Source organism: Eubalaena glacialis, chromosome 6 (assembly GCF_028564815.1).
Source record: "Eubalaena glacialis isolate mEubGla1 chromosome 6, mEubGla1.1.hap2.+ XY, whole genome shotgun sequence".
Lineage (NCBI taxonomy): Eukaryota > Metazoa > Chordata > Mammalia > Artiodactyla > Balaenidae > Eubalaena > Eubalaena glacialis.
Window position 1 is genome coordinate 130,432,481 of NC_083721.1, and position 72,089 is coordinate 130,504,569.

Here is a 72,089-nt window from a genome sequence, read left to right on the forward strand (position 1 = left end):
GTGCTATTTGGTAAATGGTCAGAGGGGTTCAGAGGTTGTGCCTCTGAAGTTTTTCTTGGAGTTCAGTTTCAACCAAAGGGGTAAAAAAAATAAAATCAAGGCAAAGCAATGAGGGCATGATTGCTAAGGACTCTGGGTCCTTAAGATATAGTCTTTGTGGTATATGACAAATCTCCACTTTTTTTTTTAAGATTTATTTATTATTTGTTTATTTTATTTATTTTTGGCCTCGTCGGGTCTTAGTTGTGGCGCGCGGGCTTCTTTCTAATTGTGGCACAGGATTTTCTCTTCTCTACTTGTGGCCCGCGGGCTCCAGGGCACGTGGGCTCTGTAGTTTGCAGCACGCGGGCTGTCGTCCAGGCGCGCGAGCTCAGTAGTTGTGGCACGTGGGCTTAGTTGCCCCGCGGCATGTGGGATCTTACTTCCCTGACCAGGGATCGAACCCACGTCCCCTGCATTGTAAGGCGGAGTCTTTACCACTGTACCACCAGGGAAGTCCCCATCTCCACGTTTTGACTGTGGGACCCAGGCTTGGCCAAGCTAAATACCACTGCTCTGGCTATAGGAAGAGATGATGGATGGATACCTGGATAGGAATAGATTCATGACTCAAATAGTCCAATGAGTTTTATCAGGATTTTTTTCTCCTACAGATATCGGGAAAGAGATACCTCCTTTTTGGCAAGTTTCCCTAGCTGAAAGATGGCCTATGCCTGGAAATATGAGCAGCCATCACTGCTGGCCTGTGGGAACAACCTGCCTGAGAAGCACACCAACTGAGAGGAAAGCAGAACTGAGATGTGAGCAGAAAAAGGTAGAGTCTTGAGCATATTCCTTGATCCTTCTGTGCCTGAAACCAATCCTGGCCTCATATGCTAGCTACACAAGCCAAGGCCCTGTTTGTCTTAAAGTTGTGCAAGTCAGGTGTTTTCACTTAAATAGATCCTTTACTCACATTATTCCATTAGCCTTATTATCCCTATTCTGTAGATAAGGAAACTGAGATTCTGCAAGGTTAAGTGTTTTGTTCAAGCTAACACAGCTGGGAAATGGTGCGGCCTAGATTTGAGATTGGGATGTTCTGCTTCTATAGCTCATGCTGTTTCCATAGCCTGATGCAGCCTCAGTGAGTATGGCTAATTGAGCTGGTCAAGCCAGACCTTGATGTCCTCAAGGGGACAGGCATTGACTCTCTTGTTTTACTAGCTCATGGGCTTACCAATGACATTAGACACTTCAGGCTGGCACACTCAGGGTCAGACAGGCTAAACTTGGTTTCTGGATCCCACGCTGCATGCCTGGCAGCTCTGGGAATCCCTTTTTATTCAGGCTTCCCAAGTTGCAGAAACTACTAACTGGACTGGATCAGACCTGGCTGGCCTCCAGGGAGCCAGGCTGCTGCTGAGAAGACAGAGATTCTGCAAACAGAAACACCCCAGGGAGATGTACTCAGCTTTGAGGTGCTGAGACTCCCACCTCCACATTCTGAAGCTAAGGAAAAAAGAGCAGAAGCTGTTCGAATGTGAGATAACAGTATCTTTAATATTTAAGTAACAAAACATGTAGGTCAATACTCAGTGCATGTACAATAAGACAGAGCAGCAACAAAACAAACGTACAAAGCACGCTCTAACTACGTGGAGGCTTTCAAACAATTAAGTGTTGGATAGAGAATGTGCTAATTAAAAACCCAGCTGAGCCACAGCTCAGGGCCTCAGACCTGACTAGGGACTTGGTGGTGGTGCGGGGGAGAGTTCACTGTGCCCATGGCCTTCAGCTCAAACCCTGGGAACCCTGCACAATCTCCATGTGCTGCATTGCTCAGCTCTCTCTCTCCCAGCCTCCACTTTGTGTGGGTGCGTGTGGGCATGCACTTGCTGACATTTTTTAATTTTTAATTTTTTTTTTTTTTTTTACAGTAGGTCCTTGTTGGTTATCTCTTTTAAACATAGCAGTGTGTACATGTCAATACCAAACTTCCAATCTGTCCCTCCCTCTTACCCTTCCCCACTGGTGACCATAAGTTCATTCTCTAAGTCTGTGAGTCTGTTTCTGTTTCGTAAATAAGTTCATTCGTATCATTTTTTTTTTAGATTCTGCATATAAGCGATATCATATGATATTTGTCTTTCTCTGTCTGACTTATTTCACTTAGTATGATAATCTCCAGGTCCATCCTGATTTTATCTGTTCATCCTTTACCCCATCTTAGACAATGATTTTCATGAGTGCTCTTATGTGGTTTGGCCTAAAACCATTGCTGTCTCATTGAGAAGTGTCTCTGGGTTTACTGTTTGGGTTCTTGGTGAACACAATTCCTCTCTGTTTAATGGGCCATGATCTGGTCTTTCCCCGGATGTAGTCTTTACAGCCTGAAGACCCCTATGAATATTCACCCATCTCCTTGGAGGCCACTTTCATATGTGCTATTGGCCTGAGGACTTTTTTCCTCCAAAGAATAACCCAATGGTCAGATTCCCCAGTGCCAGTGCTGTTCCCTGACTAGGTAGTTTTGAGAGATTGGCTTTACCTCAGTTTCCTGGTGGGGAGCCTATTCTGGCTCTGGTGCTGGGATGGGATTCTAGTGGCCTGGAAGAAGGAGGTCAGGCTTTTGACAGTAGTGATGCAAACACAGGGAAGGCGTGTGGCTGCAGAGAGTTCTTGAACATCCAACGGTCCAACCACTCAAGATGAATTTAGTGAAGGGACCAGCTCTCAGGGTCACAAAGCTGACCACAGTGCCAAGTAAGTGCTACCCTCAACTCTTAGTGGCCTGCAGCCGTGGAAGTGTGGACACCTGTCACTTGGAAATATTACATTCAGGCTCATCACTCTTTTAAAAAAGAACCAGTTTCAACTCACTTCCTAGGACCTGCTGTGTTCCATTATTTGGTTTTTACATGGATTACACTGAGTCTATCATCTATAATCAGAGCCCAGGAGACCTCAAAGGGAGAGAAGTAGGATCAGTGAGCATTTCATGAAATTTGGACTTAAATGTGATTTTACAAAGTACATTACAACATCAGAGCAATTATTTTTTCATTTTCTTCTATTCATGTGCAGGGGTGAGGCTAATTCACAGAGACAGTGTATCATTTCACTAATACATTATTTATTCTAAGTATATTTAGAATACCAAATATATTTAGATTACCAAAAAAAAAAAAAAAAAGAAAAAAGAAAAAAATTCTTTTCTCATTCCTCTAGGGACAGTTTCTGGCCTGTGACAGAAAGAGGACCTGCAGTGGGGAGTCCAGCTAGAATTAGCAGATGTTAGCAGAAGTGGAAAAGGTTGGTTTCCTCAAACTGAAATCACTTTGGTCCAAGTAATGTTCAAGATCATAGTGGAAGAAAACTCAGATAATGAGCTGCAGATATGATAAATATTTTTCCCTACCAACTCTCCTTCAATCAGTGTTTATTAGTAGCCAAGTTAGGGCGGGGGTGGGGGGAAGGGGCAAAAATCAAATAGCAGAAAAGAAATACAGTATGCTAACACATATATATGGAATCTAAGGAAAAAAAAAAAAAAGGTCATGAAGAACCTAGTGGCAAGATGGGAATAAAGACAGAGACCTACTAGAGAATGGACTTGAGGATATGGGGAGGGGGAGGGGTGAGATGTGACAGGGTGAGAGAGTGTCATGGACATATATACACTACCAAATGTAAAATAGATAGCTAGTGGGAAGCAGCCGCATAGCACAGGGAGATCAGCTCGGTGCTTTGTGACCACCTAGTGGGGTGGGATAGGGAGGGTGGGAGGGAGGGAGACACAAGAGGGAAGAGATATGGGAACATATGTATATGTATAACTGATTCACTTTGTTATAAAGCAGAAAGTAACACACCATTGTAAAGCAATTATACTTCAATAAAGATGTTTAAAAAAAAAAGAAAATGATGTCTTTTGATTGACTCTTTTTTTCCTTTCAGAATTGTTCTGGGGGATGAGTTGGGAAATAGATCATCAATGGGCCATTGGCTAGAAAGAGGAGGGAGAGTCTGCCTAAATTACCTAAGTGACTGATAGGAATTCAAACCACATTCTATCATCAGATTAAAAAGGTTATGTTAAAAAAAAAGAAATAAGAGGATTGGAAAATGTGGGCTATAGCCTCTAATGCACATCTGATAACTCAGCTGTTTTGTGATGGAACATTTAGAGACAGAGAACGGTGGCCAAGACCATCTGGCCTCACCACAGGTGAAACCAAGGCTTTCTAACTTCCAACTGTGAGTCAAAAGCAATGGGAAATCAAGGTAAAAATTCCTTGTTTTTGGGTGAGCTCTAGTTGGGGGATTTCTTCTGCTCCTGCCGAGGTGTCTTGGAGGGCTACACGTAGTCGTACTTGGAAGGATGAGATTGTCTCTCATCTTCTGTGCGGGCACTCCCATCGTATATCTTCTTGGTTTTGGTGTTGGACTCAAAGCCAGTGCTGGCTTTGAAGCCTCCAGGCCTGTAGGCAACATTGTGGCCCGAGGCGTGATAAGAGACGGCTTTGTAGCTGAAAGCAAAAGAAACATTCTATGACCATAGATGTATTTGGTAGGAGGACAAACTACTCATTTTCCCTAGGATGTCTGACTTTTAGCACTGAAAGTCCAGTGTCCCAGGAAACCCTTAGTCCTGGGCAAACTGAGACAGTTGCTTCCCTGGGCTTTGGGACACTGGCTTTCCAGCCTCTGTGGTAGAGCAGAATTTCTTGCTTTGTATTAGAGCTGGGGGGTTAGTGACTAGTGAGTTCCCTCTGTTCAGCAATTAAGATGAAGCTGAACCAGAAATGATGTCCAGGGGAACATGGTTATGCCAAAGAATCATAGTATTTGTGAGCTGGGAGGTATTTACATGCAACCCATATCCCCTAATCTGCTTCGTCTGTGGATGAGGTAGCAGAGGCTCAGAGAGGGCAAATGACTGGTTAGAGGTCACGGGGCTGGTGAGCCGGAGAACCTGACTGGGATCCAGGTCTCCCAACCCCAGGCCCAGTTACAGAGGTACAACAGGTATTCTCAGCAGCAGTGCTACTAACATTTTGGAACGGATACTTCTTTGTTGTAGGGGCCTGTCCTGCACTTTGTAGGATATTTAGCAGCATCCCTGGCCTATACCCACCAGATTGCAGTATCACCCAACCCTTCCACCCCAAAGCTGTAACAATCAAGAGTCTTCAGATGTTGCCCAATATCTCCTGGGGACCAGGGCAGGGGTGGGTGGGGGTGGGAGGTGGGTAAAATTGCTCCCAGCTGAGAACCATTGAGTTACAGAATACTGGAGTCGGGGGGAAACCTAGAGGGCTGGGTTTTTCCTTCAATAGCATCATTTCTAAATCTGCTGAGGCTGAAATAGGCCTGTTCTGTTCTTTAGGTCTCCTCATAAAAGATAAGGTTCATGATCCTTTTGTCAGTAGAGTTCTTCCATGTACCTATACTGATCATTCTGCCTGCAAATGATGTGTTAAAATGGACTCGGATAAAACGTCTGATTGCATTGGGATGGGGAGACTCACTTGGTTTCCTCGGGCGCCAGGCCCCGGCAAGCGATGCACATCAGCACGCCCCCAATTAGCGTGAGGCCTCCAGCAACCCAGCCAACAAACAGAGCCGCACCAAAGGTGTACCTGAGTGGGGAGACGGTGGCTGTGAATGTGGTTGACTCAACTCCCCGGGCTCTACCCAGTGAACCTGCCCATGCCCATCCTCTCTGTCCCCACTTTTGGATTCCACATCTATCCCAGCCCGCCCCTGAACACAGCCCTTTGGGTCGCAGTCAACTGCATCAGGTGTCCTGGAGAACAGAATTGGGACTGAAGCTACTGAGCAAAACAGCTGTGGGATTCTTAGGCCCCTAGCATCACTCAGGCATAGAATTAATTGTAAACTTCTAATTTCAGAGAAACATCTCAGGAAATCCCCCTCCCTCCCTATTGGCAAAGGGAAGTGTCTTGACGGTTTGGTAAGAGGAGTTTGAGACATTATGGGATCAGTCTCAAGTTATTATTTCAGAAGGAATTTTGGTCTCTTGGGTTCTTACTGTGGGCCAAGAAGCCTTTATCTTCTCTAACTCAAGTAACCCTGGTAACCGTCCATGCCGGTAGGAGCATTATCTTTAGAAAGAACTAATGTGAAGAGACCAGTCATTCTTTCATTCATTTCTTTACTCATTTGTTCAACAAGTATTTATTGAGCTCTTACTATGTGCCTGGCACTGCCTGGCACTGAGACAGAGGGGTGAACAGAACGGACACAGACCCCACCCTCAGGGTGCTTCTGTTCCAGTCCGCCAAGGCTGGTGCTCTTCCCCTTGGAGGGTTGCCTCCAATGGGACTCAATTACATCAAAACAGGATTGTCTGAGAACAAAATCTCTGAAGTTGCCTGCCCAAGGGACACGGGAATGTTCTAAGGAGACGGTGTAAGAGAGTGATGGCGGGCATTAGCGCTGGGTGCCAGGCGGGTGGGTGACTCCTCGGGCAGGGGCAGTGACACTAGGCACCCAGATACTGCGGCCAAGGCGGGCTCTTCAAAATAGGGTGATCAACCATCCTGATATGCCTGTGACAGAGAAGTTTCCCAGGATCTGGGACTATCAGTGCTAAAACTGGGAAAATCCCAGGAAAACCAGGACGAGTTGATCAGCATGCTTCTAAGTTGCCCTTGTAGTCAAGAGACCACGGGAGGACGGTAAAGGAGGATGAGGGCAGCTTATGGGGATCACATTTTTTCCTATTCTTGAAATAAAGCAGGAACATGGATGGCGAGTGGAGTTCCAGGGAGCCAGAGAGTAATGGATTTATCACGTGCTCACGCTCATCTGTCTCCCATGATGGTGTTGTTAGAGAAATACCAAGTGTATCCGCTCCAGAGATGACGGGTCACTTAGGTATAATATTTACATTGCTCTCCCAGAACAAGATCTTTCTCCTTCAGGAATTTGCTGCTGCTTCTTGCTATGAAATACATCCCTTTGAAGTGGCTAAATGAATATAGGTATTGGAATTGCTCTTCCATCTTTGAAAAGTTCTACTCTGCTTCCGACACCAAATTACAGTGAGGTTTCATCTCCCTCCACTAGACCGTGACCTCCGTGAGAACGAGGACCTTGTCGTTATCCCCAGACCTCAGAAGAGTTCCTGGCCCACAGCAGGTGTTCGATACATTTGTAGAATGAATGAATTAATGAATGCAAGAAAGAGCAGCCGTACAAGGAAGAAACATTACTTTTCTCATCTATACCGCACCTCCCTCATTTCGATTCCAGCTTTTCCCTGTCCCTAGCTGGGTTCCCGTCATGGACTGGAGACGTGGGGGTGATGCTCATTTACATGCTTGGGTTAACAGTGCCTGTTTCATTGCCACCACAATGGGGCCTGTGTAAGAGTGTTAGATAAATACTGTGAACTGTCGCTGTATTTCAATGCAAATGTCAGATCAGCCTCAAGTCATATCACCAAGGATATTTCACTGAAATGAAGTTTATGAATTTACAGATCATTGTTGATTTATGATATGGCATGGTTGCCTCTGATAAATTTTTGCTATTTCAGGCACTGACGGTCACATTAGGCATACGTGTTTAATCGGATTTTTACAACAATGTTCACCACGGAATACTGAGACTAGATTAGGAGGTTACCTGGTCTGGACGGTCTGCACCATCCCACCCATGCTGGTGTACATGTTAGCTGTGGACATCCAGAAGTTAGTAACCAGCATGTTGGCAAACACAGACACTCCAGCGATTGCACAGAGACCTGTGGGCAAGAACAAGAAAACTCCGGAGTCAGCTTTAAATGGATCACATTGTTTGTGAGGCAATGTATGTTTAAACGAGTTTAGAGGAGGCGGCTGCAGAATATTCCATTCCTATAACAGGACGGTCAATCCAAGCATCGATTATTGAATTCCCACTATGAGTCAGACCCTGTGCTAGGTGCCTACACTCTCTTATCTCTCTAGTTGAGGAAGGATTTGTACGTGCGCAGAAAGAGATTTTCCATCTTGGGACCAGGGGTCAGTAGTACAAATATTTTGGGCCTGGTCCTTTGATGATGTCAAGGGCTTTTCCCTTAAAATCATTCTCTAAAGTCTCACCAAAATAATGCCTTTAGGGATTGAGTCATATGTCTACCTAGAGTTGAGAATCTCTCATAATGAGGCGAGGGTGGCAGCTAAGAGGGACATCAGCACTCATGATAATTCTGTAGAGTGTAAGTGAGCCTTAATCTCAGATCTTGAATCCCAGCGTGTAAAGCTCTGATCCATGTCCAAACCATGCTCACTAGGGAGAAGCCCTGTCCTCTGCCAGAAAGATTTTGCTTTGACATTCCTGGATGCGCATTTGAGAGAGGGAACCCCAGGCTCCTTGTTTACCTGAGATGATGAACATGATCCCGGAGGTAAGTGTCATTTTGGCTTTGGCAGAGTCATCCATGTTGCCAATGCGGATGCACTTTAGGGCGAAGATGGCCACCAGGAGGCCAATGACACTCAGGACGATGCCCACAATCATCAGGGCTCGCACTGCCTGCAGCATGGCTGCGGGTCGAGGGGCAAGACACAAGCAGACAAGTAAGACCACCTCAACGTGATTGATTAGGCTCTGGTTTAATACAACAAAACAACTACAACCAACCAGCACCAAACTGCTGAGAAACGGCAAGTCCATAAACTGTGAACCTTATCATCATCAGGGGATATGAAATTGTGAAAAATACAAAACCATCGCTTACACTCCCCTGATTGATGAAAGACATGCACACAGAAGTCTATAGAATGAGAAAATTATGAACTGTTGGAGCTGGGAGGGCCAAGGGAATTTAGCTATTTCATGTCCTCATTTTAAAGCTTGATAACCTGGGGTCCAAGAAGGGGAAGTGGCTTGACTAAGGTGCCATTAGAAATTATTGATAGAACTTATAGTAAAACTGTGTTGCTTTGACTTCTAACCCAAACATCTTTCTTCTCTAGTCTTTCCATAGGAACGCAATGCTTCATAGGGTTGTGTCCACTTCCAGAAAGCTCAATACTCATTTACAGCCTATAATGAAGCCAGGTCACTAGGTAGTATACCAGGGGCACTGTATTGTTGCCTCCTCCCAAAGGGACTACTAAGGTCATGGTGAGCTGTAGGTTTGGGGTCTACATAAAAAGATGATTATATCAATTATATCAATCTCAGGCCTTTCAGCACAACCACAGTTTATCAGCAGTTCCCTTTCCAGGAATCAATGGAAGCTGTACATCCTGCTGGGACTCTCCTGCAGTGACCTCCCTTCCAGATATTTCCAAAGAGGTTTCTAGTGCAACCTTAAGGTGCAGTGACTCATCCCAACAGTTTTTTACTGAGCCTGCATGACTAGGCATGGGGATGATGGGGAGTAACAGGTCAGATATGGTCTCTGCCCTCACGGAGCTTATGCCAAAGTGGGGAAAGAAAGTCATTAAACATGTCCACCACAAGCATAATTAATTTTACAAAAGGAAGATAAATTAGTTCTTGTGCCTTCCAGAGGGAAAGGCCACTAGCGTGGATAGTTCTGGTAAAGCAGAACTGAAGAACCATGTGAAGCAAAGCAGAGAGCTCTGTCCTATCCTAGTTGTCATAGCCAACTGCTACTTTTAATTGAAAGCTATTAGGGACTTTTCAACGTTAAGAGATTGAATCCATACAAAAACTCCCTTGCAATGTAGGTAATATTATTATCTCTATTTTATAATTGAAGAAATTGAGACTCAGAGGTGAAATAAGCTGCCCAAAGACACATATCAAAGGAAAGGCAGAGCTGGGAGTCAAACCTGGAACTGTTTCAAAATGGTTATTTTCCCATCACAATACATTGCTCTGAGGTACTTTATCCTTGAAAAACAGGTAGAGTTCTGGCTGCCAGCAAGGTATAGGGATCTGTAAGCTCCTAGCAGAACGTATCCTTCAAACTTGGAGACTAGACCATAAAATGTCATCCTCTGAAATGGATGCTAAGAATGTATAAAGGAATATTCTCCAAAAGTCATCTCAGGGAATTGCCTGTCCCAGGAGATTATTTATAAATGTGACTCTCAAGACACGGGAGCCCTGGGAGGAATTCTCTCCAATCTCTTCGGGGAGATTTCATCTCAAATATGGCCAATATCAGGGGAGCCGCCTGCTTATTCACTCTAACGTGTGTATCATAAAGCAATTTGTCATGATGGAAGAATTGGAAATCAATGAAAGATATTGAAAACAGGAGAGGTAGATCATGCACAATTCATTAAAGAGCCTTCTGCAGTGTCTGAGGAATGGAGGCCCCGGCAACTTTCTCATCAGGTAGCGAGACAATGGTAACCAGCTACTCTAGTTCTGTGCCATTGACTTCCATTCACTTAACTCTGATTCTCTTCTCCCTAAAGAAACTTCTGCTTTTAACTTTGCTTCCCTGCTGGGAAGAGATTTCTATAAGCATCCATCATCAGTCTTGGTCCTATTAACCACTATGTTCTGGGGGTAAATGTGTTGGTGTACGGTGTGGATCAATCTTCCAGGATCTGACCATTCATTCCTAGAAGAATTGATGAACATTAGCGTCTTGGGCCTGCAGTTTCCTGATGCTAGAGCCACGGTGGCCCCAGTAAGGTGAAAAGAACTCATGAGGGCTTAAGAGTGGCCTCTGGATCCACTCCTTAATATAAGAGGGCTCTAGTGTGTCACCTCTGTTTTCCAAAGCCTTGCCCAATGGCTTTGTTGACCCCACTCATACTGGGAACAAACACCCCATCCATTCTCTCATTAACAAATGCAAGCATGTGACATCTACTTGTGTATTTATTTATACCTTTGTGTATTCATCCAGCACATGTTGGTATACTCTCATAGTCAAACGTTAACAGATTCATGCGCTCATCCATGAATTCATTCATTCATTCACTCATTCATCCATCATGTATTCTTAAGCTCAAATTCTCTGCAAAGCCCTTTGCCAGATGCTGTAGGAAGAATAAAATTTCATGAGAAATAATCTCTGTCTTCAAGCAGCTTACAACCTGGAAAGATTATATTTTCACTGGAAATCCTGAACCTCAAATTTCTTTTCACCTTGGGAGTACTTTGGTTAAGAAATCATAATAGAACCCCTTTCTGACAGTCACTCATGGTGTGGTTCTAGCTCTCTTTCACACACACAATTAAATTCTAAGGCTGTGGTTCAGGACAGCTATGGAGAGGACATTTGTGGGGCAGCCCCAGACTTCAGGAAATACCCTCAGGGCTCTTCTATTTTTGCATGTTGCTACCAGAAAACTGGACTTATGAGAGGAGGAAGGGACTTTGACTTTCCTTCCGTCTTGTCCTCATGGGCCTCTTATGAACTTCAAATCTACTCAGGAACCTGTTAAAGGTTTTAAAAACTGCTCTTATTCTGATATTTTAAGCCTTAAGCCATTCAGAGAACAAAATCTTTTATCCCTTTTGAGAAGCACCTGGCAAGGCATCTGGTTAAAACAACCAAAACCCAATCAACCAACCAACCAACCAACCAACCAACCAATCAACCAATCAACCAGCCAAATAAACAATATTAACCAAGTAGGATAAAAAATATCCCTTCCTCATCCTATGAAAAATTTTACTTATCCTGGACTGTTGGCGAGGATGGGATCATTGAATCTCTTTAATTGAGTGGTTCTACTATTTGCTCCCGAAAACATACCACGTATGTGCTGTGGTTGTGGCTGAAGTATGTGGTCTTCCCTGACATTGTTGGATTAGAAGGGATGACTATGCCAGCTGGTGGGAGGTAAAAGCACCAGGTTTGCCTGATGTGGAGAGCAGCTGCTGCTGTGTGTGCCACAGGATTCCTTGGGTACTGAAGCCCTAGCCAGCCTGTCTTTGCCTTTGCAAAGACAGCCTTTGCCTCAGGCTCTCAGATGCCCTCTTGCCTTTGCTGGGTCAGGTTTGCATGACAAGACCTTATTCTTTACTGCTCTCTCTTGATCTCTGGATTTCTGATGAACACTGATGGTTCTGATGAACCAGGGGTCCACCCTGACCCTGAGCTCCTTTTTATTTTTTAGAATCTCCTTCTAGGGTTAGGGTTAGCTTACCACTTTCTTTTAGCCTGTGGTTGGGCAAAGACACAACACTGTCTTATATCTTGTGGGGCCACTGTCAGAGCCACAACTCTTGACCTGGATGGATGAACCAAGATCTTCCCTGCTTTGGAGACCCCTTGTGGGTGTTCTTCTGAGGGTGGGAGCTGTGATGGGGACAGCTGCCAGGAAGCAAGGGGAAATGTTCTTCACTACTCATTGCTAGAACTCCCCTATGTCTAGTAATGACCATGGAGATACATGGTGGTGACCCGAACTTCCTTTCCATCTGGAAGATTCTACCACCTGGAATACTAATCCGTCTCCAAGGATAAGTCACCAGAGGAATTGCTTCCAAAGGAGGTAGATTTCTCTTTTATCCTCCCTGTCTCTTTTTTTTTTTTTTTTTAACATCTTTATTGGAGTATAATTGTCTCTTATTTGATATTCTGAGCAAGAGGCATAGGCTTATCAGCTGATAACAGGTGAGTCAACGGGTTCTATAGACTGATTCCCTGCACCAAAGGTATGACTACAGCATTCTTTCCAACGAACAAAGATGTATTATCAGACATGAAGGGTGGGCAGGATTCAGGGCTGACAGAAGCAAACAGAAAAATGGGAACTCAGTGTCCCCCACCCCCACCCCACACCGTTGCAATATATCTTATTCCCCCAAAGTAGCTATGAACTGACAGGCAAGGCGTGGTTCCCAATCCTGGCTGTACCTTAGCCTCTCCTGGGGAAACTTTTAAAGAAATGTTAATGTTTTGCCCTGATCCCTAGGGATTTTCACTTAATTGTTCAGTGACATAAAATTGCAAGGAATGATCTGAGAAAACAGCCCTCAAGAGGGCTTAGGAGGAGGTGCTCAGAATGGGGAGTTGAGAGGAAAGAGTTCCCAGTGGCTGACATCACTAAGCTGGCTAGGGGCTGTGGGTGGGGCTGATGAGACCGCAAGTCACAAAGTGCCAAAGACTGGACATGGGGCCTTTGTTGGGGTGGGGACGGGGAGGACCCATACCTTCAGGCACAGCTTGGCTTCAGATTGAAGGCTGGAATGGCTGGTGGAGGAGCCCAAAGGAGGAGATCCCAGAGGAGGGAAGTCTGAGGCCAGACCTCAGACCTTCAGAACAAGGTAGGAAGGCCTCGATTCTCCAGAGATCCCAGGGAACCGATATGGAGGTCCTGCAGACTTCATGATACCAGGTGAGTGTCATTAGGCAAGTCTTTTAACCTTACGGAAGCCAAGTCTCCTCAACTCTGGAGTGGGATAGAGATATTTCTTGCAAAGAAATGTTGTGAGGATCAGATGCTGCTTGGCCCCAGCATGGAACTAAGCCAGCCTCAGTAAGTTTTAGTTTCTTTCCCTTCCCTAAAAAGAAGTTATCTCTCCATAGAGAACAAACTAGTGGTTACCAGTGGGGAGCGGGGGAGGGGCAATATAGGGGTGTGGGAGTGGGAGATACAAACTATTGGGTGTAATCTAGGCTACAAGGATGTATTGAACAACACGGGGAATGTAACCAACATTTGGTAATAACTGTAACTGGAAAGTAAGCTTTAAAAATTGTATAAAAATTAATTTAAAAAAAAACAATTTGAAAAAAAGCAGTTCTCTCTCTCCAACCCGACATGGTTTTGGTTTGTGCTAACCGTGTACAAACCTGAATCCTCTCACATGGCGATAAAATATGGTTGAGGATTTGAAAGCCATGGGAGGGAGTGTGAAGGGCAGGAGTGGAAGAAGACTTGGGAAGAGGAGGAAGAGAAAGGCCTGGACCAAGGTAGGGGGGAAGATCAGGAAAAATGGGCTCAGGGTCTGGCGGGCGATGAGTGGGCTGATGGTGGAAGCAGAGTAGGCAGCTCCTAGCCTATTGCCCTTCCTTTCCAACTCTAAGGTGGGCTCCAACTACATAACTCTGACCGTGTGTGTCCCTGCCAGGAAATTATGCCCCACCACTGACCAGTCCATGCTAGGGTGTGACGCTTTGTGGGTGGCTGCCCCCTGCTATCAAAGCCAAATGCTGAGGAGGCATCCTGATTCCTGGGTCTACATAGCTTTGATCATAGAGAAATCAGAGCAACAGCTTCCTTTTATATGTAAGGTACAGGTTCTCTTGGGCTTTGTAGATGTGTTCTCAGTTCTCTGTGGGATCACCTTCAGAGGTACAATAGTGTGTACACATTTAGATGTTTGTCCACATGTTGAAAAAGGCATGTTTGTGCTAAAACATGTCTCTTTTTTGAAGAAAAGGAAAGCAGCTTGACCAAGAGGTTCCCCCAGATCTCATTTCAACTTTACAACTAACTTATAATCACTCTACCTTTTAGGGCCAGTTTCTTCCACCTGACATTGGGGAAAGACAAGCTGGTTTCACAGAATCATGACTTTATGTGAAACATTCAGCCAATAGTAAGAAGAAGTAAACAAGGCAGCTCCTTTAGAAAGGATACATAAGAACAGTTTCATATTTTTTTCCCTTATGGATTTTAGATTTTGTGGAATTGTTCTCTCTGTTAAATGTGGTTTCCTTAACCGCTCTCCCCCCAGCCATTGCCGTGTGTGTAAATATGATTGACAAGTTGATGGGAAACTCCCTAGCTCTCCAGTGGCTGTTGTTTTTTCACATTGAGGTAGTAAAGAGGAAATGCAGCCAGTTGTGTGAAAAAAATCAAGACCCTCAGTGCCTGCAAAGGGGCTGAGAACCAGTGAAGTGTTCAGAACACCGATGGAATGGGGGATGGAAAGGAGAAAAAAGGACCCTAAATAATTTTTTCTTTGGATATTTAGATTCATAAAAGGTGTTTGATTTTGGAGAAGAAAAAAACCTGGACGATAGAATGTCCTGTTTGAGAGCTTTGGGTGGTATAGACATGACAGTAATGATTTAATGATGCCAAGAGCCAGATCTTGTAAATGGGTCGCAGAGCACTTTCACACAAATGCCTTCCTGTGAGGCACTGCACACCTGGAGAACACGAGGTCAAGAGATGTAGGTGGCCAAGCTATACCCTTGATACCAACTCACTCGTCTCTAACCATACGGCCCTGCCACTGCACCAAATTCAGTCCAAATATTTGCAAACACGTTAGAAAAAACAGTGCTTGACTATGATACCATCATGGAGGCCAGAGACCTGAGTCTGCCAGGCCTCCTCTCCACCGTGCTCATTGACTGCCCTTTTCTTTTTCTTCCCACTGTCTCCAGGGCGGGGAAGTGGGAATGACACACAAGTCATCCACTCTTTAAACTTAGTATTCTTAATTTTGCATTGTTAATGATATTGCTATAAATGGGTCAAGGTGCCGAGGTACCCTCTACTCTTATTGTGCTCAATCTCTTCAACCATAAGGAAGCCCCTTCTAGCTGGAATGAGCATGGACAGGGGAAAAGACACGATTTGGAAGTCTTTTCAGCCGTGTGTTCATACCCTGCTTCTGCCATCTTCTACCCATGGGAGCTTGGGCATGTTATCTTGCCTCCCTCTCTGAGCCTCAGTTTCCACTTTTGTAAAAAATAAAGCTGATACTTCTTTCCTTGTATTGTTGTGAAGATTAAACTGGAGAGTTTATGTGCAGTCCAATAAACCAGAGCTGTTTTTATTGCTGGGCATTGTCTCTGTAGAATTACATGCTACATTGGCTGTTTAGAATCCAGTGGAGAGAATCTTGGGCTATAAATTATACAACGCTTGTAATATACAGGTAAACAGTCCTGCTACCACCACCATTTACCTCATTCGTCTCTCTGTAGATTACGTAGTACAGCTAGATGAATGGAATCAAGTTATTCTATGGCTGTCAGTTCCAGCTAAAAGTGATACATTTTAATCAGATGAATGAAAAGTTAAGTGAGATTTTTGCAAGAAAAGAACTTCTACTTAGGAAGAATTGAATAATTGGTAGTGATGATTACGATGATTAAAGCATTATATTGGTATCTGCCTCATGCCTTTACAGCACTTGAAAGCTTACTTCCCTGAGTTCCAGGTCAAAATTAAACTCTCTGCAACCTTCCATTTCTACCTCTGGGCATTTCTACTGGCTCCTCTGCTTCAGGTGTCTCTTCCCAAGGCCCCTTGTCATGCTCAAGAGCATGCTTTCCGCAGCCATTTCTGCTGGCCGAGTCCCCCCTAGGCGCTGGGTCCTGGCTGGTTCATGTTACTCCTTTCAGTCCCCCTGGGAGCCCCGCAAGTGTCCACAAGCCATCCTCTGGCCTCCTCTCTGGCTGCTTCATTGCCTTATGTTCCTGCCTTTAGCTTTTGAGTTTCTTTCTAGACTTTTCCTTCTGGTAATCCTGCCGCCCTTCCCTCATCTCAGTCAGTCAGCTGCGTCTTAAGTCACCAAAAAAATATTTGCATTTCAGGATGCCAATTGACACTGTAGTCACTCCTGCTGCCTTGAGGACTGGCTATTCTTAAATCCACACTGTTCTCCAAGGCCATACATGATCAACGATTTAAAGTATCTCCTTTCCCACAAACTCAGTCCCAAGAAATGTCTTTCCTGGCTTTTGGTGGGATCCTGTTCCCCCGATGCAGACTGGCAGGGCTGGGGTCCCCCTCTGTGAAGGCTGCCTGGAGCTTTTCAGAGTTTCAGATTTGTGAGCAATTGTCAGCAGGGGTACAGGATGTGGTACAGAGATCTGTGGGATCCTTCTTTTTTTTTTTTTTAAATATTTTCTGTACCTCTTAGGGTTGTGATTTTTTTTTTTAATATTTATTTATTTATGGCTGTGTTGGGTCTTTGTTTCTGTGCGAGGGCTTTCTCTAGTTGTGGCAAGCAGGGGCCACTCTTCATCGTGGTGCGCAGGCCTCTCACTATCGCGGCCTCTCTTGTTGCGGAGCACAGGCTCCAGACGCGCAGGCTCAGTAATTGTGGCTCACGGGCCCAGCTGCTCCGCGGCATGTGGGATCTTCCCAGACCAGGGCTCGAACCCGTGTCCCCTGCATTGGCAGGCAGATTCTCAACCACTGCGCCACCAGGGAAGCCCTGTGGGATCCTTTTTAATTTGGGGATGTGAGGAGGCTTCTTCAGGGAGGAGATGGTATTTCAGCTGGACCTCACATATGGGAAGATTTGTGCAGATGGCAGTTGGGGTGTAAGAGGGGGGACATTTGGGCAGCAGGGGCAATGGGTATCCAGGACCAAGCTCAAGGTATAGTAAATGGACAGGGAAAACCTTAGGCTGTGGGCAAAGGGCTGGTAAGAGATGGGTCAGGGAAGGGAGGTGAGCAATGCAGGAGGGCGTGGGTGTCAGGCTGTCATGTCTGCACCTAATTAAGCTGGGAGTGGGGAACCATGGAAGCTGTTTAGGTCTTGAAATATCCAGGGAGGTGAGAGGTGAGAACTGGAAGTTGGTGACTGGAAGATTCTGCCCGACCTTCTGCCACAGTCAAAGCAGAAAACACTCTAAAGAGATGAAGGATAGAAACCAGATTGTGAGAGGTTAAGAGTGAGGGGTGGTAGAAAAATTTAGTCTTTTAATTTGATTGTCAGTGAGCCGGGGAGAGACAAAAATTGACAATGAACCGAATCAAGAGAAGGTTTTCCAGGAAAGGAGGATATAAGCATAAGAGAGGAGGAAAGATGAAAGAGGCAAAAAGGAGAGGGGCTGATCAGCGGTGATGTCCAGACAGGAGGGCGTGGGGCATTCACAGCCTGGTTGGAGAGGTCGGCCTTGGGCGGGAGAGAAGGAGGGGATCTTGTTCTGCAGAGAGGTGGGGAGATGAGGAGAGATTCTGGGAGGGCTCAGGGAGGATGGGATCCCTCGGTAGAACAGGAAAGACAATGAGAGTGGCAGCGATGGGGTCTGGCCATTTAGGAGAGTGGGGATATTTGGGAGCCCCATGTGTAGAAAGATACAGAATGAGCAAGAGATTGATAACATGTGATGGGGCCCTGGGAAGAGGTTAACGAGCTGAAGTCATGGAATGTCATGCCTTAATTTTCAACATAAGGTCAATCTTATTTTTTCATTTAATAGTTAAAATTAGCTAGCAACTCAACAATGCACGGTCTCACATCTCCTCCCTTCTGACCTTTGCCCTCACGCTATAGCATCATCCCTCCTCCAGGGTTTCCTCCCCTCCGGCCAGGTTCTACCTCCCTTGATTCTCTAAGCAGGTCTCAGTCAGTGATCGGTCTGTCCTGCAACACAAGTGGCTTCTAAAAATGGAGTCAATACCCCAATTCTTCCACTCTGCCACCCACCTTCTATTTCTTTCTGCACATGGAGATGAATTAGTTGAATTACTCTTTACAATTCAATTACAAGGGCTTCACAGGCTCTTAACAGTTTTGTGCAAATTTATTCCCATCTACCTGTCCACAAAGTGTTTGTTTCAGAGAGGCAAAACCCAGCCCTGTTTTCCTTTCCTCACCAAACTCACATCTGGGCCACTCCTTGGAGCCACTGATTAGCCTGACCTTTTGTTTCTTTTTGCTTTAAAAAAAAAAATACAAGTAGAGCTCCCATAATATCTAGAATGCAAAGTTCCTATGATTCCTATTTGAAATAACTCTCTGTATGAGTAACAGGGATTTAGCTGATTTTATCTTCAGGGGTGAAACGATGTCACATTTATAATTATATTTATATTCTGAAATTATTATAATATCATTACAGTTCTATAATTATATTTTGACATGCATTGTTTTTTAGGAGTGCATACCAGAACGTCTCAACCCAAATGCAGAGAAAGGATATTTATAGTTTAATGGCAATGTATACTTTCTGGCACCTACAGAGACTCCAGTTTTTCAAAGGAAAAATTAATTGAATTGATAATGAAATGATATTAGCTCCCAACAAACTTTTTTGACTGTAAGAAAATATTCACCATCCTACCTACTCCCATGTGTGTGCAGGCAAGAGCAAGTCACATGCACATACATGCACACGATTACTTTTCTCCTTGAGAAACATGGTCTATTCTAGTATCATGAGCCTGTCCTCACGATAGACCCATTCTTTTCATGACCTGCTTCCTTACTAGCAATTCCTTTGACCTGAGTATGAAATCTCCGATATTCACCGCTACGACTATAGCCCTTTTTGACACAAGGTCAACTTCTCCTCTTATTCACACCTCTGATCCGGAGCCCGTGCTGCGAGGGTCATGCCCTGCGCCCATCTCACCCAGTCCCTCCTGGCTGTGGTGAGAGAAGCAGGCCCTTCCCTGCCTCACCTGTGCCCTCGCCTACCTGGCAGGCCCAGGATGGTGAAGTAGGGCCGGCACTGGGTGAAGCCGGAGCTCTGCTGCACGCAGCTGCGCCAGAGCCCTTCGTACTGGAACACGGCGGTGACAGGGTTGTCGTACAGGTCCTGGGTGCTCCACATGTCCATCACCGTGGCGGCGATGCAGCCGGCCAGGCCCAGGATGGACAGCAGGAAGCCCACCACTTGGCATGTGGTGGTGGACATGGCCTGGGTGTCCGTCCTCCCGCCCAGCTGCCGCCTTCGTCCTGATGTGCTCCCGGGGAGCTGCTCTGATTAGATGGTTTCCCTCAGCCCTTGGTGTTTGCTCATGGTGTTTTCCTTAGATAGTTCAGTTTCACTCTTGGTTCAAGGGCATTATGTTTTCATTTGTTAGGGAAGCAGCCCCAAGAGGCACTTGTCCCGCTGAGCCGTGCAGACCCAGCTGGTTTGAGGGCGAGGCGGTCTGAGTGGACCCCCGCCCCATCCTGGCTCGGGCTCTGCCCCGAGGGTGCCACCATCTGGGGAAGAAGCACAGCTGAGACCCCCCTCAAAAGCCCTTCCTTTAGGCTCTACTCATCACAGGAAACCACTTCGCCTGACCTCACTTAAAAAAAAAAAAAGGCTCGGGGCTTCCCTGGTGGCACAGTGGTTAAGAATCCGCCTACCAATTCAGGGCACAGGGGTTCGAGCCCTGGTCCGGGAAGATCCCACATACCGCGGAGCAACTAAGCCCATGCACCACAACTACTGAGCCTGCTCTCTAGAGCCCGTGAGCCACAACTACTGAGCCCGCGTGCCATAACTACTGAAGCCCGCGCGCCTAGAGCCCATGCTCCGCAATAAGAGGAGCCACCTCAATGAGAAGCCTGCGCACCGCAACGAAGAGTAGCCCCTGCTCACCGCAACTAGAGAAAAGCCCGCACGCAGCAACGAAGACCCAACGCAGCCAAAAATAAATAAATTTAAAAAAAATTAAAAGATGATGTTAATATTCATTGAGGCAGGTTACCTTAAAAAAAAAAAAAAAAAAGGCTCCAGGAATCTCCTCTTACACCAGATGTTAACATTTTCTCCTCACGACTAAAACCACGTTTCACTGACATAGTTCCATTTTGTTCTTACAGAAATGGGTAGGGCAGGTATTATTATTTCCCACCCATATTTTTTTGGGGGGGGGCTGTGAGTCAAGTGACCTACAAACAGGTTAAGAAACTTGCCCAAGTGCCTTGAACCACAGCTACTTTAAAGATGACAAAGGTGGAGCTCCCATCTCAACTTCCAATCCGGGGCTCTTTCTCTGTTTCCATTTGGAGTGGCAGAGGCAGGCAGAGTTGTCCCCTCTTTTGAGAACAGGAAGCCAAATCCTAGAGATAGGCTCTCGGTCCACCGGTATTGGAACTGGGATGAGAAGAAGCAGGGCATTGTGTTGACGGCCATCTCACCCTTTCACTCCTGTTGCAAGAACCACGTGAAGACCACGTGGCAGGCAGACATGGAAGTTCCACAAAGGCCAGGAGGAGTGAACGAGGCAGGCTGGGCCAGAGACCCTGACCTGGTTACTGAGGGGCCTAGCATCTGCTCCTGACACTGTCCCTAACACGCCGTGTGCTGCATGATTTGGGACAAATGGCTCAACCTCTGTGGGTCACAGTTTTTTCATCTGTAACATGGACAGATTAAACTAGAACACTTCAGAGCCCTTTCAGGTCTCACACACTGTCATCTTCTACATTTTGCAAAAACGGTTTTCACTACAGTTGGTCAAAATATCAGGATTATATAGTCACACAAAAGAGAGACTTGGCTGGAGATCAACCATGGCGTTTTGTCTACATAATTTGATTTTAGAATTATGTTAGAGAATTGATGGACCTGCTGCTTCCTGTAGGTGATGTGCGTCTGGCCTCTGAATTCAGACACATTTTAATGAGACTTTCCCCAAATCTGGATGTCAAGGCCCTGATACACAGCGCCACACACCCATACCCCAATCTCTAGCCTGCAGACAGGTTCTCCCGGAAACAGGCCTGTGCATCTGGACATTTCAATGTTATCTTGGGTGCACCCAGCCACCACTCCCAAGGCTTTATTCCCAGCAAACACAGAAAGCAAATATGCAAGGTCTCCCCTCTGATTTGAATGGAGGCAATGCTCCCCTCAACCGCACACCTTGCTTTAGGTTCTGTGATCAGTGTTTGTAGAGAAAGAAGAATGAGCCAGGAAAGCCAGAAGAAGAGAGTAAGCAAGAGTTATATGACTAAGGTCAAGTCGTGGCTCTGTATCCCCTGAACTGAGCTACAAGGCCAAGTCTGAAATGTGGGTAGAAGGCAGCTAGAAGAAGTGACTCTGGTCTCTGCTGGTGGACAGGGATTGACCGATTCAATTGGAAAATGTTGGAGTAATTCAGGAATGATTCTGCCACTGTCTCTGTGGACAGAGCTCATTTTACTCTTTTTTTTAACTAAGAGGCAGGCTTTTTATCCACAAAGAGATCTGTAAGAGTTTGGTTTCCAGTTGTTCATTTTATGACACCTGTCTACCCCCTCCCCACACATTGACTACAATACCACCAGAACAGTAGATTGAAAATGGAAACATTAAAACGAAAACGTTATTATAGTTATCTATTCTGATTCGTGGCAGTTTCCCCACTCACTCTCCTATGCAAATGTTTTTATGCAAAATTTCAGGACAGAAAAAACAAAGTTATTCAGGTAATAATGAATTAAGCTTTCTTTCTTGTCTGAAATGGCGACAGTGACTTTATGTTTTTGGAGGAAGGAAGAATTAAGTTTAAAGGATAAACTAAAGCTCCCTCTACCTAGGCAGAATACTGAACGAATAGAGAGAAATTCTAAGTCTATACACTTTTTAAAATATGAAATAAGTACTAACATGTTTTAAAACATGTGGAAGATGGGATTTTTCACTTCCTGGTGAGTTTTCTGTGCTCCAAAATGAGTGGACCACTGCTTTAGCTGTCACTGCCAAAGAGTGAATGGGGGTCTGCAGAGGAACATCTGGCTTTCTTGTTCATGGCAATAGGCTTTGTTAAAATATATTAAATGTATCTCTAATGATAGTGATAGTTTGTGGTCTGATTATAATAGTATATAATGATAATGGTAATAATTCATGGTCTGATTGTGTTTAACAATAATGGGGTTGTTACAACTTTGTTTAATCACCTTTAAAATGGAGCAAAAATTTTTGCTGACTTCTTAGGGGGAATCCTCCCTATATTCAACTTTAAATTTGGTTCTGGTGGTGGCATTTCAGGTTGTAAATTTCCAGGAGCTTATATTATTTTACTGACATTGGAGAAAACATTTCCCCTACCTTTTCTTTACCTCATTTTAGGAATAGTAATATAACACCATTTATGGTAATTAGGCAAAATGGTGGTCAAATAGCAATATAAAATGTCATAGCTAGGAATATAGGAGGAGTAAAATTAGTATTATTAGCAAGACAAATGATTGATACATCTATTGATTTTTTTCTTTTAAACTGTTAACACACTTTATATTCTTAATTTCTGACTCCACCTTTTGGTGCTCAAAATAGAAAATTTAGAAGTAGGGAAAATTAAAAAAAATCTTACTCACAGTTTTAAATCCTAGACAAAATATCTGGCATACTTTCTTTTTAATCCATTCTCTGTATATATTTTTACATGATTAAGAGATTATACAATTTAATGTTTTGTGCTTTTCACTTGATTGCATACATGTGCAATTAAAGTATTTTGTAAACATTGTTTAATATATTTAATTTAGTATATTAATATCCCATTATATAGAAGTGCTACTATTCACTAAAACAGAATCTATTCTTATATAGTTAGATTATATCCCTTCCCCATTTTTTTTTTTTTGTATGAAAAACAATGTTATGATGAACATTTTTCACATAACTCTTTGCTAGCATTTCTGATTACTCTTTTAGGACAGATTCCTAAGAGAGGAATTAAGATGTCAAAGGGTGTGAGGTTTTAAAAAATCTTTCTTATGTAGAAGCAGATTTTTTTTCTATGAATTTTATTCTTAGCCACAGTATTTGAAAGATCTTGCCTCATTGTACCCTTACCTACACTGTGAATTTGGTAAGTTATACACGATCACTTGTTTTGATTTGCATTACTTTGATTACTAATGAGTTTGAAACTATATTTTTTAAACAAGTATTTATGGAGCATTTGTTTTTCCCTTTTCTTGAGTTGTCAGTTTGTACTTCTTCCTCATTTATTTGCTGGAATTTTAGCATTTTTTCTATCAATTTATATGAATTATTTATTTGTTAAGGATCTTAATATATTGCTATGATTACTAAAAAGATCTTTTCACATCGATTATTTCCTTTTTAGTGTTTTTCATGGTTCTAGAAAAAATAGAGCGTATTCCATTTATATGTTCACAGTACATGGTGCATAATAATACGTGCTTAATAAAAATCTGTTGAGGGCTTCCCTGGTGGCGCAGTGGTTGAGAATCTGCCTGCCAATGCAGGGGACACGGGTTCGAGCCCTCGTCTGGGAAGATCCCACATGCCGCGGAGCAACTAGGCCCGTGAGCCACAATTACTGAGCCTGCGCGTCTGGAGCCTGTGCTCCGCAACAAGAGAGGCCGCGATAGTGAGAGGCCCGCGCACCGCGATGAAGATGAAGAGTGGCCCCCACTTGCCGCAACTAGAGAAAGCCCTCGCACAGAAACGAAGACCCAACACAGCCATAAAATAGATAAATAAATAAATTTTAAAAAAAATCTGTTGAATGATGTAGTAAAATGACTGTTCTTTTCTATGCTTAGGAATTTAATTTCCATTTAGAAATGATATTAGAATTATTTTAGAATTTTAGAAAGTTTAAAAGTATTTTATGTATCTTTACATTTAATTAATCTGGAATCCATTTTGGTTTATAGTCTATGATTCTTTTATTCCCTCAAAAAAGTTAATCAATAATTTTTACAGCACTTACTGAATAACCTTCCCTCTCCCCATGCTTTGTAAAACCTCCTCTATCTATATTAAATTCATGTATATGTCTTTCTAATTTTAGACTTTGTTCCATTGACCTTCTGTCCATCTTTGGGCCGAAGCACCCTTTTAATTATCACAGCTTTAGAATTTGGTTGAATATCTGGCTGAGTTAGCTCTTTACTTTTGTATTATTCTTAAAAAAAACATTTAAAAGTTAATTTCATCTACTTTCTTCTTATAGATAACCACTTTGTCAAGTTCCCAAAGGAAAACTCTTACTAGCATTTTGATTAGGATTCTTGTAATATTATCCACACAAGCTAACGCTCTGCAGAAATTCTTCCTGGGTTTGAATTCTCACCTGCCACTTACTACTACAGTGTCATTGGGCAAATTCTACAGCTTTTTTGTGCTTCAGTTTCCTTATCTATAAAATGGAGGTAATACCACTACTTACCTCATAGTGTTGTTGTGAAAATTAAAGTGTAAGGTAATTTATGTAAATTTATACAACCATGTAAATTGTATTTAAAATATAAATTAACATATGCTAATTTCTTGAGCCAAGGCCTAGCACAGAGTAAGGTCTTAATACATTTTATTATTAAGTAATTAGTTAATTATATTATTTATTATTATACATTAATTAGGAACAAATTCACATCTTTATAATATTCCTATCTAGGAACCTGTAGTATATATTTCCATTTAATTGACATTTAAAATTTTCTTAGTAAACCTCTTTTTTCATCTTTATCCTTGCCTAATATTTACACTTGATCTTAGCCAAAAGGCTGAGAAGCGATCCTTGCCTAATATTTAAAGATATTATTCCTAAGTGTTTAACACATATTGTATTGTGTTGCCTCACAAAGAGGTCTAAGTTATTTTAATTCTCTTAATACACTACACTCTCTTAGGCCACAGTGTCTTTTCCAATGATGTTCCTCTCTTTCTGGAAAATTCTTTACCTCCTTATCTTCCTGGGTAACTCATACTTGTTGTTAGTAACTCAGCTCAGCTGTCATTTCCTTTAGGAAGTCCCTTCTCTCATGTCTGCATCCTGTACCATACAAGGCACTGACTATGCTTTATTGCAGTGATTCTTAACTGGGGCTGCTTTTGCCCCAGGGGATATATGGCAACGTCTGGAGACATCTTTGTTGTCACAACTGGGGAGGGAGAGGTGCTGCTACTCCCATCTAGTGGATGGAGGCCAGGGATGCTGCTAAATATCCTATAATGCACAGAACAGTACCCTACAAAAAAGAATTACATGGCCTAAACTGTCAGTAGTGCCGAGGTTGAGAAACCTTGCATTGCAATGGTTTGTTGATCCTCTGTCTCTCTTTCTAGATTTGTGAACCTTTTGATATCTATGTTCCTCATGTGCAGACAGCTTGGGACATAGTAGGTGCTCAACAAATGTTTGTTGAACAAATAAACATTCTTTCTAGTGCCACGATTTCTGTGTTACTGGGTTTTAAAATTTTTAAAAAATTTTTAAAATTTAAATTAATTAACATATTTATTTTGTGTTATTGTTTATTTCCTGTTATTTCTGCCTGTGTAGGAGGACCAAAGGCTTTGCCTTTCTTTCCTTATCCCTGCCAAGAGGAGACCTTGTCCAAACCTGGTCAGCTCAGGACAGGGTGGCTGCCAGTGATGGTTCTAGTGAAAAGACTTTGTCTAGGAAGGTTGGCTGCCAGTCCTATGGCTCAGATTTCTCTGGAGGGTTCAGTTGTGCCTGATTTCTTCCCTCTGAGCCTGAGTATCTGTGTTTGCGTTCTTGGGAGTATGAAGCTTCTCCATGGAAATTAAAATATTCTGTGCTTTCATTTCAATGGCAATGGAAAGGAAGTTAAAACAAGTATGTTCCAGATCCTCAGGCTAGCCACTTATGGTTTGGGTTCATTTTGGTGTTTATGATCATGTTTATATCAGGGGTCAGTGAAGTGATAGCCTCAGCTGCTACTTGAACAAAGGGTTCATTCCAGCTCAAATAGAAATGGAGTCAGGGGAATTTCTCCCTACCTTGTGGCACTGGCACCATGAGCTCAGACACCTGTGCCCTGGTGGTCAATACACAGCATCACCAGCAGCATTGTTCTGTCCTGTCTTTGCATAAACCCAATTGCAACAGTTAGTGGTGGTAAATACACAGCAGAGAACTATTCCTCCCCAATTCCAGAAATAATTGGGTTGATAGCCTTAGAGCCACATTCAGTAGTTCCACATCCCAACCTCACCTCAAATGAACAAGACCATTGCAAAAAGCAGCAAGTCACAGATGCCTCATCACCACAGACTCAAGAGGATGATTTTCTGATGGGGTGGTGGCTAAGTGTAAGATGTGAGAACCTCGAATTTATTAATACCATTTTGTAAAACAAACCCACGTGAATAGAGAATCTGCATTAATAATACTAAAGTCAAAACATTGAGAGAGGTGAAATACAAAATCGGACTTGAGGCTGTCTCTTTGTCCTGTTAAACTCCAAATGAAAACCAACAATATCCCTAACACCAGATGAATTTTGACATTTGTGTTATTAGTTTTTTAGTGGTATTTACATTACATTTGCAGGTGTGGCTTTGGTCCTTGTAAAGATTTATATGCATTAGGAATTTAAATCTATTGTTATACGTGTTTATATTAAAGTGACACTAAAATGAATATAATTGAAATCAACATTGAGGGGCTGCAAGAATATTTTTCTTTTAAAAGCGATTCCTACAAAATTCTCTTTGAAAAATCCTTCTCTGAACTATCTAGTCGCAGGATCTTCACATACGAACACACACAAAATTGCTAAGAGAAGGCCCTAGAGCAGTTTCAGTCTGGCTCAGTTTTAGCTCTGTGGACGTGGGCAAGTCACTTTGCCCTTCTAAGTCTCCCTCTCTTGACCTGCAAAATAACTACTGGGGTTGTTGACAGCTGTTGCTAGTCCAGGACACTCCCCAAGACTGCAGCCCCAATCTTAAGCAAGAGGGGAGGATAGGAAAGGTGCCTTTGCACTGGGGATTTCTGCTTTGTGTCTGAGAGCCTTGGGGCTCCCAGTTAGGGCTGCGAGCTGGGGCTTAGGTGCAGGTAGGTCTGAGCCCTGGCTCCATTTGCATGTGACTTTGGGCAAGTTACCCCAGCTCAGCTTCCTTGTTTCTAAAAAGGTGGTAACGATAGCACCAAGTTCACAGGGTGGCTTGTAGAGATTGCACAAAATATTGCAAGGCAGTTGTTGGCTCAAGTGCTAGTGCCAGGTCTGCCATTGTTATTTGCCCTTTGTGAAGCCGTATGACTCCTCAGATGTCACGTGGGTGCTCTGTGCGCGCGAGGTCAGCCTCAGGCTGACTCTCTCCTTCGTGGCCTCTAGCTCTGCATGGACACAGGTCCATGGACCAGACCTCTGAGAGATTTGGGGCATTTTGCATTTGAGGTGAGGGAGAATCCCAAGGGCAGATGGTTAGCCCCGAAGCTCAGGAGGGGTCAGCAGGACATAGGGATGTGGGAGTGGCTCGCTTTCCTCCAGTCCCTGGTGGAGGGAGACCTCACTGAATCGGCAGCTGGTCACCCACGGATCTGGCTCACATTCTCCTGTTTGCACCCAGGCCCTTCATCTCTTAGCTTGGCATTCGACGCTCTTTATCATCATCTCCGTAAAAACCCTCTTCTCCAGCCAAGGTCATTCCTTCATTTTCTCCCAAGTAAGACTTGGGTGGAAGCACCCCCATGCCTTTGCCCATGCTGTTTTTCCTCCTGGGATGCTGCCCCTCTAACTCCTAACTACCTTTCAAGGGTCACTTGTGGGATTTCCTTCTCGGTGGGTCTCTTCCTGAGCAGGTCATCCTCATCTCATCTCCTGCAGCACTGGCCTTCTGTCCTCCTTACTTGTCACCTTGTCATACCCAGCCCACAGTGCACTTTCACATTTTTGGGGGTGGGGCGCCAGGCCCACAGAATCCTGAGGTTGTAGTGAGCTCTCCATCCATAAGTGTGGAATGTATGAACGACTGAGTCACTGCGTCACTGAGTCTTTACCTCTTACCTTCTGTGCAGATCTAAGTCTTGACCCTGCAGCCAAATGGGAGATTCCTGCAGGAGAAGCCCTAGTTTCTATTTCTGATCCTCCTTACTGGGTCCACCTTAGGAAATGCCTCTCTCCAGACTTTGATGTATATTTATGGAAGGAAAAAAGAACTGAGAAATAAAAATGACAAGTGTATTCATTGTCTTACTCTGTTACCTGAGTGAAAGACACTTTTAACATTCTCTACTCTCGAGACTTGAAGTTTTCTTCAAGTTAACATGACCCATCTACAAATCCTTGAAAACAAATCCTTTTGTGGCTAATATGCCAGTCTGGACATCACAGCCCACACCCCTTTGCCCCGCACAGTGGAGTGCACTTTCTACAAGGGTCCTCTGTGCAGAGAGTGCCCTGAAGCTGGTTCCATGTGGCCAATACATTCCAGAGGTCAGGAGATGCGGAGAAGGGGCCCATCTGGCGCCCCCGTCCCTGGGAAATGCAGTAGAAAGAAATGCAGTTCCTTTTCTCTGTCCCTTTCCTCTGCTCCCTTTCTGTTGCTGCTGCGTGCTGAGGTGCCCCCTGGAAGCTGGGACCAGGCACAAGGGGGGCTGGAGATGGAACTCTGTTCAGGAGATTCACAGTCCCCAACTCAGGGAGGGGAGATCTCAAGTCTAAAGGAAGGAAGAGGCTATGATCTGGGCCTCCTGAGTCCTGTTCCTGTTGGTGATTGAGACAATGCTATTGCTTGCATAGGAGTTATTTTAAAAATGTGCCCATTGGGGAGAACTGGGTACCACCCGGTTAGGGATACAGGAGCCCTACCAGCTCTAGGAAGCTCCTCTCCCTAAGTTTCCTGCACTCCTGTTCCTACCTTGGTGGTGGAGGTTTTTGCTTCTCCCTCCCCCGTGGTCCTTCTGTGATGTGCCAGACAGAGGCCGCTGTCTCCTGTCCACCTCCGTCTTCCCCCACATCCTGCCAGGTACCAGCCCTTACCTGGCAGCCCCAGCAGGGTGAAGTAGCCCCGGCACTCGGTGAACCCAGAGCTCTCTCGGACACAGGAGCGCCACAGCCCTTGGTAGTTGAATACAGCTGTCACCGGGTTGTTGTACAGATCCTGGGTGCTCCACTGGTCCATGCAGGTGGCGGCAATGATGCCCGCAACCCCAAGCAGTGAAACCACAAACCCCAAGCCCTGGCAGGCGGTCACGGACATGGTGGGGTGCAGAGTTGACACAGAGCGCCACTCAGCAGGGGGCCAGTCCAGTTCTGCGAGCACTGAGTGTAGGGATGGAGTTTTCTCAGAGAGGCTGGCACACACGTCACGAATGGGCCAGGTAAGGAGGGGATTCAACAGTGCCACCTGGGCTCGCCCTGCTCCTTTATCTACCTGAGTGAGATAATTTCCATAACATGGTACCAAGAGCCATTTGTTTTCCACCATATGTACACTCTACTCACTGTTTACCTTTTGAAGGAGTTTCCTGATTAGCCAGGCTCCCCTCTGTGGAGGGTAAAGCAGGAACAGAGGGCACTGCCTGCAAGACCCACAGGCTGGCCAGGCAGGGCTCCCAGTGGCTAAGCCACAAAATACTTGGAGATGTCAAAGGTATGTATCTATCTATATATACATATATGTATATATAGATAGATAGATATATACATATAACTGAATCACTTTGCGGTACAGCAGTAATTAACACAACATTGTAAATCAACTATACTTCAATTAAAAAAAATACTTAGAAATGAAAGGGCTTCATCCGTGTGGCTCTCCCAAGGTACTGCTGCCACTTTAGTTAAAAACCTAGGTAAGGCAGGTTATGAGGCAGGATGAAATACAGCCGATTCTCCTTAAGCACGTTGCTTATGTTCTATAAAGTTTCCAGGAACGCTGAATTAGCGAATACCGAATCATTGCGCCTGAGAGGATACAGGGTTCGGTTCCTGTGAGCCTCGGGTCACATTTCCGTCAACCGATCAATACATAACCTTGTTATATGTGGGTTTCTGCCTAAAGACACCTTATTTACATTGTTGATTCATTATCATTGAACTCGTGACCATCCGCACTAGAACTCACGCCTGAAGCTCAACTAACGCGTCCTTTTCTCTGTAAGGCGCATCCCAGCCTTCTCGCCTTAGGAGCACTAACCAGCACTTCAGCACTATGCTTGGGGCCATTTTAAATAGAGAAATCACCAAATAAAAGCACAAAGACGTGAAAAACATGGCACTAAAATACTGCGAGAGAGGCATTTGTTTACAGGATGAGCTGAAACAAGAAGGCAAAGAAAACCTTCCTTGTTTCGCCTCACCTGGGAACATGTACCTCCCACCGCCCATGTATCTTGCTGTCTGCATACGCACATGTCCGGTGACCACTGAGGAAGCACCTTGAGCACTGATTAAAGTACATTCTAGCGAATAGGTGAACTGGCAAATATGAATCTGCAAATAATGGACTAGTTATTTGATGGAACTGAGTACTGACTGTGGTCAAGCTGTTTGCAGCTTCTGTGGCACTGACTCCACCTTCAGCCCAGAGACCATGGGGGAGGGAAGATGGCAGAGGGAAGGAGCAGGACTGTCCTGGGCTCTGGAGTCAGCAGCCTGGGTTCACCCTCATGGAACTAGCTGTGTGAGACAACAGCTAAATCGCTTAACCTCTCTGAGTCTCATTGCCTTCATCTGTAAAATGAGATAATAAGAGTGATTACCTCCCTGGATTGTTTTGTAGCTTCAGTGTGATAATGCATATGAAATGTTAGGTATTACATGTGGAGCTCTGAACTCAGAAATAATAGCAAATATTACTAGGACAGACTGATAGTAGTAGAATTAAAAGCTTTAGTGATTGACTGATCACTTTCACATTGTGTTTCTTCACATTGATCAGAAACTAAACCCCAGCCTCTCACACAAAGTATCTCTAGTTATAGAGAGGTTTTAAAATTTTTTGGTCCAAATATCATTTCTACCTACTTTGACCCTGGATTCAAGTCTCAAATCCTTTACCAACTCACAGGACTATATTATACATTGTTGGCTAATACCTCTGTGCCTCAGTTTCCCCAAATTATTAAAGTATTTGTAATGTATAGAAATATTGGATCACTATGTTGTGTACCAGGAAAAAATAAAGTAAAAGGTTTGGAATATCTCAGAAATCTCATAATTTAAAAAAAGAGAAACCCCTTTCGTTGTCTGTGATATTGTCAGGAAGACTAATATGTCATATAGGTAAAGTGTGTGTGTGTAAGTGTGTGTGTTTGTGTGTGTGTATATGCTTGTGTGGCAGTGCAAGGAGAGGAGAGGGGTGTGGTACCCTGGTTTTGAAGCAGGAGGGAAGAATCTGCCCACTTTTCTCTTGCTCCCTGAAGTAGCTGCTTGGGTCATTTATTAGAATCCCTCAAGGCATCTGGGGACACAATTTGAAAACCGCTGGACAAGATTCATTCAATAATCTATTCAACAATTTATACAGTGAAGGGATGGACTAGAAAATTCAGCTCCCTGGCCCAGGGAGAAAACAAAGAAGCTTGTTAGGCTTAGTCTGACTTGGTCTCCATATGGAAAAAAAAAAAGAAAAAGTTGTCTGAGAACATATGACCATGAGACTTTGTTTCATATGTGACTGGGTTTGAATCGACACATCCCACATCATGGTCCTGGAACTCCCATACTAAGAAAATAGCATTAAAAGGTGATTTCAGGCTGATAAAACCTCAGGAACGACTTGCAGAGGCAACTGCACAACCCTCAGTGAAGACTGAAGAGACTTCTACATTTAAAGCTGTCAAACTTGAGCTCAAAACTCAAAAATTCTAAGTCTATTATGAACAGTGGTAAACCAACTCTTTAAAAAAATTGCTGACTTTATAGCATTTGCCAGTTTGCATGGCATAAATACTCCCATTATGGCTGACTTCAAGCTACCATTGTGAGGTCACTGAATGTAAAGTTGGGAAGAGATGCATGAATCAGCTCCCACAAGCTGACTCCAGCACATCATTTGATTACAACTAAGATCTCAAGACTCAACAAACAGTTACAATGGACCCCCTAAGAAAATCAGATAATATTGGTTAAAGACGTAAAAGAAGGAACAAAAATCACAAGTAACTAAAAGACACCATGAAAAAAAGAACAGGAAGATTTGACCACTAACCACCCACCTAGAATTCCTAGAAATTAAAAATGTAGTCAATGAAACAAAAAACTCAGTGGATAGTGTAACAGGAGCAGTTTTTGACCCGATGATTTCTGCCTTTTAGGTTACACCATGGTTATATTATGTCATATGGCAAAAAGAGTTTTACAGATGTCAATTTACTTATCAGGGGAACTTAAAATAGAGAGATTATCCTAGATTATAGGATAAGAAGCACAATGTATTCCTATGAGCCCTAAGAAGCAAAGAGGAATGCAGGACAGATAGTGAGAGAAATGCAGCGGAAAGGAAGTCAAGAGATTAGGAGAACGAGAAGGATTCAATGCACCAGTGTTGATTTGAAGATGAAAGGAGTCATAAGTCAAGGAAACAGGGACCTCAGTTCTACAGCTGCAAAGAACTGAATTCCTCCAACCAACAGTGATCTTGGAAGAGGACCTCAAGCCCCATATAAGAACCACAGCCATGGCTGGTACATTGATTTAAACCTGGTGAGACCATAAGCAGAGTATCAAACCACACCATCCTAGACTTGTGACCTACAGAAATTGTGAGATAATAAATGGATGTTGTTTGAAGCTGCAAAGTTTCTGAAAATTTGTTATGGCAACAATAGAAAACTAACAACAGGTAATTAGCAGATTAAATACACCTAAAGTTAGCATTCATAAACTAAAAGATAGAACTGAGAAAAGTATGCAAAATTAGATACAAATAAAGAAATAGAAAGCATGAAATAGCAGTAAGAGGCACGGAGGATAGAATGAGAAGTTCCAACATACATCCAATGTATGAGTACTGAAAGAAGAGAATAAAGAGAATGAGAGAAAGACAATATTTGCTAAGCTATTGGCTAAGAATTTTCTATAGCTGGTGAAAAGCATTACTTCCATATTAAGGTTGTACAGTAGTTCCATGAAAGGTAAACAAAAATAAAACAATAGCTGCATGTATTGTAGTATTGCAAAAATACCAAAGATAAAGAGAAAAACCTTTTAAAAATCTGAAAGAAAAGAATTATAGCCATTATATCAATTGCACCAATAGAAACCAGGAGGTGAAAGAATTATATCTTTAAAAATTGAGAATAAAAATAACTATCAACCTCAAGACAATGAGAAGATAGGCCACAAATGGAGAGAAAATATTTGCAAAAGGAACATATTTATGAAAGAAAAATATCTGCAAAAGTATTTTTTATCCAAAAAATTTTTGAATCAAAGACTCACCTCAAATATACAAAGAACTTTTGAAAGTCAACAAGAAGAAAACGAACAACCTGATTAAAAAATGGGCAAGAGATCTGAAGAGTTCCTCATCGAAGAAAATATACAGATGGCAAATAAGCATCTGAAAAGATGCTCAACATCATATGTCATTAGGGAATTACAAATTAAAATGACAACAAGATACTACTACCTACCTGTTAGAATGGCTAAAATCCAAAATGCTAACACCAAATTCTAACAAGGATGTGGAGCAACAGGAACTCTCATTTATTGCTGGTGATAATGCAAAATGGTACAGCCATTTTGGAAGACAGTTTGGCAGTTTCTTACAAAACTAGACATACTCTTACCATATGATCCAGCCAATCACACTCCTTGGTATTTACCCACGTGAGTTGAAAACTTATGTCCACACAAAAACCTGCACACAGATGTTTATAAAAACTTTATTCATAATTGACAAAACTTGTAGGTAACTAAGATGTCCTTCAGTAGGTGAATGGATAAATAAACTGTGGCACACCCAGACAATGAAATATTAGCTAGTGCTAAAAAGAAATGAGCTATAAAGCCATGAAAAGACATGAGGAAACCTTATATGCACATTACTAAGTGAAAGAGCCAACCTGAGAAGGCTACATACTGTATGATTCCAACTATACGACATTCTGGAAACGGCAAAACTATGGAGGCAGTAAGAAAGATTAGTGGTTACCAAGGTCTCGGGGCTCAGGAGGGATGAATAGGAGGAGCACAGAACATTTTTAAGGCAGTGAAGCTATTCTGTATGATACGATAATGGGGGGTGGGTATCTGTCTTTATACATTTATCAAAACCCATAGAATGTACAACATCAAGAGTGTACCCTAATGTAAACTATGGACTTAGGGTGATAATGATGTGTCAGTGTAGGTTCATTGATTGTAATAGAGGTACCATTCTGGGGTTGAACGTAGGTAGTTGGGAAGGCTGTGCATGTGTAGGGGGAGGGCTTATATGGGAACTCTCTCCATATTGCTGTGAGCCTAAAACTGCTCTTAAACATAAAGTCTCTTTTTAATAAAAGGGCTGAGTTTCATATTTGGGTTGATATCTGAGTGGAGAGAGAAGAACAGCTCTGGAAGTGCAGAGCAGAGAACAAGACTTCCACAGTAGCAGGGACCTGGAATGGGAAGTGCTCGTGAAAAGGTAAAATTGCTGGGAATTCTGAGAAATCTTGGAGTGGGCAGTAGACTTTCTCAAGGTGTGGCATGAGAGCTCAAAACCATCTCATTTAGGTCTTCAGGGACAGGGGAGCCCCTAGGGGAAATCTCAGTTACATGGCAAGCAGAAGGAGCAAGGACACTATCTCGGTGATGTGCTCAGTCATGGGGAGGACATAAGTCAGAACACTTTCAAACTCTCGGTAACGGGGCGATTGTGAGGCTTGAATTGGGAAGAGAGAATTCTGACTCAAAACATTCTCAGTGACTGCAAGGCTGGCTCCGTGTAGCTCTGACCCTCTGGCTGCCAGATGTACACCTTAAGCTCTGTGGCCAAGAGAATACTCCTTATATCTAACCTTCTGTCCAGGTGGTCAGTGGTCAAGGATTCTTTAAAAAACTTGTAGGAATTTTTTTATCATCAAATCTTGGAATCAGAGGCAAAGCAATCTCAGTATATACGCTAACATATGAAGAAGTTCATGTCCTAACTCTAACATTGTGTGGTTTTACTTACACCATTTTACCAAAACTGGACCTCTCTCCCCCAGAGAAATAAGGAATATTTTGAAGAATAACAGGCTGAATACCACTACATGCAGAGATCTCTGGCACTGAGTGTGGGCTCTGAAAAAACAAACTCAAATTTCCCGAGAGAGCCAGTCTGCTCTTTCCAGGTAAAATGTCTACCCCAGATTCTGCAGGAGAAACTCAGCATGTCCTTGTCATAAGCTTATGCTCCTGAGTTAGCTATGACTCAGAAAAATGACCACTGAACCCTGAGTTTCAGCCTAATGTGGGTGTTCCAAGGACAGGACTCAGCCACACGGTGACTCATTTCCATTTGGTTTGGCATGTGGGAGTAAAAAGATTATACTCCCTTGACTGTGGTGGGTATAAACGACTCAAGTACCCCACCCCATTTGAGTTTCAAGATTCAATTCTAAAGCCAGTAAGCAAGGCTAATCAATATACTGCTCAGCATTCATCAGCTTTCTAGACCTGGCTATATTTTTGAGTCCCAATTGGAATGACTAATTGCATATGGATTTTTAATAAAAAATTTGCCTAACATATCTGGAAAAGAATTTGGACAGTATGCATCATTTCAGGCTAGACAAGAATTAGGTCCCTATTTGTCTGCCAAGCAAGGTTTTAGTTGGGAAACCCAAACCTTGCTTCTTTGGTGATAAAGCAAAATGTAGCAGGAATATGGACACATCCACAGTGTCCATGTTTTTCTTGTTGCCAGCACAAGCCAATATCAAGGTGTCCCCTGAAATATAGGAAACACTTTTAGGGCAAAAGTTCTAGGACAGAATCAGCCCTTGATGCAGGTGTGATGATGTCACAGATGATCCTACTCTCCTGCCCTCACCTATCTCGCTTCCTCATTGATGCTCATTGATGCTCCGTGCCCCAGGCTCCTCAAGCTCACTCCCAGCTCTAAAAGCTGCTACCAGGAAAGAGATGTGCTAAGGCACGATGATTGAATGGCAAAGCTTAGTTTGTAACCTCTTCTGGACTCTGTGTTTTACCCCATGAATCAACTTCTCCTTTCTCCCCCTAAAAAAACAATTAAAACAAAACATTGTGTTTTTGTTAATGGTTTGGTGATCTCCAGTCTTCTGGATTGTATGATGAGTAAATTTTCATATAAAAGATTCCAGGACACAAATAAGACCAGCAAATTTTAATTTTTCCCAGTAAAGACAATAACTAATTATTATGATCACCATCATTTGTAAGAGAAAAATATTTTGATATAAAAAATATAAAAAACCATAATCTCAGAATAAAGGACAGTCATGCACAGCTAGAAAACCACAATCTCAGAAATATATATATATATATATATATATATATATATTTGGATTTATGATCCACATTGTCGTCATTTCTTCCCTCATTTCTTTTTAGATGGGAAAACCATTGTCATGGAGCAGCATGGCTGCAGAAGCCTGGAGCTGGAGGACTGGGTGTTTTCCTATAGCCAATGAGATGCTCACTGCTAAGGTTTGTTGAAGGGAAGCAATGCCAGGATATAGGGGCTAGAAACATGATTATTGAATGGAAGGTGAGGGTGGGAGTTTTGGTGATCCTGAAGGGAGTTGTTAGCTTTGGGAGGAGATATAGATGGGCAAAGGTGGGAGATCTTGAGGATTCAGGATGATCTGGTTGGGGGTGTACAGACTGAGGTGGGTGGAAGGGCAGTGTGTCTGCTAAAAAATCATTCTCATCAGGTGTGGAAAAAAAGCAATGAAAAGTTCCTAAGGACAGTGATTATAACCTTACAAGGACTTATTTAGAATGTTCTGTAGACAGTGACTAAGGAACATCATTGACTGACTGATTTTGTGTGACCTATTTGATTCATTTATTGATGCATTTGCCTAAAAAGGAATTGCAGAACCAGGTGTACACTAAGCACTGGAAATCTGGAAATAAATAAGATTCAGTTCTTGTTCCCAGATATGTAAAATTATTTATAAATGATATATATGTGCTACTATATTTATGTATTACATTGCAAAACATAGCCTAACAAGAAATTAAAGGAGGATAATACAAAGTGATTGTAAATAGAAGTTCTGAAATAATCTTCCTGTATCCCGGTGTATTGTTTTGTCTGTCGTTGCACTGTGTGCTTCCCTATTTGGAAATTACTGACCAAATCAGCTGTGAGCAAGTTGAGAGAGAGACTGGTAAGTCAGAACGATGATGGCTTTGCAGAGAGAAGTATTACTACGAGGCTGAGGAATAGACACGGGGCTCAAAGAGAGTAGCCCAAGTTCTTTAGGATTAAAGAGAAAAGAGGGGGGAAAGAGTGAATAAAAGTTAAAAAGCAAAAAGAAGAGAGAAGAATATGTAGCTTGGGCCTGGGAGGAAAGTAGAGAGGTCAAGAAATCTGCTGAATGACCCTTGAGGCAGAGCCTATCAACAGAAAGGGAGCTTGAAACTCTAGGTGGGGTGGATCAGGCTCATTTGGATCCAGCTAAGTGAGCAGCATGAGGCTGGGTCTGCGATTTAGCCACTCAGCCCCACACGGTAATACAGTGATGACTGATGGCTGTGCTCAACCACAGAGGACTGGGTGGGAAGGGCTTCCATGAGACCTGAAATAGAGAAAAACCAGAAATCTTCAGGGAGAACCTTGCACTGGTGCTGATATATAGGTCACGAGGCACTGTGGCTCAACGATAGCTTTTTGAATCATCTGATATCAGCACTGGGGTTACCAGTCATCCTGGTTTGCTTGGGAGTGTCCTAGTTATATCACTGAAAGTCCCAGGTTCTGGGAAACCCCTCTGTTTTGGGAAGATTTGGACAGCTGATCACCCTAAGTTAGAGCATCTTGCTTGCTCTTTTGAGGAGTGACCTCTTATCCCTTTCAGTCCATTAGGTTCCAGTGGAGTGGTTTCTTCTCTAGAGGTAGACATGTGACTGAAGCTGGCCAATCAGTATCTTTCACCTCCTTGGTCACGGTGATTGGATTATGAATGAGCACAAAATACAAACCAGGTCAGCGAGGCTCAATTCTAGGCATTTTGTTGGGCTGTTGGGAAAGAAAAGGGACTGTTTTCACTGGGACTGCAGGCATTGAGTCTGATGAACACTTGAAGATGCTGGAACCACTTATTGGAATCTTGAATGAATCAGCTTAGAAAAAGGTAGAAAGGAGAGATGGTGAGAGATACTGATGATCTTGATGATGTCTGATTCCCTCTACCAGACTCCGCCTAAAGAGAGTTTACACTTAAACTTTTCAGTTATGTGAGCCAACAAATCTCTCCATCCCCACCATCCCACCCTCTCCTCAAGCCAATTTGAATTAGGTTTTTCTAACTTTTAACTGATAGAGTCCTGACAAATACAGCTTGTGGTGATCAGATAGAGACAAGGAAATACATACTGTTCTATGCAGAAGACATCTTTCATTCTGCATCTTGATGCTTGGGGTAAGGGGTACAAATAGCTGTTAGCCCTCCTCTAAGGTAAAAGAAATAATCAGTAGTTGTGTGGAGTTTAATAGTCAGGAATAAAAGTGGAGAACTGATGTCTAATGGAACTCGGTTAGTATTTCAGAAAATAGTCAGGAATAGTAAGGCAGGACCAGTGCTATAAGAAATTTGGAAAATTCTAGATTTTTGTCACTCCATTATATTTACTTTATTTTTATTTATTCCTCTGTGCAGAGTGATTAACAGTAAAATCTTCAAAAAACATATTAAAAATTAGCTTGTAAGCATCTTTTGGGGAGCAGCTAAACTAGGGGAAGAAGAAATCAAGAAACATCAAGTGAGACTAATAATTTAGAGCCCTCTGTCCAACCAAAAGTCTTTAAGTATTTGTTCAACACTTATTTAGAAGTGATGAGAAAAACTTATATTTATTAAAAATTTACTTCCATTAATTAAAGTTGTCCTAAAAACATTCCATAAAATGTTTTTGTAGTTCTCATTCTTCCCTACAGTTTTATGATTTACTGAAGCAGACATCTCCTTGGTAGGCTTATTACAAAGTTTAAAATTTTAAAAATAAATTTCAGTAAATGGCACTATGCTATGCATGATTCAGTTTTATAATTTCAGTTCTCTGTGACAGAGACCCTTGGTGGCCATTAGCAGGCTGGCTTTGGGTTGGAACAGTCAAGAGAAAAAGAGGTGCTGGAGAGATGTGCTTGAAAAACTTTTACTGGAGGGCATATTCTACTTTGGAGGCAGTGGGACTATTTAACTTTTCACCAACAAGGTATAGAGTTGTGTGAGGAAACATGAGTTAAATGACATCATATTTCCAATTTATTCAGTGATGGTGTAATATCCCATATGGACTGTCACCGCTATCAGTTGCCTGGTTAGCCTTATCCAGCTCTGGAGAGAAAACGTGGTAGCAGATACTGAGGGGGGAGAAGAATTTGGATCTCTGAGTCTTCAGGAAAGGATGCTTTAAAAAAGAGTAAGAAAACTGGTCTGTTGTCCTCAGGATGGGCAGTAGAAATGGTAAAAATGCCAGGTGGAGAGGTTCCTTGTTTCTAGAAATGGTGAGCTATGTAATTTGATCAATCCTTCCACTGGAAACTATTTAAAAAGCTGAATAAAATATTAGGAAAAAGGGTTCTTAAAAAATAAGGGGTCACCAGCCAAAAGTGAAGGAAAACCAGAACCCTGGGAAATAACTGAGCACGGAAGTGACTTTTAATTGAGGGCGTTTGCTGACCTTTCAAAATTAGAACCTTTGTTTTGACAACCTAGTGAGGTATGTGTGGAGAACAAAAATCAAAATTCCATGAGAGCTAAAGATGAGGACTCAAGGGACTATCCCACAATTAACTGGGAATCCAAAAATCTAAACCCTCAAGATAAGGGTGCACAAGAAGTTTAGAACTTAAGCTATAAAAAAATTCCCTGGTATTCCAGATAGTTTGATTTAAGGTTGTTTTGGACTGGCAATAACCTCAGGCACCTGGCATAAAGCAAACTCAAATTCTTCCTTGCAGAACGTCTCTTTATTGTGGGCCTCGAATTATTTCTTCAAATAATTAAAAAATATATAATATATAACATATAGCCAAAGATAACCAGGCACACATAGAAATAAGACTCCATGAGAAAGAGCCAGCAAAAAACCAAAGCAAAACAAAACACAACAGCAGATTAGACATAGACAAAGAAGGAATTAGTGAACTGATAGACCCATTAAAGAAATTATTCAGAATACTGTATGAGGTAAAATGAGGGAGAGATAGAGATGACAGAGATAGAGATAGAGTTAGAGATAGAGATGAGAGAGAAAGAGAGAGAGAGAGAAAGAAAGAAAGAAAAGGGGGTAAGAATCCTGCAAGATACAATGATAAGACATAAACATATGTATAATTGCAATCCAAAGAGGAGAAGAGAGAGAGAATGCAGCAGATGCTGTATGTGAAGAGATAATTGCTGAGAGTTTTTCAGAACTGATTAAAGACACCATTGCACAGATTCAAGAAACCCCCCAATCCCTAGCAAGATAAATAAAAAGAAATGTATTCCTAGACACATCATGACATTACTGAAAATCAAAGATAAGGAGAGTTTTTTAATAGCAGCTGGTGAACAAGAGATTAATTTAAAAGGAGCAGCAGTAGACTGTCAGCAACAATGGAAGACAGAAGACAGTGGAATGATGTCTCCAAGGTGCTGAAAGAAGATAGCTGCCAATCTACCATTTTATATTTAGCAAACACATCTTTCAAGACTCGCGATAAAGAAAAAACATTCAAACAAACAAAAAATGAGTGAGTTCTCCATTAGCAGACCTATAACTAAGGAAATTCTAAAGGAATTTTTTAGACAGTAAAAAAAGTGATTTCAAATATCCTAAATCTGATAAAGAGTATCTATTAAATCTGAAATCTGATAATGAATATCTATTAAGCCCTCAACTAACATCATACCTAAAAAGACAATGTTTTCCCCCTAAGATCAGGAACAAGACAAGGATGTCTACTCTCATCACTCTATTCGACATTTTACTGGAGATTCTCATCTGGGCAATTAGTCAAGAAAATGAAATAAAACGTGTCCAGATTGAAAAGGAAGAAGTGAAACTATCTCTATTTTCAGATGACATGATCTCATATACAGAAAATCCTTAAGAATCCACTAAAAAGCTAATAGAGCTTATAATGAGTGGAGCAGGTTACAGGCTACAAGGTCAATATATAATTGCATTTCTATATTCTTGCAATGAAAAATCTGAAAAGGACATTAAGAAAACAATTTCATCTAAAATAGCATAAAAAAGAACAAAAGGGTTAGGAATAAATTTAATGAAAGAAGTATAAAACTTATATTCTGAAAACTACAAAACATTATTGAAATAAATTTAAAAAGATTGAAATAAATGGAAAAACATCTCCTGTTCATGACTTGGAAAACTTAATATTGTTAAGATGACAATACTCCTCAAACTGATCTTCAGATTCAACGCAATCTCTATAAAAATTCCAGCTGACTTCTTTATAAAATGATAAACTTATACTAAAGTTCATATGGAAATTCAAAGGATCCGGTATAGCCAAAAGAACCTTGAAAGAGAACAAAATTGAAGAGTTCACACTCTCCAATTTCAAAACTTATTACAAATCTACAGTAATCAAGACAGTGTGGTACAGGAATAATGGAATGGAATTGAGAGTCCAGAAATAAACCATCACCATAATGTCATAAGTCAAAAAACTTGTTTTTGACAAGAGTGCCAAGACAATTCAATAGAGGAAAGAATAATCTCTTCAACAAATGGTGCTGATCAACTGGATATCCATATGCAAAAGAATGAAGTTGGACCCCTACCTACACTATATACAAAAATTAACTCAACATGGACCTAAATGTTAAGTGCTAAAGCTATAAAACTCTTAGAAGAAAACATAGACATAAATCTTTGTGATCTTGGAGTAAGCAATGGTTTCTTAGATATGACACCAAAAGCACATGCAACAAAAGAAAACAGAGAAACTGGACTTTATTAGAATAAAATTTTTGTGTGTCAAAGGACAGGATCAAGAAAGTGAGATGAATCAGTGGAATGTGGTACTGTGGAAATCATCTTTTTTAAGAATTTGAAATCCAATTTTCACTTTGAAGAATGGAGATATGTTAAAGGAAAGTATACTGTTAGTCCTCCCAGGAGAGAAGGCTAGTAAAAGGGAGTGCAGTGATGCTTCAGAACACTCCTGATAAAGGTCCTGTACAGTGACTGTTTTCCAAACTAAAGAAATTATGTACGTGAACTGAGGCAGGTTCCCCACCCCCGCTTTTGATTTAAATGAAAAATTTTAATGAAAAAAATTTAATATAAATGAGTCACTTTTAGTTAATGTATGCAATAAGATGAGAAGAAACCCCCTACATGGCAAGTGGTTGGAGTGATATGGTGGTAGGAGTTTTCATTCACCACTGGCACACACCTTATCTGAGCTGACACTCAGAATCAGGAAGCAGTGGTACTCTGTGGTTCCTGTTCTCAGAAAGAGAATGAGGCAAGAGAGCAAACAAGGTGGGAGGGCTGGCTGGTTTCTGTTTGATTAGCCTGGGCCCAGAGGCACCTTGACTTCTCCTGGTACTCCACACGGAAACTGCATGTTCACCTTTCGGTGCTTTTATTCAGTGGAGCTGAAAGTATTCTCAAAGTGATTCTGAGTCACGGGGAAAATGAAAGCTCCAACGTGCATTTTCCTTCACAAAAGAGTTTTTTTAAATGACCGTATTTTATTATTATTATTATAAAAGTAATATAAAATGTAGAAAATGTTACAGAATAAAAAAAATGTGTAAATCCAAAGATGGAAGAATAGGTGGAGCATAGGATTTTTAAGGCAGTGAAACTACTCTGTAGGATCCTATATTGTCAGTTTATATTTGTCTAAACCCATGGGACGTACACCAAGAGTGAACCCTAATGATGTGTCAATGTAGGTTCATCAATTGTAACAAATGTACCACTCTGGTGGGGGATGTTGGTAATGGGGGAGACTACCCATGTGTGGGGAGGAGGTTATATGAGGAATCTCTGTACCTTCCCCTCAATTTTTCTGTGAACCTAAGACTGCTCTAAAAAAATAAAATGTAATAAAAAATTTTCAAAAAGAAAAAGAAAAAAATTTAAAAATCCGAAAAAAAAAAACCCAAGAAAAGCATAGAGAAGAAAACAATAAACTGTGACTCTATCTCTAAAAGGTACGATTGTTAACATTTTGGCTTTATTTCCTTCTAGTCTTCTTTCCTTGAATACATGGTTTTTAAATAGTTAGGATCATACTACACGTATAGTTTTTACTCAAGCTTTTTTATTTAACTTTGTATCTGTCAAAAATATTTTCGTACTTTATCAAAAATTTATTGTAAGTATAAAATTTAATACTTTATCACGTGGATGTACCATGTTTGTTTAACCTTTCCCCCGCTGTTGAGTATTTAGGTTATTTGTAGTGTTTACTTTTTATGTGTAATATGATTTTTGAAAAACCAGAATCTCTGATTTTTGAAATCTTGATGGTTAGGAGTTTAAAAAAAAGAACATTTAAACTGTAAGCAGTTTTCTGTTTCACTAGCGATAGAGGCTCTAATACTCCTTCAAGACAGGCTGTATTTTGTTCTGGGCACCACTGGAATTAACAATATAATCACACAAATGTAAATTACTCACTTACTATTCTTGGAGAAAATGTGGTATCATCACCAACCATAATATAGGTGTTTGTAGACTGAGAATCCAAGTATCCTGATGGGTAAAGTACATTTTTTTGGTGTATGCTTGAGTCAGAATCGTGCCTCTGTAGAATTTTTATTTTTTTTGTAAGGAGAAGTTAATGGAGTAAAAAAAAAAAAAATGGTTTTTTTCCCCTCATTTTAGAATGAAACTGCTTTTTGCCTGAAGGCTGGTTGTTCCCCTGGATAGGGATATGCATGTGTGTGTGTGTATGCTGTGGTTACCTGGAGCACTAAGCCTCTTGCGATCTAAATAAGACTGGTTCTATCACTCATTCTGCATCTCCTGGGTCTCCAAAGCCCTGCCTGCAATTTCTGCAATTTCCTGACAGTCTTATGTTCTTGTATCAATTTTGCCTCTGGGATCCTGCTCCCCTGCAGCTGTTCCTGTTCCATACCATGTATACTCAGATCTCAAATTCAGCTTCTTCCTCAATTTCCATGATACTAACTCACATAGAGCATCCTTATGTAGAGAAATAATAATAATGACCACTGACATTTACTGAGCACTTACACTGTACCAGGCATTATTATAAGAACTTCAGAGGTATTGCCTAATTTAATCTTCATAACAACTCTATGAGATAGGAATATCCCAACTTTACAAATGAAGAACCTGAGACACTGAGAGATTAGGTACAATTTATGTTCAAGTATGTTTACTAAAGCATAAATTTATTTTAAAAATTAGTAAGCATCCTAATAATTCTGCAAGGTGCTAGGGATTCAATGGTGAATAATACAGATGTGGTCTTGACCATCAGAGAGCTCATGGTCTAGAGGCAGGATTAAGACAATTATCAAATTACCAAAAACACGAGATAGATGAAGTACAGAGTGATACTCCCGAAAATTTCATTTAATCTTTGTATTTATGGAAACTTCCTGGGTGAAATGGTGACTAATAGAGACCTGGAGGATGATTGGAAGTGAGCCATAAAAGTGGGAAGTGGGAAGAACGAGGTAAAGAGTGTTTTGGGTGCAGAGTAGTTTGTGCAAAGGCTGAGAATGAAGAGTAAGTATGGGAGGACCAGGTGCTATAGGAGGTTGGGAATGGCTGCAGCACAGAGGGCTGTGGGTGAATGTGAGAGAGGGGCTAGGGAGTTGGGAAGTTGGACAGAAGCCAGGACATGGAGGGCTTGTAGGCCATGGAGTAAACATGAAAGGTCTAATAGGTCTCTTAAGGATTTTGGACTCCATCCCAAGTGTGGTGGCAAGCCAATGAAGGGCTTGAGAGGGGAGGGATAAGCTCATCTTTACATCTTGCTTACTTACTTTGGTTGCATATGGAGAATGGGATTGACTAGTGGGCAACTACTAACAACAGGCAATCCAGAAGGCTTCTGAGGGAGCCTTTTATGGTGGCCTGGACTTATGGTGGCCTGGACTGAAGGAGTGGCAATGCCAATGGAGAGAAGTAGATGGATTTGAGGTTTACTTAAAAGGATGTATTAGTCTGGGTTCTTAATTGCAGAAAACAGAATCATTCCAGGTGATTTAAGCAGGAAGGGATTTATTATAAGATATTAGGTAGCTCACAAAATGTATAGGAAGGCTCAGGGAATAGACTCTAGGCTGAGCTTCCAGAAAAACCGCTAGAGGAGGTGGTAGAGAAATCCCTCTGCTACAGCCAGACAGCTGCTTCTGTCACTATCAAACTCAGAACTACACTGTCTCTGCTGCTACCCACATCGGCAACATGGATGCCCCAAGCCCTGCCTCTTTTACATAACTCAGTTTCATCAAAGCGTCATGCAACTTTATCTAATGAGAAGAACCTTAATCACATAGGTCTCCCCTAGTGGCAAGGAAGCAAGAGAAATGTACAATCTCTGTACAGGAAGTCATGCTAGAAAGTAATTGGAATGGCATTGAGTGAGTCAACATGCAGTACCTGTTTCAAAGGTGGCAGGGCTGATAGGCTTTGGTGAATGATTCTGAGGAGAGTAAGAGAGAAGAAGGTATTAAGAAAAGCCCCTAATTCTAGCTTAGATCCTGAGAGTATCATGGTAGATTTTTATTAAAGTAAAAACATGGCAGAAGGAGAACCTCTTTGGAGGTTGGAGAAAGGAGAGAGATGATAAGTTCATTTGCGTAGGGATTGACTTTGAGATATCTGTGGGTTGTATGTACAAAGGTGACCCCTGGATAGTTAGATGTAGGCATCTGGAGGTATAGATTTCTGAGTTATCAGTATATAGATGGCACCTGATGAGAGAGATGAGACAGTCATTAGAGGAATGAGATCATATGGGAATAGAGTATAGCATCTGTAGCATGGAAGGCCAAAGATAAGAACCTTGGGAATACTACCAACACTAGAGGACAGGCAGAGCAAGAGGCATCAGCAAAGAGACTGGGAAGGGTTGACCAGAGAGGTGGAAGGAAGTTGGAATGTGGGTCATGGAAGGCAAGAGAAAAGAGTGTTTGGAGGAGAAGGGAGAGTGTGACAGTGTCGAATGCTGCTAGAGGTCAAGCAAATGGAGGACTGAGTGGTGTCCAGTGGATTGAATGATAAAGAGGTCATTCGTTTCTCTTCTGTTCTCTTTTGAGGGCAATTTAAGTCTAGTGAGAGGGAAGAAGGTCAGATGTAGGGAGGGGAGGAGTGCATAGCATGTGGGCAAGAGGAGAGGATGACAGTAGATGTCTCTTCCCATAAGTTTGGCCATGAAAGGAGAGATGAGAAAGGGATATGGGATTGAAGGAATATGGCGGGTGGGTGAGAAGGCATGGCTAGAGTGTATAAATGCTGATAAACAGGAGAGAGGAAGAGGAATAAGGTTCAGAAGAGAGAGGGGATAATTGAGAGACTGAGGTCCCTAAGAAGATAGAAGGGGTAAAGGCAGAGTTTAGGCAGGTAGAGAGAGACATTCATTCATTCAATTATTTTTATTCATTCATTTATTTAATTAATTTTTTTCTGAGCCACTGCCTCCTTCAGCAGAGTATTGTGTAGTTCAGAAGCCATTAAGCATTTCTCCATTGAATCATCCTTCTATTTGCTCTTGAATTTATTCATTCTCTACTCACTCACTTAATCCTCCCTCCCTCCCTCTTTTCCTCCCTTCCTTCCTTCCTCCTTTCATGGGCTCATCCTGGGCCAAGGAAGGGACAGTCCTTTGGGTCACTTTTCTTTCTGGGCCTCTGCCTCCTTCTCCTGGGCCTTGTGTAGTCCAGAGTTCACTATGAAATTCTCCATTCAATCATCCTTCTAGTTGCTCTTGAATTTATTTACTATCTCAAACATGCCCATACTTTATTCACCCATTCAGCTACTTACTCATTTATTTATTCATTCACTTATTAATTCATTCATTCATCCATTCATACTCTATTTACTCATTCATTCATTCATTCATTCACTCACACATTTCCACTTAACTCATTTACTCAACTGACATTTATGTGTTGGTCATTGTGGGGATAGAGGAGAGCGGTGGATCAGTTCAGAGTCTGGAATTCAAAACTGTCTGCTTTGGCCAAGGGCACTGGGCAGACCCATCTTCCTTCTCCTATACACCTCTGCTTGGCTGGTGGCTCTCAAGCTAAGTGCTTCTCAACTGCTGATGTTCGCACAAATAACCTGGGGATCTTGTTAAATGAAAGATTTTGGTTCAGTAGCTATGGGTGAGGCTTAAGATGCAACATCTCTGACAAGATCCCAGGTTAGATCTATGTTTCTGGTCTTCAGACCACATTCTGTGTAGCAAGAGCCTTGACCAGTGCTGTCCAATAGACATGTTAGTGTGGCCAGATAATATTTAGGATGCCCAGTTTAATTAATGAATTTCAGATAAACAATGAATTTTATTTTTAGAATAAGTATGTCCCAAATAGTGAATGGGACATATTTATACTAAAAATTTACTAAATATACTAAAAATATTTGTGTTTATTTGAAATTCAAACTAATCTGGGCATCCAGTATTTTTATTTCCTAAATCTGGAAAGCTTATGTATGATCTGAGCCACAAATGTGAATCACATATGTAATTTAAAATTTTCTAATAGCTACATTTTAAAAAGTAAAAAGAGGTAGGTGAATTAGTTTAAAGAATATACTTTATTTAACCCAATATATCCAAAATACCATTTCAACATATTATTAATATAAATATTATTAACGAGATATTTCTCATTCTCTTTTTTGTACTAAGCCTTTGATATCCAGTGTATATTTTACACTTACATCTCATTTTGAATTAGCCACATTTCAAGTGCTCAGTAGCCGCATGTGGCTAATGGCTACTGTGTTGGTCAGCTCAGGTCCAAATCTCCCTAGCTATTCCTATTTCATTGACCTGGGGCATGAGCTTTAAAAGCTCCAATGATTCCAGTGTGCAGCCTGGTTGCCACTTCTGCCCTTCAGGGCTGCCTGGTCACAGATCATTCCGTGATGAGTGGCAGCCGCCACAAGAGGGAGCCAGCCCTTTGGAATAAAGGCTTCCTCAAAGCTGCCCGGTCTTCACCAGGGCAGGGACTCGGGAAAACCTGGACGAATCCACGAGCGCAGCGGCTGGACCTGTTCCTCAGTTTCCCTCACACTCGCTTTCCCAGCCAAGGTTTCCCACAGCCTGGGACGCTATTGCAGATCTCTCTGTTAAGTTGCTCCATAATTATCCCTTTCCTCTGTTGTATCTTGATCTCCCTTCTCCCACCATCACAAGGTCTTTCCCCCCTTAGCAGTTTGTAAGGTACGAAGACTAGGAATCAGCGGTCCTAGAGATTGGGGTCGTATCCCAGCTCTGCTACTGACGAGCCAAGCGCCCTTTCAGGGCTTCCCATAATCGTTGCCAGCTTCTTCACTAGTGTGGAGATACTATCAATCTCATAAGCATGTCGAGAAAGGACAACTTGTGATGATATACTTAGTGTCCAGGAGATACTCCTAAGAAAATGAAGCGAGGTAGGTGCTCAGGGAGTAACGGTTCGTTCCCCCCCTGGCCCCCTGCAGATGTGTTGGAGGTAATGTGACACACCTAACATATTAGCTCCCAAACTTGGCTGTACCACAGGATCATTGAACGAACTTATGCATAAATCCTATTTCCTGATCCTCCCAGAGATTCTGCTTCAGTAGGTCTGGGATGAGGCCAGGGATTATGGATTATGAATTTTAAAGAAGTTCTCCAGATGATTCTGAGAAGCCAGCCTGTTACTGGTTTTGTGGTTTGTGTGGGAATCACTGACATGTGGAAGGAACAGGGGATTTGGAATCAGGGGTCCTGGGCTTCACTTCATGCTTTGCTGTTTACTTAACTTCTCTGAGCCTCTGTCATGCCATTGCTAAAGGAGACAGTATAAGACCCCTGCCCAGGAGGTGGTAAGATATATAAGGCAGAGTAAGGGCTGGGTAGCCATGCTCCATCCTTTCCCCACCACTTCCTATGCCCCCTCTTTCCTAAGTCCCTGGCCTTCCTACTGTTTCTTGCATAGGCCATTCTTTCTCACCTCCCAACCACTCCACACCTTTCCTGTTATTGGGATGTCCTCTGCTTCTTTCTCTGTCCGAGCTGGGCCAGCTCAACCAACAGCGCTTCTCGCTTCCCTTGGACTTATTAGGTTCTGTCTTTGGTGTCCTATTGCTCCACCCTGGTTTCGGATTCAGTTTCTTTGATGGAGCAATGAGTTTATCTTTGGGCCAATTCAAATATGGCCTTTTCTATCTCCTCACCACTCTTCCCACCCTACTCCCCACCCCGCCTCCCACTTCACTCAGCCCCAAGGAGCCGGACTTAGCTGACAGGTCTTCCTGCGAGGCGATGGGTGCCATAGAGGAAGGAAAGAGGAGAAGTTCCATGTGGGAAAGAGCAAAGAAGACAACCTTTGCAGGTTTTGGCCTGAAACAGATTTGCTCTACAGAAAACCTATCAAAAACAAAGCTAAAAGACAAATGCCAAAAGGTTAATATTTTACCAGGTCTCATATATAAATGATATTAAATCAAGTTTGCAGTTTTGATTAATATCATGGACCAAACATTCTGATTTTTCACTTGAGACAGTAATTGTATCTTAAAGTGACTGTAGGATTGTCAACCAAGAGTGAGCAGAAAAATCATGGGCTTGCTACAGTTTTCATCTAGTTGCAGAGGAAATTTACACTCACTGACCAATCTTTAAAGTGAACAATACCAGACCCAAAATAAAATTGCATTTTTATTAGGTCAGCACTGGTAACTGTTCAATGTACTGGTCATACCCAGTATTCTTAACCTCTTTATTTATTTATTTTTTCAGATCTGTAAGTTTATTTGCTCAATGTACGACAGCTACATAATGACCCACATTCATGATATTCCATCACTGAGGAAAACTGCTTAGAACGGTCCGTGTGTGAAATAATTCCTTAGAGAAACACGGAGTTGGAAAAATAATCACTGATTAGACCTTAAAAATAGTTCACTGCATAACATGACAAAAAGCACAAAGGCTCATTCAGAGAACATATTTGTTGTTCTCCTACACTGTAATAGTTATAATTTCACCATGACAAACTCCAGACATTAAGATTAAGCTGACACTGGTGTTTCTTTTGCTTCCCCCCCACCCTTAAAAACAAAATATATAACTGCATGTCACTATAGCAACAGCCAAAACAGATCAGTTTGTTACGATCACTATTTGGTAGAGCAAACTTTACCCCCAAAAGGAAAAATTAAATTAAAAACACTTTAAAAAATTTGAAGACTTAATTTTTTTTTTGTCATAGGAATACATAACACCTACAGTATAAGTTAATACATTTCAAGCTACTGTATAGAAATACAACACTAGCATGCACAATATTGTATCAATAGAGAATGGAGGAGTAATCATTTCACTGGAAAGACAGCATCATAGGCAAGTGCATTTCTTTAAAAATAAAGAAAAGAAAATAAACCATTCAAGCTGCTTAAATATCAAGTCTCCCATTCCCTCCTTCATTTTTAGCCCTCAGATATGGCTTTATCTTGCATTATTCTAAAAAGCAGCCAGAGTCAAAGCTGAAATTTAAAAGAAAAATAGGTTTTGTAATTCCAGTAAATCATTTCCAAATGCTACAAGGAAGGACACAACACTGCTCACTGGACATGAAGATAAATTAAGGAAAACCCCACCTACACCCCCCCCCCCAAATCTGTTCCCATCCATGGCATTGACCTTAGGCCCCTGTTAGAGCACAGAAACTATAAAGCTCTCTTCTGTTAGTTCTTCTGGTAGGTTTGGTTTGTTGGGACTTCCGCTCTAGCATATGGAGGGGGCCTTCTAAGGAAAGTCATGCTGGGTAACTGTGCCACATTACAGAGCATCGTCACACTCTTCTATCTTCACTGTCACCTGGATCCTGGTCAACACGTGCATTTCACAACTGGAAGCTCCATTTTGGCTTTAGCAAAAGCAACTGTCAGGTTTTCCTCAATTACTACTCATTCCTCTCCCTGCCTAAATAAAACAAAGAAACAAACAAGTCTGGTGTCATTACCTATCTCAGCAGTTCGCGCTGTTACTGACCTTATAAAAAAGGCTGAATGCACATGCAACAGGTCGTTTGTTAAGACAATGAGAACCAAGGACCTAAGGCTAACTGAAACAAACTTGTGGAAACAGCATCGTGGTTTCCTTCAATTCTAAAACGTGTACAGATGGCACAAATCAATTTCCAACTTCTATGCTTTCATTAAAAAGAAAAAAAATACATAGAAAAAGTTTTGGTCAAATGGGAGTTAAGTATTTATTTTCTGATAATGATTTTAGTTTATTTTCCTACAACGATTATTTGGGGAAGGAGTGTTTTCAGGGAGGAAAAACTGACACACGAGGCTCCTGAAATTGGACAGAATGTTTATGAATAGAGCTCTTCCTTTAGGATTTTTCTACCAGTAAGCTCCTAGCACCTGAATTTTCACACACTGCACCACAAACTTTCTCAAAACGACCGCCAACTTCTATGACCCAACAGCTTTTCAACCCACCCGAGTGCATGCCCTGGGCACAAGGTACAGTAGGGAAGACTCACGTGAGGAGTGAGACAGCAGTGCAGTTCCTGAGGAAGGAGCTATGGCAGCTGAAAAAAATCAGGATTTCTCTGGAAATATCAGCACAATAAATGACATACAGACCTGAATTTTCTCTGTTTTTGTGGTGTTTAACGTTTCTATTAAAGTGATTAATCATTTTTGTGGTGGATTTAAGTTAAGAAGAAAGAAGGACAAAAATCCCACCGCCATCTGCCAAGCACCTATTAAACAAAACCTAAAGTAGCTTTGATTCTCCTCAGGCAAGCCTTTTGGCCTAGGAGATAGATAACAGCAAAACCAATCTGGATAAGGCTGAATAAGGATGTAAAAGCCAAAATAAGAAAAACACACAATCAATGGCTTGATGTCACATATGGCTGTAATGTAGAAATACTGTAAACTGCAATTTAGTGTTAATATTGTCAACTAATCAGAAACTTCTGAAAACTGGCAAGGCCTAAACCACAAGGATAAATATACCTTATGTTCTAAGTCTATCAGCTTGGGATTTTAACTATTCCACGTCTGGTAGAGTACACCCTGAAAAACAAAATGCACAGCTAAAACAGATGAGCTAGAAAGTACCCAGAACTTAAAAGACAAGAGCATATGTACATAAAAATCCTTACTGGAACCACAGAACTTATTGAATGAGGGCTATTCCGTTTAAGTTTTCTTTTCATCTTAAAACCCTATTTTCTAGTAATAAGTTAAATTAAGGACAGCTCCACTTGCATTAATCTACAGAACAGTCCATATGCCAGTGTGAGGCTGCTATTCCAATACCACGATAGCTAGCCTGACTTTCCACTAGTGGTATTTTGGCAAAAATGTCAAAGAGGCGATCAAAGACGGGACAGGTCGTGGGTTTCTCCCTAGGAAGGTCATCGTTCCCTTTCCCTCCCCCACCCAACCCACAACTCATGGGAAAAAAATGAAGACTGCAGTAGTAGCATCAGCGTGTGCTGCCAGCCCACCTGGGGGCCTTAATTGTTGTCTTCTCCACCGTCGTCATCTTGCTGATCGCTTGTCCAGAGCGTGAGGTTGTCGTGGAGGAGCTGCATGATGAGCGTGGAGTCCTTGTAGGAGTCCTCATTGAGAGTGTCGAGCTCGGCAATGGCGCCATCAAAAGTGGTCTTGGCCAAGTGGCAGGCGTGCTCTGGGGTGCTGTGGATCTCATAGTAGAAAACGGAGTAGTTAAGGGCCAGGCCTAATCTAATGGGGTGAGTGGGCTGCATGTGCTCCTTGCTAATCTCAAGGGCTTCGCCGTAGGCCTTCTCAGATGACTCCACGACGGTCGCCCTCTTCTCTCCAGTGGCGACTTCGGCCAGGTAGCGGTAATAGTCCCCTTTCATCTTCAGGTAAAACACTTTGCTCTCATACCGGGTCTCACTGCAATTCTTGATCAGGTAGTTATCCAGCAGGCTCAGCACATCCTGACATACGGCCTCCAACTCCTCTATTTTTTCACGGTTAGCACGAACCATCTCTATCTTCCTCTCATTACCATCTGCAGATGTCTTCTGCTCAATGCTACTAATGACCCTCCAGAAAGAACGGCGTGCTCCAACTACATTCTTGTAGGCCACAGAGAGAAGGTTTCTTTCTTCATTGGACAGTGGCTCATTCAGCTCTGTCACCTGCAGGAGCGACGGGCGACTAGTCCCCAAGTCGACCCAGCGAAAGCCCGTGTCTGCGAAGGGGCTGGGGCGAGGCAGCAGGGTTGGGGCGGGGGTGGAGGAGAAACTCACGTTCTTCATGGCTGCGGCCATGTCGTCGTAGCGCTCTGCCTGCTCCGCCAGCCGGGCTGTCTGCACCAGTTGCTCGCGGTCCACCATCTTCATGGGCTGGGTCGGGCCGGGCGAGGAGACCGGGGTGGCCTGAAGGGCTCGGAGGGCGGCTGCGGGCGCGGCTGGAGCCCGTGTGCTGGAAGGACCGACCCACGAAGCGAGCAGCTGAGGCGACGGCGCGAAGGCTGTGGCTCGAGCTGCGACCACAGGACCCGGCGCAAGGCGGCTCTTAACCTCTTTATTTTTAATTTTAATTTTTTTAATATAATGGGATAATTTTTTATGCTATTACATCAAAATTTACCCCAGTCTTTTAAGACCCTGCGTAGTATTCCATCATTTGTCTATACTGTAATTTATTTCACATGATCCAGCAATCCCACTCCTGGGCATATATCCAGAGAAAACTCTAACTTGAAAAGATACACGCACCACAATGTTCACAGCAGCACTATGCACAAGAGTCAAGGCATGGAAGCAATGTAAATGTCCATTGACGGATGAATGGATAAAGATGTGGTATGATGGAGTATTACTCAGCCATAAAAAAGAATGAAATGATGCCGTTTTCAGCAACATGGTTGGACTTAGAGATTATCATACTAAGTGAAGTAAGCCAGACAGAGAAAGACATATATCATATGATATCACTTATATGTGGAATCTAAAAAAATAATACAAATGAACTTATTTATAAAACAGAAATAGACTCACAGACATAGAAAACAAATTTATGATTACCAAAGGGGAAAGGGGGGGAGGGATGAATTTGGAATTTGAGATTAACAGGTATAGACTACTATATATAAAATAGATTACCAACAAAGACCTACTGTACAGCACAGGGAACTATATTCAATATCTTGTAGTAACCTATAATGGAAAAGAATATATGTATATAGATATCTCTCTCTCTCTCTATATATATTTTCTAATCACTTTGCTATGCACATGAAACATTGTAATCAATTATACTTCAGTTAACAAAAAAGGGAAAAAATTCAGCTAGTTTAAAAAATAATCAATCGCATATAATGTATATTTAGTTGTTTCCAATATTTAAATTATAATTATTTATAATGACATCAATGATATTGATATCTTAGAACATTAATCTTTTCCCCCTCATTTCATTATTTCCTTAGGATAAACTCCCTGAAGTGAAATATCTGGTATGAGCGTAAAAAAGATACATATTTAAAATTTTGATCATATTGTCCGCTCAAAAAGTTAGATCAGCTTATACTCCTGCTAAAAAACAGTATATTTAAATGACAATTTTCCATATCCTCAAAAACTGAGGATTATCAATATTTTATTACTTTCAAGAAAGAATAGATGGAAGTGATGCCCATTTTAACCTGCAATTCTTTGATTATTGTCTGCCAAGTACCTTTTTCTGTATTTGTGGACATCTTTATTTCTTCTCTTTCGATTTGCTTGTTCATGTTCATGAGTAAAGTTTTAATCAGATTAATAATTCCATTACAAGGTTGTGTCTTAATATCTTCTTTCAGTGAAATTAATGTCAAATTGGTGGGCAGAGGTCTCTACCCTCCAATTATATATAAGATTAATGCCTCCAATTACTGTCTTAGATTAAAGTACTTTTCAGATTCTTATCTTCTGTGCAACTCAAGGTTTTATGGTATTTTTATTTATTTTTTAGAAGACTGTGAGTGTAGTGTGAAGCTCACTCAGACAGAAATAAGGTTGCTAATGTGGCCTTTGGTAGGGAAGGGAGCTGCCTCTCTGTGGGACCTACTCATTGATTCTAAAACCCAGACCATCCAGATCTATTTGAAACAATCTTTGAGGATGTTTATTAAGACCAAAAAGAAGTTTGTTAATGAGACTGAACTCAATTTTTTTGTTGGACACTTAACTTAAATATAAATGTATCCATCTGATGAAACATATACGGATAGGTTCTGTCATCACTTTCAATTTTCTTTTCACTATGGAGCTTTTTGAAAGTCTTCACCTGGGATGAGGAATAGAATGGCCACTCCTGGCCCTTTGGCAGCGACCGGGTTTCTGGGAACCTTTTCTGTGTGTCTCCATAGCTCTTGCTGTGCCAGACACATCTTTACATGAGATGTAATGGTGGCACTTGTTGGCTGATCCTTCCTGCTCTTTCTGTCATGTTTCAGTTCAGTGTAAGGGCCCAGTGTAATCATGCGAGTAAAGCTCAGGGATTTTCTCCCCTCCAGTATGTTTTGCAAAATACAGTGAAGGAGCTGAATCCATAGGTTACAAACCTAAGACAATTTTCCTTCCCTGGTGTCTACTCAAACCCAGTCTTGGAATAGTCCTCCACTACTCGTGGATGACATCCCAAGCAGACCCTGCTTTCCCAATCATCCTTAGACACAAAAGGTCCACAAATCAGAGACCAAGAAAAGGTCCCATTTCAGTGATCAGTATGTCCACTCTAACAACGGTGTGTGTCCACTGTTATTTGACACCCACAGAGGATCAGTTGTCAACATTTCCTCCCTCTATAGGACCAAATTATTTTCAGTATAATCATGAAAGGAAACAAATAATAACAATGGCCAAAGAAAAAAATGTAAACAGTGCAAGTTTTCTTTTCTCAAATGTCCATATATAATCATGTCAGGAAACAAAAAATAAGTAAAAATAAAACAAATACTACAATACAGGAAAGGGGAAAAGTAGTGAATTAATACTTTCTACTTAGGTTATGATTATTTTAAAGAAAGAAAAAATTACACTGTAGTTTGCACTCGGCTTTAAATTTTAAACCAAGAAAAACTCCAAGTGGTCTCAGAGAATGACAGAATTGAAATAACATGTGTTCTTTGTCTTTACAATAACCATGCTATCATGGCTTATTTCAAATCTACTGATTAAATGAAGGGATATGAAGTACCACAGGAGCTGGAGATATTAAACTGTGCCTGAAGCAAACACAATGATTCTGAACCCTTAAAATTTACTCTTAAAACGAATGTGTGCAGCTAAGTTCGAGTGTGTTGGGGCCAACTGGGCAGCAGGAAACTTTCTGAATTAACTTCCAGGCAGAAACTGTTTATTAAAAGAGAAGTCATAAAAATATCCTAATTTGGAGCCTACATATATAATACTCAAGAGTATCCACAGCAATTGTTTAGATATTAGACCAACAAAAGATACTTTTGGGGGGGAGAAGTTTATCACTGACATTTTATAGAATTGTCACATGATGATGATAAAAAGCAGATTGACGTTGATTAGACTTCAGTATTGCTTTTAAATTCTCTACAGACGATGCCTACCTGATGCCTTGATACCATATCAGCTCTGGAGCTTGGATTCAACCCTCAGGAAAACATAAGAGAAAGATACGAGTTTCGGTCATTGAGTGAAATGGGGCTCAAAGTAAAAATTATGCTCAGTTATTAAAGAATGGAAAAAGTTACTCTCTTAAACATCTGAGTTTGTGGCTGGAAATTTGTAGCTTGTTATTCCAGAAACTGCTTCTTGGTGCTTGCTGCTTCTCTTTCTCTCTCTCATCTGAGCCCATATAGTATAGTTTCTGTTGTATGGGTAGAAGAGATTTTTAACTTTTGTTTTGGAGAGAAGAATCACTTAGTAAATGGGATCCAAACCAAACACAGACTTCCCCCACTCCCTTGGGGTTGGTGGGTGGGGCAGAAGCATGAAAGTGTAACCTCAGTACACGATTTGCACAGAATTCTGGGAACATCCACGCTCAATGTCAAGTGGGTCACAGAAGCCCCTTTCATCTCCTATCCCCTCCCCTCTTCCGGGCATTTCACACCCTCATCTTCTTTGCCAATTCCTGGCCTGAGGCTTCTCTCAGGAGCTAAAATGGCAGGTGCCATTCATTCCCAATGTCTTCATTCTGAAGAGCATCAATTTGAATATCTGTGGCAGCGAGGGAGGGACCTGCAGTCCTAGAGGGGGACTCTTTCGTAGAGCAATGGAAATTTTTCTGAATCCTGAAATCCAACATGGCTTTCCAAATGACCATGCTGGTGAGTGAGTCTTCAATCAGGATGCCTCTTTGGTGGTGTTTCAGCTTGCAATTAGCTCCAAAGTCCTCAGGGGTTGGCACAATCGGTATGGACCCCCACTGGGTTTGATAACTCTCCAAAGCATCCCTGGGGGTGCCGTGCCCATGCCAAGAAGGCGCTGCAGCAATTAAAGAATGTTTTCTTCCTGAGCGCTGGGGTGCATTTATCTTCAAGCTAATGTTACGGTTGGCGCTTTCTTTTGCCAAAGCTCCATAACAGCTGGGCCTCTTATTCCTTCCCAGCCTCATCACGGAGTAAGAGGAGGGTTCAAAACAAAACAAAACCCTTCCTCCAGTGAGGGGGAAGAGTGCTAGTTGAGTATCCACTAGACTCAATAAGTCAGCCTCATTTCAAAGGCATCTTGTTGACCTATCTCAGGTCCTGCTGAAGCTGTGACCCAGAAGAGACGCTGGGCCTCTTTTGTCTCCAAGGGCTGGCAGGAGGCAAGCTGGGCAGCGAGACGGTGCCCTGCTGGACAATGGGGAGTGGTGACAGAGTGCTCCCATTTATTGGCTGAGTGACTACATCAGTCATTCATTCACAGGCACAAGGTCTAAATTGCAGAACCAATTAACAGCACTAATAGCCCTTGCCTGAATTAATCTTTGAGACAAAGGGAGGAGAAGTGGAAGTGCTATTAGCAAATCAAGCTGTACCATCCCTGCTTTATTGCACAAATCTCAGTGTCTGTATGTGGCTATTGTGCGCTGACTGCAATTACAGCCCTCATTTAAAAATGATTAAGTGGTTATAATTATTTTTCAATTAAAACTTATATCTTCCATTTATGCAACATTTCAGACTTCAATTACACTTCTTTTGAAAAGTGCCACTGAACCAAAAGATTCCTGTTTCCTCTTTGAACCAGGAAACCTGAAACTCAACCCAGATAGGATTTTGATTTCCGACCTTCAGAATTCATTTTATGAAACGTAGACAGCGTGATGAGAGTTCCCAAGCGATACAGAGATGTGTGGTACCTGCTGGAAGTGACCACCGCCATCCAGGCGGTGGGAAGAGAGAGAGTTCAGGCTCCTCCTGGAGATTTGTGACGACTGAGAAGAGAAGATTGTTCCCGCCATTGGAAGGCAGTGTCACTAGGAGAGGTGATATCTGAGGCTAAATGTTTAGAGGCTCAGCTGTGCTCTTGTGACAGTAATGATTGCTGTAAGAAAGGTGTGAAGCTGTAACAGGGAAGAGCCAATTCTGACTCCATGTTGGATCTGTTTCTTTGACTTTAACCTTTGCTTCTTGTTGCTTTTCTTATTATAATCATACATAATGGTCTGCCTCAGGGAACCCCACCCACCTGTGAATGGCTGCAAGAAAGAAGAAATTAACACATCCCCTCCCCAAGGCTGGCCATTCCAGGAGATGTTTTGCAAGACTGATGGCCCTTTTTACTTTACTTCCTCCCTGCCTCGCCCTCTCTATTCTGCCTTTTTACTTTACTTCCCTCTCTGATTCTATAAAAGAAACTGGCATCCAGACCTGATAAGATGGTTCTTTTGAGACACTAGTCTGCCGGCTTTCCGAATAAAGTTGTCTTCCCTGCCTCAACACCTCGTCTCCGATTTATTGGCCTGTCATTAGGCAAGCAGAACGAGCTTGGACTCGGTAACAAAGTTTTGAGCAATCTAATTCATAAAAATTAGAGGCGTTTCAGAGTTTTCCCCTTAAAACCCATCTCATTTGCTTTTAATGACTTTCTTGAGAAGGAGAGAAAGGAATTGCTAGGCATTACACATAAACTACAGTCGATTTTATCTTGCTGCTGCCTATAATCGGAGTACATCCATGGCGTTGACCCTCAAGGCGACATCATGGATCATGTGTGTAGTGGTGGAAAAAAAAGTGTGAGAATCTCTGGGGTCTAGAGGTTCCAGTCAGGACTGTGTCCCAGAGCCCTGCTCACCAACTTTAGACCAGAGCTGTAAAAAGCGGTTCTTGGCCTCAGAGAAGCAGTATAAAGTGTTAGTTGCTATCCTCATGCTGTCTGACCTTGGCCTCCTATTCTAACTGGATATTCTGAGTTAATAGCCTCAGTTTAATTCTGTGCTGTTGAAGGCATGCATGCCACATGTAATAAGTTTAAAACTCACACAATTAAAAGAAATTATTTAAATTCTTGCTCCTTAGTAACAAAGTCCTGGTTTCTCTGACCTAATTTTGGCTCTGGTGAGGAAAATTATGTCTTAAGAAATGAAAGGCAATGGCAATAATGAAATCCGTTATTTTATGTAGTTTCTATAACCCACCTATGATGTAGATGATATAAAATTAAATTTCCAGATAGGATGAAAGAAGTTGCTCAGAGGGCTAAGAATTTTGCCCCAGTCACCTAGCTAATAAGTGGCAGAGCTGGATTTACTTGTCCATCTTGGCACCAGGAACACTATTTCTTAATCACAATAGCTTTATAGAAAGTCTGATATATGGAAGGGCAAGTAACTTCCTGCCTTGCCCCACTTCCATCTCTCAGTCCCACCCTCCCCCCACCTACCCACCTTGCTCCTCTTCTCCAGAACAATCATTGATTTTCTTGGCCCTTTACTCTTACATGTGAATTTAAGGATGAGCTTGTCACATTCCATAAATAAAACCCCTGTTGGGATATTGATTGGAATTACATTAAATTTATAGGTTACTTTGGGGAAAACTTGACATCTTTATGAGATTAAGTCTTCCTGTCTATGAACGTGCAGTATCTCTCTGTTTGTTCAGGTCTCCTTTCATGTACTTCAATAATACTTTATAATTTTTTCATAAAGCACATCTATTTATTCCAAGACTCCTTACAGATTTTAATCTTTTGGTACTGTGAATGGGATCTTTTCCTATTATCTTTTCTATTTGATTATCGCTATTACATAGAATTTCAATTGATTTTTGTATATAACTCCTAGCTCTAGCAAGCTTGCTGAATTCTCTCATTTGCAAATTAATTTCCTCTTTTCAGTTCTGTGTTTGTATGAATTGAATTGCTTGTATTCAGTACCATGGTGGATAGAAGCAATGATGGAGGCATTTTTGCCTTGTTCTTGATTTTAAAGGGACAACCTGTAATGTTTCACCATTAAACATATTATTTGTGTTAGGTTTTGATAAATGCCCTGTCACATGTTAAAGAAATTATTTTCTAAAAGAATAATAATTATTTTATTAGAAGTTACTTTTAATCCTGATTAAGTGTTAAATTTCATCAAATCTTTTCCTGCATTTACTAAGCTAATCACATAGTTTTTCTCATTTAATCTGGTATTGTGGTATATTATATGAATAGACTTCCTTGCATTCCTGGGATATGCCCTATCTTATCGAATTATGCTGTTGTATTCAATTTAATGATATTTTACCTAAGTTTTTCCATTTAGTTTTATAAATGAGATTGATCTATAATTCCCTCTCTCCCTCCCTCCCTCCTTCTTCCCCTCCTTCCTTCCCTCCTTCCTTCCTTCCTTCCTTCCCTCATTTTAGTGCTGAGCCTGTGCCCTCCCCCACTGTAACAGTGAAGAACAAGCCTGACTCCATATTGGACCTATTCCTTTAGCTCTCACCTTTGTGCTGTTGCCTGTGCTTAGTCTGCTGGCTCTGTACCTTTGTAAAGTAATGTTGCCTGTAGCCTGAAATATACCTAATAGCACGTTCTCAGGGCTCTGCTTCCCAGGCTTGACCTTTAATGGTATAACACTTTTCCATTCATGTAGAGATAAAAAGTTGCAGAACAGAAAATAGTGATTGTCTTGTTGGAAGTTTACAGGAACATTGTGACCAGACCTACATGGACAGCTGCAGAACCAAAGGATTCTGGCACCAAGAAGTTTGCAACAACTAGCCACACCCCTCCCTTTTAGTATAAAAGATGCCTGAGTTCTAACTCAGGTAAGATGGTTCTGTGGGACACTAGTCTACCATCTTCTCAGTCTGATGGCTTTCGGAATAAAGTTGGTATTCCTTGCCCCAGCAACTTGTCTCTTGGTTTATTGGCCTGTCATGTAGTGAGCAGTATGAGCTTGGACTCGGCAACACCATCAGTTAATTTACATCATCCCATATTTTTCCATTCTTTGAAACAGTTTATGTGTGATCAAGATTGTTTATTTAGCACATACTTATTTATTTATTTATTTTAAACATCTTTATTGAAGTATAATTGCTTTACAATGGTGTGTTACTTTCTGCTTTATAACAAAGTGAATCAGTTATACATATACATATGTTCCCATATCTCTTCCCTCTTGCATCTCCCTCCCTCCCACCCTCCCTGTCCCACCCCTCTAGGTGGTCACAAAGCACCGAGCTGATCTCCCTGTGCTATGCGGCTGCTTCCCACTAGCTATCTATTTTACATTTGGTAGTGTATATATGTCCATGCCACTCTCTCACCCTGTCACATCTCACCCCTCCCCCTCCCCATATCCTCAAGTCCATTCTCTAGTAGGTCTGTGTCTTTATTCCCGTCTTGCCACTAGGTTCTTCATGACCTTTTTTTCCCCCTTAGATTCCATATATATGTGTTAGCATACTGTATTTCTTTTTCTCTTTCTGACTTACTTCACTCTGTATGACAGACTCTAACTCCATCCACCTCATTACAAATACCTCCATTTCATTTCTTTTTATGGCTGAGTAATATTCCATTGTATATATGTGCCACATCTTCTTTATCCATTCATCCGATGATGGACACCTAGGTTGCTTCCATGTCCTGGCTATTGTAAACAGAGCTGCAGTGAATATTTTGGTACATGACTCTTTCTGAATTATGGTTTTCTCAGGGTATATGCCCAGTAGTGGGATTGCTGGGTCGTATGGTAGTTCTATTTTTAGTTTTTTAAGGAACCTCCATACTGTTCTCCATAGTGGCTGTATCAATTTACACTCCCACCAACAGTGCAAGAGTGTTCCCTTTTCTCCACACCCTCTCCAGCATTTATTGTTTCTAGATTTTTTGATGATGGCCATTCTGACCGGTGTGAGATGATACCTCATTGTAGTTTTGATTTGCATTTCTCTAATGATTAATGATGTTGAGCATTCTTTCATGTGTCTGTTGGCAATCTGTATATCTTCTTTGGAGAAATGTCTATTTAGGTCTTCTGCCCATTTTTGGATTGGGTTGTTATTTAGCACGTACTTATTGAGTACTCACTATGTGCCAGGCCCTCTTCTAGTTTCTGGTGATATGGTAACGGGTAAGCGAAAGTCTCACTTTACACATTCCTTAATACTTTGACCAAACTCCCCTGGCTCCGGGTCTTTGGGAGTGAAGAAGAGTTTTCCCCTTTTCAACTCAATTTCTTTCATAGTTTTTTGGTTTATTCAGGTTTCCTTTTCGTCTTCACTTTGTTTTTTAGATTCTAATATATCTGCTTACTAATATATTGAGAGAAAATTATCTATAATATTAAATTATGATTTTTAGACTCTGCTGTAGATGTAGCTTTTTCTTCTTTTTTTCCTCCACAATATTGCTTATTTCTGCCTTTTCATTCTTACTTAGTCTTGTTAAAATTCTGGTTAAAATTTTGTCTGTTTTGTTATTATTAAACTATTTTTGTTAGTTTTGCAAGGAACCATCTTTTAGTTCCTAATTTCTACCCTTAACTTTACTATTTTCTTCCACTACTTTTTAAAGGGCTTTTTGCTTCTAGCTTCTTGAAATGACCACATAACTAATTTATTTCCAATCTGTCCATTAAAAAATGCATTTCTCTAAATATCATTCCCACAGAAAGGAATCACGGCTTCTTGAAGAATTGCTGAGTCCAGATCTGGGGCAGAAAATGTACAAAATGAGTCTGGAACATCTGTCACAATAGATAACAAAGAAGCTATCAAAGACTACCAGGGTCATAACAATAGGACCCTGAAGCCTAATTAAAGGGGTTCATTGTCATTGGCCAAAGATGGCACAATATGACAGTCGAAAAGAATAATATCTGCAGTGGATTGAAATACATCACGCATATTAAAATCCATGAACTCATAATGATACTAAAAATATCCTTTATGGAACCTTTGATGTTTGGAGATCAAATTACTGTCCTGAAAACCTTTTAGAAATGGAAAGTGTCAGTATTTATCCTGCTTTTCTGGTACAAACCATACCTCGGGGTAACTAAATAGTTGATGAAGGAAAGCTCTTTTTAGAATAATTTTAGTTAATAAATAAAAAATGATATGCTAGGAGATCACAACTTTGCGGCTCTTAATGGTCAAACGAAGGTGGGCAGTAATCCCTGATGACTTCTAAAGTCTCCTGAGTTTATGTGCTGGGAGTACACACCACCACCTATGATGTATTCTTGCCAAAAATCCAAACCTTGACCAAATTAGATCTCAACATCTAACTAATAATTTATAGGAAGTACAGGGAAACAAGGAATATGTTAAATATTCCATGTTAAAAACAAGGAACATTCTGACCCCACGAGGGCAGAATCAATAAAATCCAGAACATGGGAAATTCCACAAGAAAAACACCACTTTTTCAACAAATAATTAGTAAGAGAGAGAGAGAGAGAGAGAGAGAGTTGAACTTATAGATTAAAAGATACCTAAGGACACATAAGCCAAATGCAATATATAGATCTTGTTTAGAATCCTTATTCAAACTAACTATATAAAAAATTAATGAGGAATAACTATTAGTTGTTTTAGGTGTGATGACAGAATTGTGGTTTGCTTAATAAAAGAGAGAGATGCTTATTTTTTAGAGACACACACTGAAGGATTTATGGATGGAATGATACGATGTTTTTTACTCCAAGATAGTCAAATGCTAATCATGATTGAAGCTGGATAATGGATACATAGGGTTGCATTATACTCTTCTCTACTTTCATTTGAATTTTTTCCATAATCAAAAGGAATGTACCTAAAGTTTTAAATTTGCTCTGCACTGGGACATGGAGTGTGTGAGATTTTGTGTGAGCCCTTTAAGAACAGAGTCTCTGTTTCCTATCTCCTTCTGTCTCTCCCGTACTCAAGCCCCACTGACCTTAAAAGAAAGATGTTCTGGGGGCTTGTCTTCCTGGTGCAGGACCCCAGGGCTGGGGCCCTCAATATGGGGCTTGGATCCCTCGCTAGTTGGGGAAAACCTTCCAGTGGTGCTTATCTTCCCATTTGTGGGTTCCCTACCTGGGGGTGTGGGTCTTGACTACACCACATCTCCACCCCTCCTATTCATCTCCTTTTGGTTCCTTCTTTAGATCTTTAGTTGTGGAAAATCTTTTCTGCTAGTTTTCAGGTCATTCACATCGATAGTTGGTCTGTAAGTAGTTGCAATGTTGGTGCGTCTGTGAGAGGAGGTGAGCTCTGGGTCCTCCTACTCTGCCATCTAGGCCACCACTCTGGATTGTTTGTCTGTTGGTTTTGATATTGAGTTGTATAATTTCTTTATATAATTTGGATATTAACCCCTTATCAGATATATCACTGGCAAATATCTTCTCGCATTCAGTAGTTTGCCTTTTTGTTTTGTTGATGGTTTCCTTTGCTGTGCAAAATCTTTTTAGTTGGATGTAGTCCCATTTATTTACTGTACTTTGTTGCCTTTGCTTGGGGAGACAGATCCAAAAAAATATTCCTAAGATTGCTGTCAAAGAGCATACTGACTGTTTTCTTCCAGGAGTTTATGTTTTCTGGTCTTATGTTTAAGTCTGTAATTCATTTTGAGTTCCTTTTGTATATGGTTAAAGAAATTGGTCTGGTTTCATTCTTTTGCATTTAGGTGTGCAGTTTCCCCAGCACCACTTACTAAAGAGACTGTCTTTTTCCCATTGTATATTCTTGCCTTCTTTGTTGTAGATTAATTAACCATATAACATTGGTATATTTTTTGGGCTCTCTGTTCTGTTCCATTGATTTATATGTCTGCTTTTGTGTGGGTAACATACTGTTTTGATTACTATAGCTTTGTGGTATAGGCTGAAGTCAGGGAGCATGATACCTCCAACTTTGTTTTTCTTTGTTATTGTTCATTTCTAATTTAATTGTGTTATATCAAGAAATGTTGTCTGTATAGTATTGATTTGATTCTTTAAAATTATTTTAGACTTCTCTTGTCAACTAATGCAAAGTCAAAATCAATTTAAAAAATAATGAAAAAAATAAGTGTTGCATTTAAATTTGTAAAGAATATGTTATTTATTTTGTGGGTTTAGAATTCTCATAGCTATTAGATCAAGTTGCTAATTGTGTTGTTCTTTATTCTTACAATTTTTTATTTGTTTGAGCTATTGTTTTTTGATAGAGCTGGTTAACATTTTCTACCATGATTATAAATTTTAAAATTTTCTTTGAAATTAAAAAATTTTTATGTTATACATAGTGAGCCTATGCAGTTTATTTTACTTGATTTATTATATTTTGAGCCTATTTTGGTTATCTATCACTGTAAAACAGAGCCTGCTTAGTGGCATAACACATAATATTTTTATTATGCTCCTGAATTCTTAGTCAGGAATCTGTGCAGGGAATATTGGTGATGGCCTGTCTTTTCTCTTCAACCTGTGGAGCAAATGACTCAAATAGCTAAGCACTGGGATCACCTGGACAATTCTTCACATGAAGTCTAGGGCCTGAGCAGTGGTGACTCAAAGGCCGAGGCTAATGTCCAAGGCACCTACACATGTCCCTTTACGAACCTGACTTTTTTATAGCATGGCATTCAGCTGGGATCTGAGAGGGAGCACCCCAAGGAGGAGAGCCTGGAGAGTGGGTTTCAAGAGAACAAGGAAGAAACTGCAAGCCTTCTTCTGATGGTGCCCCTCAGAAATCTCATAGCATCTGTTCTGTTTCATCTTATTGGTTTCAACCCAGTGATTAAAGCCAACTCAGATTTAAGGGCAGGGAAATCAGACTCTATCTCTTCATGGGGAGTAACATGGTCACACTGCAGAAGATCATGTGGAATGGGAGATATTTTTGTGGCCAACTTTGGAAAATACAATCTGCCTCAGAGCCCATGTTGTTTGGTGCATATTTGCAGCCTTTATTATTCCACATTTTTTGTTTGAATGTTCCTTTTATTATTCCTTGTATTGCTCCATATTTTTATTAATCTTAAATTTTTTATGCAATTAATATTGCTTGCCTAGTTTCCTTTTTGGTAATATTTGCAAGATATATCTTTTTTGATTCCTTTATTTTTCCATCTTTCTTGAGGTTTTATTTTAGGTTGGTCTTTTAAAAATACTTATAATCTCCATCACTTAATTGGTAAATGTAATAATATAATCTGTTTACATGTCTTGTGATTCCTAATATACTTTAGTTAATTCCACTATCTTAGAAGAATGTCTGGCATATAGTAGGTTCTCAATATTAGTTATTATTATTGTTACTGCTGCTGCTACTACTACTACTATTACTATTATAACTCTTATTCTTGAATTCCATTTCAGAGCCCTTAGTCATGAAACCAGAGAGAAGAACTTCCTCATCTTCTTTTTACTCATTTCCCAAACTTCTCTACGAAAAATGCTGTGCCTGCATCTCTATATGGTAAGGATGTTCTTCAGAGACTTTCAGTGCTTCCTGATATCTGGCTGGGGAAAGACAATTTCTTTCCTGGACCCATAGCCATGGGGAATTTTCAGCACAGGCTCAATGTCAGATACTATAATTAAGAACATAAGTTTAGAATTATTTTATCACTTACTAACTGTTTGACTTTGGACAAGTTACTTAACCTTTCAGAACCTCAGTTTTCATATCTGGAATCTGAAGATGCTGATTGCAATGAAAAGTAAATGAAATAAGGTAGACTGCTTATCACAGTGATTTTAAGTGGAAGATATAGTTATTAGTATCATTTCCAGGGGCACTTTCTGAAGGAAAACTCCAAGTCAGGCCCTAAGCTGAGGCCTGGGTACTGCATTCAGGAACCCACTAGTGGGCAGGGGAGTAAGCTTCCAGCCCCTTCTCCCTCATGGGGACACACACCTTGTCAGGGCTCCTTCTCAACTGGTCTGCAGGTAGACATTGCCATCTTAGTTTCATGACATGAAGTTAATCCAAATATCCTTTCCCAGCAGTGGTCTCATTTAGGGTGTGAGCTGCACAACGTGAGGTCTCTAATCACTTTCTTTGAAGATGAGGTTCAGCAGCATGCAAGGGCCTCTATGGGTAACAGAAGGGCCAACATGCTTGCTTAAAACTGAATTTAGCATTGTCACTTTATTCTTTTTGCCTTCAGATGCCAGCGAGTTGGCTTCACTGGGGCTGATGGGCACATCATAGTTACAGGTTCAAGTGGGGCTGAAATTCAGCAGCTTTTTGCTCCAGTACTCACGCACCTGCTGAGCTGGGCTGCACCAGGCAGGGTGGGGGCTACTTCTGCACAGTAAAGTCCCCAGAGTATCAAGGATAAGCAGGGATGTGCCTGAGAAAGTTGACTCATGCTACCACCTTCCCTATTTCTATCTCTCATTGACGGTGGAAGTGTCCATGGTTCTGATGAATGCCACAGGGTTGGAAGGATGCTTGGAGCTAGTGTTGCCTCCCTCTGCCTTTCAGCTGTCTTTGTCTTTCAGTACCCTTAGCACAGTCTCATCTGAGGTGGGACTGACAATGGAAACCAGCTCCGGAATTTCTTTCAGTCTGTATGGACACCTATTGTGTATCCTCAGCAGTAATGTTCTTCATCAGAGGCTACCTGCTTCTCTACCTCATCTCCCTCCTCCACCAGCCATGGGCACATTGCTTCTCAAGCTTGTTGTTGGCGACCTGTGCCAGGCTTAGAGTAGGTGCAGCCTTGGGAAGGGTTACACATTAGTAAAGTCCAGTGAGCAGCCTGTCAACTGAACCGGTACCCTCAGAGTTTCCAAGAGTGTAGCTGAGCAGCTACCAAGAGTCCTGTCATATTGGGAAGAGCACGCCAACACTTGTTTCAAATTAAGTATATGCGATACCCTGGGTCTTTCCCATGTTCTCTATTGGTGCCATAGAAATCCCTTCTTTTACCCTTAAATAACGTCAAAAATATTTTTAACATAAAAGCACATCTTTCCTTAAAATTCTGAGTTTTATAAAGACATGATTAATATTTATTGACTACTTACACACTTGCCAGATATTTTACACACGCTATCTCATTCAGTTCTCACAACTGGGTGAGGTAGTGATTATTGCCCTCAGTTTACAGATAAAGAAATGGAAAAGAGATTAAGTAAGCTGCCCAAAGTCACACAGCTAGCAACTGAGGTACAGAAAAGTCAAGTAATGTTCCCAAGGTCACATAGATCTTAAATGTTATCATGGAGGCTTGAACTCAGGTCTTGTGATTTCAGATAAAATATTCTTATTGTAGCACATAACTAGCCTTTCATTTCTGTTCCCTAGGTCACTTAATCTTGCCTAGTCATCCATCATAATTAATCTAATACTAATCTTTTCCTCTCTATTCACTCTTGTGAGTTCAACAAGCACTGGTTGACTGGCTCTATGAACCAGCTGGGCACTGACTCACTACTTCCCAAGACCCGTCCTCATGGGGACCCCTTCCCTTGCTCCTACCTTACCTTCTACTTCCCTTGTAATTATTTGATTAATATCAATTTTTCCCTAGACCATAAACTACACTCACTGTGTATGGCACAGTGCTGGGTACATTGTAGGGGGTCAGAATTTTTTTTGTCGAATGAATGAATAAATGAATAAAATCCTCCACCTGACACTCATGTCCATACTCTTGATTTTGCCTGATTTTATCTGCTGCTCCTTTTCAACTTTAGCCTTCTGCTCTAGCCCGCCTGGTGTTTTTCCCTACTTACATGCTCCTTGCTCCTGTCATTATGCATTTCTCTTATGCTGTTAGCCCTGCTTGAGATATCCTCTCTCTGTTCTGTGCACATAAATGTGTTTCCCCACCAATGCGGATCACCTCGCCAGCCCTCCCATGAAGCCTTCTTTGAACGTTCAGGCCATCACAGACCACTATTTTCCTTTTTTGATGGCTAGCCATCTTTATTCGCCTTTCCAAGTAAGATGGCAAACTCCTTGATTAAGAACATGTAGTATTAGTTTTGTGCATTCCTCTGCAGCCCATGTAGTGAATGGCTAATAACTGGCAAGTGATAAATGATTGCACATGCTTTGCTGGTTCTGTGACTCAGCAACTGGAGGACTAGGTCACACTGTATAACATCTCCAAGGCTATATGCCCAACTATAAGACAGGAATAATAACATCTACCTTGCAAGGTTGTTTTGACAATTAAATGAGATGATCTATGTAAAGAGCTTAGCACCTCGATTGCATTTGTTACATGCTCAATAAATGATATTCAAGATAGGCCAGATTATACTGAAAAAATAAACAAGCCCCAAATCTCAATGACTTAATCCAGTGAAGGTTTATATCTTGTCCATGCTACATGTCCAACAGGGGTTGTTTTTGTTCATCAGTCACTCAGGGACTAGGCTGACAGAGGTTCATCTTGACAAGTGCATCCATGATCACCTTGGAAGGGGGAAAAGATTGTTGTGAATTATGCATTGATTCTTAGAGCTTATGCCTGAAAGTGGCATGTCGCTTCCACACATATTTCTTTGGCCCAACCAAGTAATATGGTCATGCCTAACTTCATGTGTGTGGGTGGGGGGGTGAGTTCAACCCTACTTTAGAGTAGTCTGGGCAGGTTCCCCTATCTGTAAAGAGGTAATGATAATGATTGTATCTATGTCATAAGGTTGTCATAAGAATCGAACGAGTGATTGCATATTAAGTGCATATAACCATGCCCAGCACTTAGCTAAGTGCTTGTTAAATATTAGCTGTTAATATTCTGTCTATGGAATGAGCCATTTGACATATGCAATTGTGTGGATTCATTTAAGCATTTCATGAAACTTAATCGAGTGCCTCCTAAATATGAGATCATCTGCTAGGTGTTGAGGATTATAGAAATGGATGACATAGGTGCCAATGTCAAGTTAGGATACGTTGGACACAGTTTTAGTTCTGATTCAAAATCTTGACTCATGCTAAGAAGTACCAAAGAGGATTCTGAAATCTTACAAGGAACATAGAGTCTACCCATTTATTGGACATATTTTATGTCACTAATACACTTAAGGTACTGTCAAGTTTTGATGGTGGTTGTGAGATTTATTTATTCTCTGTTTGAAGTTAGCCAAATATTTGTCCCACATTTTCCCAATGTCTGAATTTTTTTTTTGGTATGCCTTTCTTGGTGGCATCCTAACAGTATGCGACAATAAAGCTCACTGGTTACATAGTCCAGAGACCTGAAGACTGTACTTCCATGTCCCCAGCAGGTAATCATCCCAGGGGCTACTCTTTTGTACAACCACTAGAGGGCAGTAGCAACTCACCGATGCATTAGGACAATTAATACCATGATCAAGTGAGATTTATCCCTGGGATGCAAGGATAGTTCACGTTTGCAAATCAAAAAGCGTGATACGCCATCTTAGCGGAATGAAGGATAAAATCATATGATCATTTCAATAGAGGCAGAAAAGGCATTTGACAAAATTCAATATCCTGTCGTGATAAAAACTCTTAGCAAATTAGGTATAGAGGGAATTTACCTCAACATAATAAAAGCCATATTTGACAAGCCCACAGCTGACATCATACTCAACAGTGTAAAGCTAAAAGCTTTTCCTCTAAGATCAGGAACAAGACAAAGGTGCCTACTCTCACCTCTCCTACTCAGTATAGTGTTGAAAGTCCTAGCTGGAGCAATCAGGCAAGAAAAAGAAATAAGGCATCCAAATCAGAAAGGAAGAAGTAAAATTTATCTTGTTATAGAGAGGCATGTTGTCTGAGATCAAACCTTTATGGAACAGCCTGAATCCGGTGGCTAAGCAAAGCCGGGGTATAAAACCTTGGCCACTTTGACCTGATGTGGGAAATTATGACCAGGAATATTTGCTCTAGATCTCCCCGTTGGGTTGTCTAAGGTTTTATCAGGACTGCATTTCAGTTTGACTTCTCCCTCTGCCAATCCTACTTCCTCCCTTTGAATCCCTTTATTGAGATTCAAAAACATTTCGTATCTCAAACTCCATTTCAAGTGTCAGCTTCTGGAGAACCCAACTGGTAACATTTTGCCTCCCATCTTGAGATATATTAGCTGTGTTACAAT

The 72,089-nt window shown here is 41.5% G+C and overlaps 2 protein-coding genes across 3 annotated transcripts; both read right to left on the minus strand.

The window, feature by feature from the left end:
* Positions 1–4,339: 4,339 nt before the first annotated feature.
* Positions 4,340–29,491, minus strand: CLDN18 (claudin 18). Of its 2 annotated transcripts, none has more exons than XM_061193654.1 (5): positions 29,272–29,491; positions 8,376–8,540; positions 7,639–7,756; positions 5,514–5,624; positions 4,340–4,511 (listed from the first exon to the last, which is right to left on the minus strand). In XM_061193654.1, exons 1-5 carry the CDS (start codon positions 29,489–29,491, stop codon positions 4,340–4,342), a joined length of 786 nt encoding a protein of 261 aa, XP_061049637.1. The 2 variants fall into 2 exon arrangements, with proteins under 2 accessions (XP_061049637.1, XP_061049636.1); XM_061193653.1 differs by lacking the exon at positions 29,272–29,491 and adding an exon at positions 19,279–19,498.
* Positions 29,492–53,120: 23,629 nt separating this feature from the next.
* Positions 53,121–53,972, minus strand: LOC133093691 (14-3-3 protein gamma-like). Its single transcript, XM_061193655.1, has 2 exons — positions 53,886–53,972; positions 53,121–53,774 (listed from the first exon to the last, which is right to left on the minus strand). The coding sequence occupies exons 1-2, from the start codon at positions 53,970–53,972 to the stop codon at positions 53,121–53,123; spliced, it is 741 nt and encodes a 246-aa protein (XP_061049638.1).
* Between the last annotated feature and the right edge of the window lie 18,117 nt (positions 53,973–72,089).

What these genes read in the sequence shown, in the direction of transcription:
- CLDN18 (XM_061193654.1), bottom strand. Translation starts at nt 29,491, where the DNA reads ATGTCCGTGACCGCCTGCCAGGGCTTGGGGTTTGTGGTTTCACTGCTT. An exon ending in CACCCTGCTGGGGCTGCCAG is followed by an intron (nt 8,541 to 29,271) that starts GTAAGGGCTGGT and finishes CTCGACCCGCAG; the next exon opens with CCATGCTGCAGGCAGTGCGA. An exon ending in CTGGCGCCCGAGGAAACCAA is followed by an intron (nt 4,512 to 5,513) that starts GTGAGTCTCCCC and finishes TTTTGCTTTCAG; the next exon opens with CTACAAAGCCGTCTCTTATC.
- LOC133093691 (XM_061193655.1), bottom strand. Translation starts at nt 53,972, where the DNA reads ATGGTGGACCGCGAGCAACTGGTGCAGACAGCCCGGCTGGCGGAGCAG. An exon ending in TGGCCGCAGCCATGAAGAAC is followed by an intron (nt 53,775 to 53,885) that starts GTGAGTTTCTCC and finishes TCGCTCCTGCAG; the next exon opens with GTGACAGAGCTGAATGAGCC.